Source organism: Hordeum vulgare, chromosome 3H, assembly GCF_904849725.1.
Source record: "Hordeum vulgare subsp. vulgare chromosome 3H, MorexV3_pseudomolecules_assembly, whole genome shotgun sequence".
Lineage (NCBI taxonomy): Eukaryota > Viridiplantae > Streptophyta > Magnoliopsida > Poales > Poaceae > Hordeum > Hordeum vulgare.
The window spans coordinates 93,134,617-93,206,705 of NC_058520.1; positions in this window are offsets into that span (position 1 = coordinate 93,134,617).

A 72,089-nucleotide genomic window follows, 5' to 3' on the forward strand; every position below is an offset into this window, starting at 1 on the left:
CAAATATGGTTCTCTCACAACAAAGCTAAATCTGGGTTGACAAGCTAGTCATATTTACAAAAACAAAATAGATAGAGTTCATACCAGCTTTTCTGTCTCAGTCACTTCATCATATATCATCATTGTTGCCTTTCATTTGCACGATCGAACGATGAAAACGATAATAAGCGCATTGGACTAAGCTGAATCTGCACGCAAATACAAAGGAGAAGACAAAATAATATGGCTCTTTGAAAGCTAAACAGGTAAGCATGTAAGAACCACTAAGCATTGTAACCAATATCTACCTTGACACAAAGAAAAAGAAAACTATTTACACGGGAAAGCTCCCAACAAGCAAAAGAAGAAAGAAAAATCTTTTTGGGTTTTCTCAAAAGGACACAAAACAAGAAAACAAGAAAACGAAAATAAACTAGCATGGACAATAAAGTGGCAAAGTGTAAACACCGGCTAACAAAATGAAAGCATAAGCATGCATGTAAAGTCGGTGAGAACACGTACTCCCCCAAGCTTAGGCTTTTGGCCTAGCTTGGTCTACTCCCAAGGTGGGAAATAACTAGCTCCAGGATACTCCGGAGCAGACTGTGGATGCCACTGCTGTGTGAGCTCCTCTGGCTCCCACTGATAAACTGGCGTCTGGTACTCGACTGGCGGCTCGGGCACGGGCGCCTGTGGTTGGGCCAAGCCCCAATATGCGTAGATGTCCGCGGGCATAATAGTGTACCTACCTGCATGAAGATCAAACAAAGAAGGAGCAGGCAAAGTAATAGTCTCTCGAGTACCCTGACTAAATACCAGGTTATAAATCATCCGTCTACTAGCATCTCTATCGAGAAAATCATGGCGAACCATGCTGTCATAATCCAGATATCTCTCAGGGAGAAGCATCTCTCCTTCCTCTCCCAGTCTAATGGGTATCTCAATGTGTCTGGCAAGACGGGTAGCGTATATACCTCCATAGATAATACCTTTAGAACGGTTCAGGTTCAACCGTTGAGCTACTATAGCGTCCAAGCTATAAGTCTTATCGTTATAAAGGCCTTCGCACAAAACCGCAAGGTCGGGAGAACTAAGTGATCCAGCCTCCCCACGGCCAATCAAACATTTTCCCACAAATAGTGAGAAGTACCCAAGCACAGGAAAATGTATGCTAGCAATTCTAGAGCGAGACACTCCTCTCTCCTCTCCAACAGCAATAGAACCAATGAAATCCTCCAAGTCCCGTGGACGAGGGTCACGGATATCCCCAACATATGGTAATTTGCATACATTGCAAAAATCCTGCATCGTCATGCAGTGGGGGACATCGTATATCATGAACTCAACCGTGGGAGGATTCTTCTTCGGATAAAAGTTGAAGCTTTGAAAGAAAATATTGGTGAGGAGGAGATATTGTGGGCACTTATGTTCAATGAACGCAGTAAGACCTGCGTTCTCCACCAAATAATAAAAGTCTTCATAAAGTCCGGTGGCGCGCAAAAATTCATCACTTGGCCACTCGCACGCTCGAACTTCTGTGACTCGAGGGACTACGTACTTGGGGTGGTTCTTCTCATCCTCCTTGGGGTTACGGCTTGAAGAGCCTCTCAAGAACCTCCTCATCTCTTCCTTTTTCTAGCTCTAAAAAATTCTGAAATTTTTAGAGACTTCGAAAGAAAAGTGAATAAGGATTAACCCAACTTGTAGCAACTACTCCTACTAGTGCCTAGAGACCGTATCACGCACTAAAACTACTTGGGACCAGCTAAAATCAACTTTTATAGCTCAAGAACAGGGTCACCAAGGTAGCAAGAATACGTGAAGGATAAATCACTAGAGCAAAAACTAATTGGACCAATGGAGGAGTCACTTAGCAAGGAGTAATTTCCCCAAAACAGTTCGGAGAATGGTGCTTTGAGCAAGGAGATCGAAAATTACAGCCAAATGAGCAAGAAAACGGGTTTGAGCCACGAAACAATTTTTTCTGGAGGTGGAAGAAGAGGCTGAGGGCTGGAATGAGTGGAGGGGTGCCTGTGGGCCCCACAAGCTTGCACCCCGCCACCAGGGGGGTAGGTGGCGGTGGGGGGGCTTGTGGCCTACTGGTTAGGCACCCTGACCAGCTCTCAGGCTCAGAAATTTTCAAAAATTCCAGAAAAAATCATACTAAATTTTCAGGACCATCGGAGAACTTTTATTTTCGAGGTATTTTTCTCCGGGACGCTAAAACAGAGAACAGGAAAAGCTAAACTAATTCCATCATTTTTCTTCTAAGCAACAGAAAATGAAGACTCAAAACAGAGGTATGTGACTCTCTGATTCATCTGTTTCATGGTCATCGAAAGAAATCCGTCAATGGGGTTGATCAAGTCCTTATGACAAAACTTTCTCGAATCGCAAGAGAGAACGAAGAATTTTCGAATAGCCACTAAGTCACCTCAATGGGGATATGTATCTCCCCAACAAGAAAATCATACTTCATCTTGACACGAGGAATAGGGCATTCAAAGCTCCCAATAAGAATCGATGAAGTCTTTTCGATAGCATTGATGCAATGTGCTGGATATCGTTTCTTCAGAAAGTGCACTGTGTGCTCATTACCGTTGACATGGAAAGTGACATTGCCTTTGTTGCAATCTATAACGGCCGCTACAGTGTTTAAAAAGGGTCTTCCGAGGATGATAGCCATGGCATCGTCCTCGGGAATATCCAAGATAACAAAGTCTGTTAAGATAGTGGTATTAGCAACCACAACAGGCACATCCTCGCAAACGCCGATAGGGAAAGCAGTTGATTTGTCGGCCATTTGCAGAGAAATTTCAGTGGGTGTCAACTTATCCAACTCAAGTCTATGATAAAGAGAGAGCGGCATAACACTAACACCGGCTCCAAGGTCACATAAGGCAGTTCTTACGTAGTTTCCTTTAATGGAGCAAGGTATAGTGGGCACTCCGGGATCACCAAGTTTCTTAGGAGTTCCACCTTTGAAAGTGTAATTGGCAAGCATGGTGGAGATCTCAAGATCTGGTATCTTCCATTTATTAGTCACGATATCTTTCATGTACTTGGCATACGGAGACATCTTGAGTATATAAGTTAACCGCATCTGCAGAAAGACGGGTCTTATCATCTCAACGAAGTGCTCAAAATCCTCATCATCCTTTTTCTTGGATGGCTTAGGAGGAAATGGCATAGGTCTCTGAACCCATGGTTCTCTTTCTTTACCATGCTTCCTAGCAGTGAAGTCATTCTTGTCGTATCTCTTAGGTTGTGGGTTATCAGGATTAACCGTAGGTTCAATCTCCACATCCTCATCATGGCTAGGTTGAGCATTATTATGAACATCACTGTCCACATTGTCACCAGGTTCATGTTCATCACCTGATTGTGTTTCTGCATCAGACGCAGAAATATCATTAGGTTCTTCAGGTGTGATAGTATTTGGTGAACTGGCGTGCAGGTTTCTATCATCCTTCTTATTCTCCTTAGGATGACTAGGTGTATCAGCATTGATTCCTTGAGAATCTTGATCAATTCTCTTAGGATGACCTTCAGGATACAAAGATTCCTGAGTCGGTTTGCCTCCTCTAGTAATGACACTGACAGAGTTGTCATTTAATTCATTGAGCAGGTCATTCTGAGCTTTAAGTACTTGTTCTACCTGAGTAGTAATCATAGAGGCATGTTTACTCAGAAGCTTCAGAGCATTGACATCTCTGTCTACACAAGCACTTAAATGGCTAAGCATAGGAGCACTTTGTTCCAAATGTCCGCTACATAATCATTGAAACTTTGTTGTTTGGCAACAAAGTTGTCAAATTCATCAAAGCGTAGGCTAGCAGGTTTATCAAAAGGAATATCACTCTCATCAAACCTATGCAGAGAATTCACTTCTACTACCTATATCGGGTTGTCGAGATCATGGATCTCTTCGATAGGTGGTAGATTTTTGACATCTTCAGCTCTAATGCCTTTCTCTTGCATAGATTTCTTGGCTTCTTGCATGTCTTCGGGACTGAGGAATAGAATACCTCTTTTATTAGGAGTTGGCTTAGGAGGTGGTTCGGGAATAGTCCAAGCATTATCATTGATCAAGAGGTTATTCAGTAGGGTCTCAGCTTGTTCTACAATTCGTTCCCTAAAAACACAACTGGCACAACTATCTAGGTGGTCTCTAGAGGCATCGGTAAGTCCGTTATAGAGGATATCAAGTATCTCGTTCTTCTTGAGAGGGTGATCAGGCAAAGCATTCTGTAGCTGGACGAGCCTCCCCCAAGCTTGTGGAAGACTCTCTTCTTGGAGTTGGGCAAAGTTGTATATTTCTTGCAAGGCAGCTTGCTTCTTATGGGCAGGGAAATATTTCTCACAGCAGTAACAGACCATCTCCTGGGGACTACGCACACATCCAGGAGCAAGAGAGGTGAACCAGGCTTTAGCATCATCCTTTAGAGAGAAAGGAAACAACTTAAGGATATAGTAGTGGCGGATCTTCTCCTCATTAGTGAAAAGGTTGGCTATTTCGGATAGTTTGGCAAGATGGGCTATGCCCGTCTGAGACTCATAACCGTGAAAAGGATCAGATTCGACTAGAGAGATTATCTCAGGGTCGACAGAGAATTCATAATCCTTATCAGTGACAAAGATAGGCGAAGTGGCAAACTTCGGATCATTTTTCATAACATAACTAGCATCAAGGAACACTCCTAGTGGAACAGGCAAAGGAGCATCTCTAGCAGTATCAAGCATAGCATCATCAGGCATAGTAGCGTCTCTAGCATCATCAGGCAAAGCAGTATCAAGCATAGCATCTCTAGCAGTATCAAGCATAGCATCTCTAGTAGTATCAAGCATAGTATCAGGCATAGCATCATCAGGCATAGTATCAAGCATAGTATCATCAGGCATAGTATCAAGCATAGCATCTCTAGCAGTAGTATCACAAGCATCATCAAGCACAGGCGACATATCAAGATTTCTAGCAGGAGGTGATGTCGCAAACTTACTCATAACTGAAGGTGAATCAAGTGCAGAGCTAGATGGCAATTCCATACCTCCCCTCGTAGTTGAGGGCAAGACTTTGGTCTTCAGATCCTTCAGATTCTTCATAATGATCAGCAGATATAAATCCCAAGTAACTCAGAGAATATAGCAATACCTCCCCGGCAACGGCGCCAGAAAAATGCTGACGTCAGCTGTGCTTCTCTAGCAAGGGCTCCAGAAAAGTGTTGATCCTGCAATCTCTAGTGTTAGCTAGACGAATGCTTATAACAACTAACCTTCTCCTGCAACGGCACCAGAAGAATGCTGATAGCACTCCCCGGCAATTAAACTGGAAGAATGTTGTTGATGGCCCACCAGCGCGTGGGTTCGCAGTAGTTTTCGAGGGTAGAGTATTCGACCCAATTTATAAGTACGCCAGTCAGGAGGTGAGAGTATACTCTCAAGTATTAGCAGCTGAATTTGTCAGATTCAACCACACCTGAAAGATTAGTATCTGCAAGCACAATAGTAACATCGAAGTAGCGGGTATGGGCAGTGTAACGAGCAATAGTAGTGGCAAGGAACAGCAGTAGTGACAGCAGTAGCAAGTAGCAACGGTAGCAAGCGACAGTAGTACCAACAGTAGCAGCAGAGCAAAGCAAGTAACAACAGTAACAATAGTAGTAGTAGCAGCAGAGCAAGACAAGTAACAGCAGTAGCAACAGTAGTAGCAGCAGAGCAAGAAAAGTAACGGCAGTAGCAACAGTAGTAGCAGCAGAGCAAGACAAGTAACGGCAGTAGCAACAGTAGGACAAACTCGTAGGCATTGGGTCGGTGATTTGTTTGGATGATATTCATCATGCAATAGCTATAACATGGAGAGATATGTGGCTAGCTCCCGTTCGTCAATGTGATGTAGGCATGCATTCCGTGTGTCGTCATACGTGCTTAGGGAAAAGAACTTGCATGACATCTATTGTCCATCCCTCCCGTGGCAGCGGGGTCCAAAATGAAACTAAGGGATATTAAGGTTCTCCTTTTAATAAAGAACCGGACCAACGCATTAGCACTTGGTGAACACATGAACTCCTCAAACTATGGTCATCACCGGGAGTGGTTCCGGTTATTGTCACTCCGGGGTTGCCGGATCATAAAACATAGTAGGTAACTACAACTTGCAAGATCGGATCTAAAACACACATATATTGGTGACAACATAACAATTTCAGATCTGAAATCATGGAACTCGGGCCCTAGTGACAAGCATTAAGCATGGCAAAGTAGTAGCAACATCAAATCTCAGAACATAGTGGATACTAGGGATCAATCCCCATCAAAACTAACTCGATTACATGATAGATCTCATCCTACTCATCACCGTCCAGCGAGCCTACGAATAGATTACCCACGAACGACGAAGAGCTTCATGGAATTGGAGAGGGAAGAAGGTTGATGATGAACGACGAACAACGATTTCCTCTCTCCGGAACCCAAGACGGACTCCAGATCTGCCCTCCAGATGAAGAACAGGTGGTGGCGGCGCCTCCGTATCGAAAACGCGACGAAAACTTCTCTTTTTATTTTTTCTGGGACGAAAGACAACTTATAGAGCTGGAATTGGGGGTGGCAGGTGCCTGTGGGCCCCACAAGCCTGCCCACCGCGACTAGGGGGGTGGTGGCGGAGCAGGGGCTTGTGGCCCACTGGCCCAGCCCCTCAGGTGGATCCTGGCGCAGGTATTTTTGATATTTTCCAAAACTTCTCCCCGTAAATTTTCAGGAAGTTTGCAGAACTATGATTTCTGCACAAAAATAACACCAAGGCAATTCTGCTGAAAACAGCGTCGGTCCAGGTTAGTTCCATTCAAATCATGCAAATTATAGTCCAAAACAAGGGCAAAAGAGTTTGGAAAAGTAGATACGTTGGAGACGTATCATTCACCATCCTCATCGGTGCTCCTTCGATGATGCGTGAGTAGTTCATATCAGACCTACGGGTCCATCGGTAGTAGCTAGATGGCTTTCTCTATCATTTTGTTTCTCAACACAATGGTCTCTTGGAGATACATATGATGTAACTCTTTCTTTTGCGGTGTGTTTGTTGGGATCCGATGAATTGTGAGTTTATGATCAGATCTATGAAAATATATTCATGCTTGATTGTTATAGCCTCGTATTTCTTCTTTGATATATGGTTTTTGTCTGGCCAACTTGATCGTTTATCTTGAAATTGGAAGAGGTGCTTTGTGATGGGTTCGATCTTGCGGTGCTCAATCTCAGTGACAGAAAGAGACATGGGATGCATGTACCGTTGCTATCAAGGATAAAACGATGGGGTCTATTCCTACCTGAATAGATCTTGTCTACATCATGTAATCATTCTTAAGGCATTACTCCGTTTTTCCATGAACTTAATACACTAGATGCATGATGGATAGTGGTTAATGTGTGGAGTAATAGAAGTAGAAGCACGCATCAGTCGGTCTACTTATCCTGGACGTGATGCCTATATACATGATCATTGTCTTGAATATCGCCATAATTATTTGCTCTTCTGTCTACTACCCAACACTAACTCGTCTACCCACCATTTTCTATTTCTCAAGAGAAGCCACTAGTGAAACCTACAGCCCCCGGGTCTACTTCACATCATCTATTTGCAATCTCTATATTGCTATTTGTGTTTCTACTTTATTTGCTCTTTTGTTTTCAGATCTATATTATCAAAAAACCAAATACCTTGATGCATTCTATTTGCTATCATTCTTATTTGAATCTATCAATCTATCCTTACTTTACCCACGAGGGATTGTGTAGCGACACGACCTGAAACGGCCAAGTCTTTGGAGTTTCCGTACCATCCCAAGATCATGTTGGTACACACTCAGTACATCAATGTATATATCAAGAGTTCAATCACACAGCTTTATTAATCGAAATCTCATATCGAGTACTTTATTATAATAATGAATTACAATAAAGTGGCTGAAGGCCATCTCATGAGATATCTAACGAAGACTAGCGGAAGCATCAGGTAGACGAGTCCATCCGACTCCAGGGCATGTCGCCGAGCGTAGATCGTAGCCTCACTCCTGGTCGAAAAAGTACTCTGCAACATGATACGTTGCAGCCATGTAGGTCAGCATATGGAATATGCCGGCAAGTCATCAAAGAGAGGGGTGAAATATAATCCAACTATTTCTACATGCATATATGGCAGGTGGGGCTATAAGTTTTAGCATAAAGAAAATTTTCTCCTACAACAAGAGAGGGCTGAAAGCAAAATATTACTACATTGTTTGTTGTTAACGGGATGGTTCCGCCAACCAATTATCGTACCCGAGTTGTCGATAATTCCCACATCATTATTAAACTGTGTTGAGAGTTAAGGGAAATTTCAATGCCTTTGGCTCAAGTTGTCCATGACCGTGGACACGGCTAATCGATTAGGTTTGGGCACTCTGCAGAGTTTTGCACACGTTCCCCACAAGATTTGATCGCCTCCGGGTATGTCCTCGCACTTCAGGGTGTTTGAAGACCGGATGATCAAAACATGGTCTTTCAACGGGTCCCTCTGATCCCCTGTCGGTGCCCATCCAATCCTACCGTTCTTCTACATCTGCTAGCACCGCGTGTCGAGAGTCGCCGCGTTGTCCAACCAAGCCAGAGCCCATAATGACTTGTGGCTGTGCAGGTAAGCCTTGGGTCTTGAAGCCTCCGTCCGTCTCTTCGAGCCTGGGTGAAGCTTTCCGCAAGATGTCATGGCACGTCTCCAAGCATCCCGGGGTCGTCCACTGGTTTCTCCAGGGAGCCCGTCAAAACCGTCCTTCACCCAGAGTTGCATTGCTTCACGAGGTCTTGAAAATCTTGACTTAACCGGTCTTGGTTATTTAATTATCCTCGCATCACTCATGTTATGCACTCAACCAGAATCCCGTCTACTCAAGCATAGCAATATGAAATTTGTCGTCCCAGGCCAAGTATCGGGGTTGTTGTGTGCCTACCACATGATACTGCAACCTATAACTATAATTTCCAAGTACCTACTCAGCATGCTATTGGGCAAAGAAGGGTGAAACTACCATGCATAGAAAACATAGGCGATAGTATGATCAAAATGACTTGCCTTGCTGATAGTTGTCTTGATCGAGCGCTTCTAAGTAGCAAGCTTCGCACTCTGGGTGATCTACCGATACAAACAAATACACATCATAAGCACTACAATCATCAACAAGTAAAATAACATCACAAGCATAAAGTAGCTATGGCATAAAGTGAAGGAATTCACTTCACCTAACTAAGGCAGAAATTGTTTCTTTTAAAATCCCAAGTAAAAAAAAATTTGTAATTTTTTGAAACTTATACTACAAAAAGATATAATCACTAGGAAGCAGTAGCAAAAAGAATCAAATAAAAATCTATTTGTAAACTCCTGGAATAAGCAAAACAAGGTTTAAACTAAATCTGATCTAATTCAAATTTGAAAAATTCAAACATAGACAAATTATATGTTTTTGAAAACTACAGAAACATTGTGATCTACTGGAACAAGTTTCAACTCCATTGGCATTCTGGATCAAAAGTTATGATCAAAACAAGATTGAAGCTTTCTCTGTTTTGGAATTAAAACAGAAAACTAAAATCTGAATTCTATCGGATAGGGGTACATGTGGCAGTCTCTGGTTGGTTGCGGGGGTGTTTGCTGCGAGAGTTACTAGCACACGGCCGAGTTCTAATAAAAACTATCTGGCTAATAGTAAGTGGGGTAAAAACCGGCTCGGTCTTTTAACTAAAACCGAAGGGTTACGGGGTTCTAATCTGCACCGTAGATTAAAGATCTAATGGCTAGAGGGGAGATGGGGGGTGCTCACCGTGGGGAGTTGCTGGTGCTCCTTCTCCGACGAGGCATAGAAGGTGGCGGTCGATGGGGAGGGTCCTCCGGCGGTCTCCGGCGGCGGCTGAGGGGTCGGGGGCGTTGCGGGGAAACTCCTCCGTCGATTGGTGGCGGCGGAGGGGCAGTTCGGTGATGCGGCATGGTGGCGGGGGTGGCTCCAGGAGCTTTGGCCGGCTCCAACTCCGGCAAGGTGGCGAGGGGTGGTGAGGAGGCGGCGAGGGCTCGGGCTAGGGGTAAAATTGGGTTGCGGGGGCAGTGGGGGGATCTCGTGGCGGCGGCAGTTGGGGCGGGGAGGCGAGCGGTGGCGCGGGGTGGCCGGGGCGTTGTTTCTCTGGAGCCCATCTCCTGCGAGACAGCAGGGCAGGGGCGAGGTGGTGATGCGGCGTGGGGAGGAGGGGCCGAGGGGGGCGGCGGCTTAAATAAGGGGGGAGGGGCTCGAGAGAAGGAAAGGGGGGAGGGAGATCGGGTGGATCCCAGCGATGTAGGGGGGGCTCGGTCATGGAAGGGCTCGTCGCTGGGAAGGAAGGAGCTCGCGGGGAAGAATGGAAAGGAGGAAGAAGAAGAAAACAATAGAAGGGGAGTGCTGCGGTGGGGAATCCCGGGCTCGCGGGGTTGGGCCGATTTGGCTATAAAGCGCCAGCGGCGCTTTCCTTTTAAAAAAAAGTTTCCCAATTTTGTAAAAAAATTTAAAACAGCAAGAGACTAGAATAAAAGGAAACAAAATAAAATATTTAATATAGGGTATTATATACCAAAATGATCAGAAAAATATTCTCTACTCGATTAACATTTTTCCAAGGCAAAAATAAAAACTAAAAAAATGTTTTGTCAGAAAAACCCCTAAAAGCTTTATTTTGTTTTTCAAATTATTTTCTCCATAAATCTCTGGTTTTTCTTGGCTCAATTATTTTCAAAAGTGCCTCACATTTTGGAGGGTCATTTTCCTCCGCTCTTTCTTTCGCACAAGAATTTTGTCGGGCATTTCTCGTGGGAAGAAAATAGAAAAGCAAAAGCAAATATTTGAAAGATTTCGAATGCAAAACTTTATTGCAAACAAAATGCATAGATGCTTAGCTACATTTGTAGAACATTCCCAATTAGGAAAATTGGGATGTTACAAACCTACCCACCTTAAGATGAATCTCGCCCTCGAGATTCGGGTTGGCTAGAAAATAGGTGCGGGTGGTCTCGTCGAAGATCCTCTTCTCGTTCCCAGGTGGCTTCTTCCTCGGTGTGGTGGCTCCACAACACCTTGCAGAACTTGATGATCTTGCTGCGGGTAACTCTGTTGGCGGTCTCGAGAATCCTGACGGGTTTCTCCTCATACGTCAGATCACTGTCAAGCTGTATGGCCTCTAGGGGCACTGTATCTCTCAACGGAACATCAGCCATCTCAGCGTGGCATTTCTTCAACTGGGAAACATGGAAGACATCATGAACTCCGGACAATCCATCCGGCAATTCCGGTTTATATGCAACTTCGCCTCTATGTTCAAGAATTTTGTAGGGGCCAATGAATCGGGGTGCTAACTTTCCTTTCACACCAAATCTCTTGATTCCTCGAAGTGGAGACACCCGAAGATATGCTCGGTCTCCCACTTCGTATGTTACTTCCTTGCGTTTGCTGTCAGCATAACTTTTCTGCCTGGACTGAGCTATCTTGAGTCGGTCACGAATCAGCTTGACCTTCTCATCAGAATCTCGGATAAGGTCGGGACCAAAAAGTTGTCGGTCTCCAACTCCATCCCACATCAACGGTGTTCTGCACCTCCTTCCGTATAGAGCTTCGAAAGGGGCCATCTTCAGACTAGTCTGATAGCTGTTGTTGTATGAGAACTCAGCATAAGGCAAATTGTCATCCCAGCTAGACCCAAGTCTAGTGCGCAAGCTCTCAACATGTCCTCCAGAATCTGATTGACTCTCTCGGTCTGTCCGTCGGTCTGAGGGTGAAAAGTTGTACTGAACTCCAATCTTGTTCCCAAGGTTTCGTGTAGTTGGTGCCAGAATTTTGACATGAATTGAGTCCCTCTATCTGACACAATACTCTTCGGCACTCCATGCAGACATACAATCCTGGTCATATATATCTTGGCCAGCTTGGCACTCGTGTAAGTAGTCTTCACGGGAATGAAGTGAGCTACCTTGGTCAAACGATCGACCACAACCCAAATAGAATCATAACCAGAACGGGTCCTGGGTAATCCTATGATGAAGTCCATACCAAGCTTTTCCCATTTCCACTCGGGTATCGACAGAGGTTGAAGCAAACCTGCTGGCTTCTGATGCTCGGCTTTTACTCGCTGACAAACATCGCATATTGCTACAAACTCGGCAATGTCTTTCTTCATTCCTGTCCACCAGAAACTTCCTTTCAGATCCAGATACATCTTGGTGTTGCCTGGGTGTATCGAGTACGGGGAATCATGGGCCTCCTGAAGTATCAACTTCCTGAGTTCGGGATCATTGGGCACATAGATGCGATCCTCAAACCATAAAGTTCCGTGTTCATCCTCACGGAAACCTTTAGCCTTCCCGTCTTTCATTTTCTGCTTAATCTCAGCTATCTCCGTGTCTGTCTTCTGTGCTTCGTGGATCTTTTCTGTCAAAGTGGACTGAATTTCCAGTGTGGCTACAAATCCTCTTGGAACTATTTCCAATTTGAGCTCTCGGAGATCATCGGCTAACTCCTGGGGTAATCCTCCCACTATGAGTGTGTTCACATAACTCTTACGGCTCAACGCATCGGCTACAACATTTGCCTTCCCGGAGTGATAATGCAATCTCATGTCATAGTCCTTGATCAATTCTAGCCATCGCCTCTGTCTGAGGTTCAACTCCTTCTGCGTGAAGATATATTTTAGGCTCTTGTGATCAGTGTAAACATCACAACTATTTTCGATCAGGAAATGCCTCCAGGTCTTGAGAGTGTGCACTACGGCTGCTAGCTCCAAGTCATGCGTGGCATAATTCAACTCATGGGGTCTGAGCTGTCTGGATGCATAGGCTACAACTTTACCTTCTTGCATGAGCACCCCTCCGAGTCCTTGACGAGAAGCGTCACAGTAAACCTGGAAATCCTTCTGAATGTTCGGCAATATCAGCACTGGGGCTATAACCATACGTTTCTTCAACTCTTGAAAACTGGCTTCACATTCCTCAGTCCAAACATACTTGGACTCCTTCAACAACTCTGTCATGGGCTTGGCGATCTTTGAGAAATTCTCAATGAACCTCCGGTAATATCCGGCAAGTCCGAGGAAACTGCGGATCTCCTTAACTAAAGTGGGTGCTACCCATTCGGTGACTGCTGCGACCTTGGCAGGGTCCACTGCTATTCCTTCTCCTGAAATGACGTGTCCGAGAAATCCGACTTCCTTCAACCAAAATTCACATTTGCTGAACTTCGCATACAGCTGATGCTCTCGAAGTTTCTCCAGAACTAGACGCAGATGTTCCTTGTGTTCTTCCTCATTCTTGGAGAATATCAATATGTCATCGATGAACACCACGACAAACTTGTCCAAGTATTCCATAAATACCTTGTTCATCAGATTCATAAAATATGCCGGAGCATTAGTCAGTCCAAATGACATGACCGTGTACTCATACAAGCCGTACCGAGTGGTGAAGGCTGTCTTGGGTATATCCTATTCATGAATCTTCAGCTGATGATACCCGGATCGAAGATCGATCTTGGAGAATACTCTGGCTCCAACTAACTGGTCAAACAGATCATTGATCATCGGCAAGGGATACTTGTTCTTGAGGGTCGCCTCGTTCAATGCACGATAATCGACAACCATTCTCAAGGACTTATCCTTCTTTTCAACCAAGAGCACTGGGGCTCCCCAAGGTGAAGAACTTGGGCGAATATACCCTTTGTCCAACAAATCCTTAATTTGCTTCTTGATTTCTACCAAGTCATTTGCGGGCATCCGATAGGGTCTCTTGGATATCGGGGTTGTTCCGGGTAATAGCTCAATCAGGAACTCAATCCCTCTATCAGGTGGCATGCCCGGCAATTCCTCCGGAAATACATCTGGGTATTCTTGGACAATCGGTACTTCCTCCTGAACTACTCCCGTGAGAGAGTTTACTCGTTTACTCCGTGTCAGGCGCTGAGACACGTACTTAATCCGCTTTTTCTCGGGGGTGGTGAGCAGAATAGACTTAAGGGCACAATCAATATTCCCTTCGTACTTGGCCAACCAATCCATGCCTAGGATTACATCCAATCCCTGAGACTCTAATATGATGAGGTCGGTGGGAAACTTATGGTTCCTGATGTTGAGACTCAAAGCATGGCATCCTATCCCGGCTGTCATCATGCCTCCTGGGGAACTGACCTTAATAGGCTGGCTGAGGGTTCTAGTTGGCAAACTATACTTTTCCACAACTACCCTTGATATGAATGAATGTGTTGCACCAGAATCAAAAAGTACCAATATTGGACGTGAATTTAGCAAAAACTACCAACCACAGTATCGGGGTGATCATAGACCTCTTCAACATCAATGTGATTCACCTGAGCTCAAGGAAAAGGATTGGGCTTCTTTGCTGCTGAGTTGTCGTTGCCGTTTCCATTTCCCTGCTTATTCTGAGGACATTCAGTGGCATAGTGTCCCGTCTTCTGACACTTGAAGTAGGTGATATGAGTCAGGTCCTTCTGAGCTGGAGCGGAATGATGCTGAGTGCCGGTACCGCCATTCTTGAAGTTGCTGTTGTTGCGGTGGTTCCCATTTCCTCCATGGTTGTGGCCTCCATGGTTGTGCACTGGGTGGTTATGTTGGACGTGTCCTCCAAACTTACCGGATCCAGTCCCGGCATTCCCTGAATAGGGGGTGTAGCGAGGCTTCTGCTGAGTGCCAGAGTTGAACTTCCCATTGCCATACTTCCGCTTGCGGTTCTCCATCTGCTGATGTTTCCCCTCTAAGATGAGGGCCTTATCTACCATCTCCTGGTAGTTGTTGAAGTTGGCTATAGTCAGCTGAATGCTCAGCTCATCATTGAGTCCCTCCAAGAACTTTTCATGCTTGGCCGCATCATCGGCCACATCTCCAGGTGCATAACGGGCGAGCATACTGAATTCATCAAATACTGAGCAACGGAGCGATTTCCCTGGCGTAAGTTGCGAAACTCACGCTTCTTCAGACTCATGGCCCTAGCTGAGACATGAGCGGTGCGGAAGGCTTGCTTGAACTGCTCCCAAGTGACTCCAGCAATGGGGTATGTGGTGGTGTAGTTCTCCCACCATGCAGCTGCAGGGCCTTCAAGTTGATGCGCGGCAAAGCGCACCTTCTCAGCTTCAGTACATCCAGCACTAATTAGTTCCCGCTCCATCTTGCGGAGCCAATCATCTGCCACAATGGGCTCAATGCTGCTGGAGAAAGTCGGAGGGTTCAACCTCAGGAAACGGGTGAGATTGTCGGCCTGGGGTGGATGATGGTTGTTGTTATTGTTCTAGTTCTGGATGATCATCTGCATCAGGGCATTCTGTTGCTGAATCAACTGAGTGAGTTCTGGCGGAAAGTTGGAAGCAGGGTCACGTATCGGAGGCATCTGGTGTTTGTAGAGGGGTGATATTAGCATAGAACAATGGTCTAAAGAGTAATTACACTACCCATATGAAATGCAACAAAGAAGTATCACACCACACATTTTATTCAATACCATCACAAAAGGTTCACACACGGGGATACAAATTTTGATAACCTAAACATCAGCCTAAGCGTTTAACGATAAGATAAATTTGGTTGACTAGTCTAAGTGTCCTCCTCAGAAAAGCATGGTGGTGGGTCCTTCGGTGGAGCTTTATTCATAGTCCTCCTCATTGCTAATCAAGGGGGCTACGTATCCTTCGGGATGAAGGTTCTCGCCCATGTCCAGTTCTTCCTCCAGGTACGTGACATGAGTCTTTAGCTTCTCGATCCTCTCCAGGAAGTCCTTCACCTCCAATTCGTGCTCATAGTGGGCTTCCCGGGCTGCTTCTTCGAGTTCGAGTTCGCGAAGCGACAGTTGCTTGATCTTCCTGGCATCCTTGATCACACGATGCTCCAGAGTCCCGCTGTGCTTCTCCAAGGTCTGGGCATAGGACAGGAGAGCGTCCTTGGTCTTGCTTGAGATGATTTCTCCATCTTCTCCTCTCCGGGATACCGTGAATAGGTTCGGTGAAATAGGGCAGCCTTTGTACACTTACTTGATACGTCTGAGTGAACAATGGATCGCCATGTCCCTTCCGAGAATCCAGTTGGGTGCGATGAACTTGAAGTCCACAGGCTCAGTGCGCGGCTCGAATGTCCTTCCGGGAACGTGCACCTCAATCCTGTAGCGTGAATCCTCCGAGTAAGACGAAGTAGGCTTCCCTGTGATAGTCGACAGAGCAATCCTCAAGTCCTTGGTGATCTGTATCAGCTCCTTTCCGAAAGGCATAGTGGCGTCGGGCTGGCAAAACTCCGTGAACTTACCGGGGATGAAGGTCGACATCTAAAACATTGGAAAATCGGAGAGAAGTCAGAAATGATCAGAAGAGGAAATAGAAGATTTATAGACATGAGAAAATAGTTTTCTTCCTAAGGCTTTTCCATTCCTAGAGGTTACGTCCTACGGTCAGCGTGTGCTGTGAATACCATTTCTGTAGCGACCCGACCTGAAACGGCCAAGTCTCTGGTGTTTCCGTACCATCCCAAGATCATGCTGGTACACACTCAGTACATCAATTTATATATCAAGAGTTCAATCACACAACTTTATTAATCGAAATCTCATATCGAGTACTTTATTACAATAATGAATTACAATAAAGTGGCTAAAGGCCATCTCATGAGATATCTAACGAAGACTAGCGGAAGCATCAGGTAGACGAGTCCATCCGACTCCAGGGCATGTCGCTGAGCGTAGATCGTAGCCTCACTCCTGGTCGGAAAAGTACTCTCCAACATGATACGTTGCAACCATGTAGGTCAGCATATGGAATATGCTGGCAAGTCATCAAAGAGAGGGGTGAACTAAAATCCAACTATTTCTACATGCATATATGGCAGGTGGGGCTATAAGTTTTAGCATAAAGCAAATTTTCTCCTACAACAAGAGAGGGCTGAAAGCAAAATATTACTACATTGTTTGTTGTTAACGAGATGGTTCCGCCAACCAATTCTCGTACCCGAGTTGTCGATAATTCCCACATCATTATTAAATTGTGTTGAGAGTTCAAGGAAATTTCAATGCCTTTGGCTCAAGTTGTCCATGACCGTGGACACGGCTAATCGATTAGGTTTGGGCACTCTACAGAGTTTGGCACACGTTCCCCACAGGATTTGATCGCCTCCGGGTATGTCCTCGCACTTCAGGGTGTTTGAAGACCGGATGATCAAAACATGGTCTTTCAACGGGTCCCTCTGATCCCCTGTCGGTGCCCATCCAATCCTACCGTTCTTCTACATCTGCTAGCACCGCCTGTCTAGAGTCGCCGCGTTGTCCAACCAAGCCAGAGCCCATAATGACTTGTGGCTGTGCAGGTAAGCCTTGGGTCTTGAAGCCTCCGTCCATCTCTTCGAGCCTGGGTGAAGCTTTCCGCAAGATGTCATGGCACGTCTCCAAGCATCCCGGGGTCGTCCACTAGTTTCTCCAGGGAGCCCGTCAAAACCGTCCTTCACCCAGAGTTGCATTGCTTCATGAGGTCTTGAAAATCTTGACTTAACCGGTCTTGGTTATTTAATTATCCTCGCATCACTCGTGTTATGCACTCAACCAGAATCCCGTCTACTCAAGCATAGCAATATGAAATTTGTCGTCCCGGGCCAAGTATCGGGGCTGTTGTGTGCCTACCACATGATACTGCAACCTATAACTCTAATTTCCAAGTACCTACTCAGCATGCAATTGGGCAAAGAAGCGTGAAACTACCATGCATAGAAAACATAGGCGATAGTATGATCAAAATGACTTGCCTTGCTGATAGTTGTCTTGATCGAGCGCTTCTAAGAAGCAAGCTTCGCACTCCGGGTGATCTACCGATACAAACAAATACACATCATAAGCACTACAATCATCAACAAGTAAAATAACATCACAAGCACAAAGTAGCTATGGCATAAAGTGAAGGAATTCACTTCACCTAACTAAGGCAGAAATTGTTTCTGTTAAAACCCCAAGTAAAAAAAAATTGAATTTTTTTGAAACTTATACTACAAAAAGATATAATCACTAGGAAGCAGTAGCAAAAAGAATCAAATAAAAATCTTAAGTTGGTAATGTTTATGTGGTAATTACTACTTGGTATAGATTTGTTCTTGATACTATCACTGGGGGAAATTTCTTAAGTTGTCCACCCTCCTATGCTCAATATGCCATGGGAAGTCTATTGGGGTCTCCACCTATCATTATAAATGAAACATTTTTAATGCTTGATCATGTTATGCAAAGGATAGATTCTATTGAAAAGAAAATTCTTACCAAAGAACACGTTCAAAATTTGGATTAAAAGGTACAAGATCTTGTTAATCGTATTTGTTCAAGGATGGGATACGCTATTAAAATGCTAAAAGAGAAACAACCCATGACTAATGAAAGGGTAGTAGAGAATCCTACTCGTATGGATAAATTGGAAGAAATTTTCAGTAACTTGAGCACAACTTTTTCTTCCATTGAAAATACTGAAAAAAACTCGTCTTGGCAAGAAAACTACCCAAACTCCCAAGAACAAGTGTGTCTCTTCTAGCAACAACGTAGATCTTAAGATGATTAGGGCTCACTTCAACTTGAGTGAATCTCCTCATATGAATGAATTATTTAATTTTATCCCTAGGAGTGTATGCATGCCAAATCTCTAACAAATCAGGGATGTGTGATTGAGGAATTGGAAACTAAAGATGATAATACTTAAAATCTATGTTATATGCCTAGCTAGGGGCGTAAAACGATAGCGCTTGTTGGGAGGCAACCCAATGAATAAAAATTATTTTTATTTTTGTTTTCTATTCTTGAGTGTTTGCACAATTATGCTACTGTTATAATTGTGTTTTTTGTGTTTTCTTTAGTGTTTGTATCAAGCAAAGCCTTTGGGATCACGTGGGGTGTTGGTTTCTTTAATCCTGTTGAAAAATAGAAACTTTTGTGTCGAGTAGAAAAATTCCTAAAAATCACATAAACGTCAAAAGTATCTGAATCTTTTACACAAGATATATTCGTTGTAGAGTTATTTTCATATTTAAAAATGATTTATCAAATTAATTAGAGATAAAAATTGAGGCCATGTGTAGCTACCACCATGGGTAGAAAATTATTCCTCATACAAATTGAGAGGCAATTTCTTATGCATGGTGGTAGCTACACACCCTTTGGTATACATCCCTTTTTTGATATACGAGGTGTCGGGTTTCAATGACATTGGCACAAGTGCATTTTTATTGTATATGAATGACCTTTTCTTACCTTTATTTGTCTTTTTTGTCACCTTTTTCACACAAGTATCTTTTCGTTGTGTAGAAAGGGCGATTTCTCACTTCTGTTGGTCTTTTTTCCTTGCCTTTTTGGCATAATTGCATGTTTGCTTGCCTGGCTGGTCCAAAACCATGATATATTCATTGTAGAGTTATTTTTAATATTTAAAAATAATTTATCAAATTAATTAGAGATAAAAATTAAGTCCATGTGTAGCTACCACCATGGGTAGCAAATTATTCCTCATACAAACAGAGAGGTGATTTCCTATGCATGGTGGTAGCTACACACCCTTTGGTATACGCGCCTTTTTTATATACGAGGTGTCGGGTTTCAATGACATTGGCGCAAGTGCTATTTTTTGTATATGAATGACCTTTTCTCACTTTTATTTGTCTTTTTTGTCACCTTTTTGACACAAGTATCTTTTCATTGTGTAGAAAGGGCGTTTTTCACTTCTCTCGGTCTTTTTCCCTTGCCTTTCTGGCATAATTGCATGTTTGCTTGCCAGGCTGGTCCAAAAATAATTTATCTAATTAATTAGAGATAAAAATTGAGGCCATGTGTAGCCACCATCATGGGTAGCAAATTATTCCTCATACAAATTGAGTCCCTATGTTGTCCTAATTTTTCAGAATTTTTGGAGTTACAGAAGTATAAGTAAATTTCAAATCTTTACACACTATTTGTTTTAAATAGATTCTATTTTCTTTGCGTTATGTTCTTATTTTAATGATTCTATGGTTTATATCGGGGGGCATAAGCCATGGTAAAGTTAGAATACAGTAGGTATAATGCAAAACCAAAATTGGAATAGGTTTTCAACAGTACTTATAGTAAAGTTTGGTTTCTTATACTAACGGATCTCACGAGAATTTTATTGAATTTTGTGTGATTGAAGTTTTCAAGTTTTGAGTGCTATCACGATGGATGAAGGAGTAAGGAGTGATAAAATCCTAAGCTTGGGGATGCCCCATGCCACCCCAAGGAAATATCAAAGGAGTACCAAGCATCTAAGCTTGGGGATCCCCGGAAGGCATCCCCTCTTTCTTCTAATAAACATCGGTAATTTTACTTGGAGCTATATTTTTATTCCTCACATATCATGAGTTTTGGTTGGAGCAATTTGTATCATTTGTGTCTTTGCTTTATTTGATGGTTAGTTTGTCATAATAAACCTTATTGGACACACCCATTTGAGAGAGCCAAATTATGCTAATATTTGTTAAACCGCTCTTTATGCTTCACTTAAATTTTTTGGCCGATGGAATTGCTCAAGTGCTTCACCTATATCTTGAGCACGGTGGTGTTGTTATTTTTAAGAATTTTTCTCTCATCCTTCACTTAGATTATTTTGAGAGTTGCTGGAATTTTGAAGAAATCCTCTCTTGCTTCACTTATATAACTTTGAGAGTTGGAAATTTTAAAGAAGCTTGTTCTCTCTTGCTTCACTTATATTTGTTTGAGAGCTTGTTATTTGCATTAGCAATTTGCTTTAAATGAAAATTAGTCCCAAAATGATGAATGCCTTGGAAAGATGTAATAAAAACTTTCGTGAAGATCATTAGATATTACGCTTGATTCTTTGCAATGGTTTTGTGATATGAAGATAGTAATATGTGAGTTATGTTGATGAGTAATTATGCTCAAGTAAGAATATTGGTGTTAAGGTTTGTGATTCCCTATGCATGAACACGAAGTCAATAATTATGCTATGAAATTACATCCTACTTGTGTTGCATTATTCGCTGTTAGTTATGTTTAATGTTCACTGATGATGATTTTTGTTCCTTGGTTGGGCGCTTCTCAATCTATTTGCTAGCCTTCACTTGTACTAAGGAGGAATACTTCTTCCAATTCCTAAACCCAAAGTTGTGCCAAATGAGTCCACCATACATATCTATATGCGGTATTTCAACGTCGTTCCAAGTAAATTTGCAAGTGCCAACTCTAATGTTCAAAATAAATTTATGTTTTGTGTGCCCGTACCGCTCATGAAGTGGCAAGGGGTGGATGGTATCTTCCATATTAAATAGGTTATTCTCAAGATGAGTGTCTATTCACTTATCATTGCACGAGAGTATGGCGGTAATAGGGATGCCCAGTCCCAAAAACAAAAAAATAGTTTATGTTGTCAAACAAGAAATTCCTTGGGAAGTGTTCGTATGTACGGTACACGTGGATACGACTAGCTGTGGATGTGAAAGAATGGTGAAAAAAGGAATAAACTTTCTTTTCAGTTTGGGAACTGCCTAGAATTTGTTTAGCATGGAGTATATTGGAAACTCTTAGTCGTTCTCGTTGACAGGAAAAGCATGCCACCTTAACAAAATATCTCTAAGTTTTTCACTTTGAGTTATGCACCTCTACAAATCCCTACTTCCCTCTGTGAAGGGCCTATCTATTTACTTTATGCAATTTTCATTTTGAATTTTAGTCTCCATATTCTCTTATAAATCACCAACTAAGGAACACCATTATCATACTTGAGAATTGGATGTAGCTAATATTTGGGTGTGTTGCATGAATGGATCAGTGATAGAGCATGATGGGCTAGGGATAACGTTCTTTAGCGTTGATATTTTGAAAGACTTGGTTGCTTGTTGATATGCTTGAGTGTTGAGATTTTCATGTCAAATTATAGACTATTGATTTGCATCATCTATAAGTCCACATGTCCATGCTGAAAGAAAAAAGAATATGATGAACATGTGAGGCAGCATTCTACATCAGAAATTCTGTTTTTATCAATTGCCTACTCAAGGACGAGCAGGACTTAAGCTTGGGGATGCTGACACGTCTCCAATTCATCTATAAATTTTAATTGTTCCTTGTTGTTATATTATCATTCTTGGATGTTTTGTGATCATTTTATAGAAAGTTTATATCATTTTTGGGACTAACCTATTGACATAGTGCCTAGTGCCAGTTGATGTCTTTTGTTGTTTTTTAATTCATAGAAAATCCATATCAGATGAGGTCCAATTGCCAATTTTTTGGACTATAAGGAAACTTGGGAACCAAGAATGAGCAGGAGACGAGGCCCAAGGGGGCACTAGGCATCAGGGCACGCTAGAGGCCCTAGTGCGGCCTGGTGTCTAGTGGGGCCCTCGGGCACCGCCTCTGAGCTCTATAAATACCCCAATATTCAGAAAACCATAGAGGAATTGACGAAAAATCGTTCCAGCCGCCGCAAGTTCCAGAGCCACGAAATCCAATCTAGAGCCTGTTCCAGAGAGGAACACGATCACGGAGGGGTTCACCATCCTCACTGCTGCTCCTCCAATGATGCGTGAGTAGTTCATATCAGGCCTATGGGTCTGTAGGCAGTAGCTAGATGGCTTTCTCTCTTGTTTTGTTTCTCAATACAATGGTCTCTTGGAGATCCATGTGATGTAACTCTTTCTTTTGCGGTGTGCTTGTTGGGATCCGATGAACTGTGAGTTTATGATCAGATCTATGAAAACATTTTCATGCTTGATTATTATAGCATCGTAATTCTTCTTCGATATTTGGTTTTTGTCTGGCCAACTTGTTCTTCTATCTTGCAATGGGAACAACTTCTTTGTGATGGGTTCGATCTTGCGGTGCTCAATCTTAGTGGTAGAAAAAGACATGACACGCATGTATTGTTGCTATCAAGGGTAAAAACGATGGGCTCTATTCCTACATGAATATATATTTTCTACATCATGTCATCATTCTTAAGGCATTACTTCGTTTCTCCATGAACTCAATACACTAGATGCATGATGGATAGCGATCGATGTATGGAGTAATAGAAGTAGATACAGACAGTAGTCGGTCTACTTATCTTGGACGTGATGCCTATATACATGATCATTGTCTTGAATATCGTAATAATTATTTGCTCTTCTATCAATTTCCCAACAGTAATTTGTTTTCCCACCATTTGCTATTTCTCGAGAGAAGTCACTAGTGAAACCTACGGCCCCCGGATCTACTTCACATCATCTATTTGCAATCTCTACTTTGCTATTTGTGTTTCTACATTATTTTCTCTTTTGTTTTCAGATCTATATTATCAAAAAAATAGAAATACCTTGTTGCATTCTATTTTCTATAATTATTGTTTGCATCTACCAATCTATCCTTACTTTACCCCCGAGGGATTGACAACCCCTCCATGCGTTGGGTTGCAAGGATTTTTTATTTGTGTGCAGGTGCTACTTACATAGTCTTGTGGATCTTCCTACTGGATTGATACCTTGGTTTCTTAACTGAGGGAAATACTTGTCGTCGCTGTGCTACATCACCCTTTAAGCTTGGAGGGAAACCAACACATCTGCAAGAGGAAGCAGTCACCCTTATTGCTGACTGTCCGAGGATACCTCCTTCAATGAACAAGGAGAAAAAGAAGAAAGGGCCTTCACGAAAAGGTCATTCGGCTGTCCCAACGGCCTCTCCTATTACAACGGGTCGTCGCACCATGCGCCGAACACCTATTATTATAGGGTCTGTTGATTCTATGTTGAATACTAGTCGGCCTCCAAACGCGACGCTTCTACAGGAACTACTCCCATTGCTCCCTCCTCCGAGAGGTATCACTTTTAGAATAAGAAATGTTTTTTTCCAATAAACGACACGTATTTACACCTGTCGCTGTATTCGATATGACCCGAACACAGCCACCCCCTTCGGCGATGGTGGACAATGTGGAAATCCTTCCTATAGGCCAGGCCAAGCCACCGAGGAGTATGACGATGTTTCAGTTACCAACTCTAAAGTGGAGAGTGTAATGAACCATCACCGGCAAAAAGAATCCATGTGCCATCCTCATTTTACTGAACAAGAGTTTAATGCCTTGGGTTTGGTTGATGCGCACCTCGGGGTTGCACGAGCAGGACTCGAAGGAGTAGCCAACTGTATGTGAACAAGCCTTAAGGTATGTATTCGGATTTTTGCTATTTTTGCGTATAAATTCCCAGCTATTAGCCCCCGATCCTCGATTGGTCAGCATGGATGATCCGAGGGTCCAACCCTAAATGTCGACATGCTTTGTAGGCTACGAGGGATACAAATAATGAATTGTCCCACGAGATTGGGACTTACCGAACACAACTCGAAGATACTAAAGCTGAGTTAGAACAAGTGAAAAGTTTCACCAGACAAGCAGATGGTAAGAGTTTTTGTTTTGACCTCATATGCATAGTTGTCCTATTGTCCCCCTTTTTAAAAGGAACATTTACATATTTCCCCCTAATTTCATCCCGACCTCATCTTTACCCCTAAATAAAAATAGTGCTCAACTATACCCCTCTTCCGTTAAGTGCGTTTATAGAAATACCCTTCCGTACATTTTCCATCCAGTCAAAGGCCTTTGACCGTTAAGTGCGCGTATAGAAAAATGTAATGGTCAAAGGCCTTTGACTAGACGGAAAATATATGGAAGGGAATTTCTATAAGTGCACTTAACGGTAGAGGGGCAAAGTTGAGCACTGTTTTCATTTAGGGGTAAAGATGAGGTCGGGCCAAAATTAGGGGGAAAATGGAATTGGCCCTTTTTTAAATGAAAGCATATTTTGTAGCAGCTGAAACTATAGGCCAATTGCGGAAAGATCTGGAACATGCCAAAGAATTGCAAAGATATACCGAGTCTCAAAACGAGGCCAACTGCAAGTCCTTATTCCAAAGTGTAGATGAGAATAAGAAGCTAGAGGCAGAAAAGCAAGAATATATAAACCAGACTAAGAGTTTAAAGACTCTATTGGGACAAGCCACCAACGAAAACAAAAGCCTAAAAGGTGGAATGTTCGATAAGTATCATGCCAAACTGTGGAGTATATTGAAATCACTTCTGAAATCTGATCAATGATTCCATTCCTTTGGTACAAATCTCTTGAACGGACATCGTGAGGAAGAAGCCGGTTCGTTTAGTGGTAGTCTTTTAAAATATTTGTCCCTAATTTATGAGTGTGGCCACAAAGTGATGAGAAGCATGGTGAAGGCCTTATGGCTGGTCGAGAAGCCCCCGAAAAGGATGTCGGAATTGGCTGAGCACTTTAAAGGGGCTCGGAGCCGATTTGAGCTATGGAAGATGTCGGCCTACCAAGAAGGTGCTCGGGAGGTGTGGGCGATGGTAAGGACAAGGTTTATGAAGCTCAATCCCGAAGAACTGGCACGAGTTGGGCCGACTAGGCCCGATGGCCAAGAGGTGTCGGTTCACCTGGTTTATGATCAAGTAATGAATGCCGCATGTTTGTCGTAGCAAGAATGCCGCCCTGATGCAATAATAGATAACATAGATCAGCAGCCTAACACATGATTTTATGCAACTAAGTATTTGTAACTCTTCGTATGATGTGTTAATGCTATCTTAACCGACCATCTCCTTATACCTTCCTAGATAACCATCAGGAAGTGTTACGTACTATGTAACCTGTGAAATTGGTAAACAGTTTGGGGAACCAAGCAATCCGGCCAATTCATGCTACGAGATAGATAATTATCATGATGTTATATTACTTTTTTACTTAGCAATAAACATCTTCGCGAGGAAATAGTTCCTTTATAGGTTCCTTTCTCGGGGTTTTGTGAGCATCCATTTTGCAAGGAGCTTATGTATGTTTGGGGATTTTAACCCTTGGTGTTAGCCACCGAATTATTGTTATTACCTTCCTTTTCCACACCAATTTGTCACTAAGAACCCTATGTTTCGGCTTCACCCATCTGAGGCACGTATCCAGCTTACCCGATCATAACAATCGCCAGGGCCGGGCCGGTAAAATACATGGCCCTGTGCGACAATAAAAAATAAAGCCCTATATCATTCAAAAAAATGAAATAACGAAAAATTATAATGTATATGATATAATGTCTCACTAAATAAATAAAATAATAAGAAATTATAATGTTTGACAATTAGACGAACCGTTTAAATCACCTATTCTCATGTCCTCTCTGGTTGAACAATTATACTATGATCTATAATCGAGGAGGGAAGAACTGATCTCTAATGATTTCCGTCAAAATTTAATTAATCACTTGGGAACAATTTTGCTAATAGTTTTGCTAAAGCACATTTAGATGTGTGATAAGTATTGCACGTCGAAGTCATATACCATTAATCTTAAGCGAAGATTCGTGTGGATGTTTTTTTTATTTTTATATGCTCGATTGAATCATTGAGATGTGTAATATCTATTAAGAGTAGTACTAGTAACCCAAGTTAATCAGAAAGGCTGAAAAGAGGACCTGTTGATTTTGTCTGAAAACCTGCATGCACGATATCAATCAAGCGTCGGTCTCTCTAGCTAGCTTCCTTTTTTCCTGCCCCCTCAAATAACTTCCTTTTTGCTTTTCTTGAGGAAACTCTAGCTAGCTTCATGTAGGCTGTAGCGACATGTAGGCTGCAGCGACGCGAGTTGCGGATTGATTTTGTGATCGATTCACTGGGTCCCGTCTCGATGGAGCAACCGTCGCTCGACGCCCCGACTCACGTGATCGGCCCAGCGCCCAGGGGCTATAGGACTATATAGAAATTTGGGCCCCCCAAAGTTACGGGCCCTGTGCGGCCTGCACATTGTGCACACCTATGGGCCCGGCCCTGACAATCGCAAAGGTGCTTCCTTTATCCTCTAGACGAACAATCGGGAACGTAGAGGATAAACACAAGAGCCACGCAACCCATCTTGGCAAAACCTTAAGTCAAATTTAGTGCATATTGACGCTTTAATTATAGGAAGAGAAGAGGCATTATATAAAAATAATGCCCAAATGTACTATTATCGGCTTTACAAAGACCACACGTGTCTATAGAAATTACATATTTCACACACACAATTCGGTTAATCCGAACATGAACTTGGATACGCTAGTCCCCTTTGACAGAGGAAAAAAGGATACAAAAATTTGAAAAAATATATAATGAGGAAACTAGTAAGTGTAACTGCGTCATCTTAGCTATAGAAACGCCAAAGACGAGTTGCATTCTAGGGATTTGGTTCAAGACGATTGTCCGACGCGTTGCGGAGATGATATCCCCTCAGGTAAGTACATCGTCGATGATGAAGGGGCCCTCTGATGACGAGTTGATGGATATACTTCTCGCCCCTCCTTGGTTACCCCAAGTGGAAGGTGGAGATGTACTCACCAGCAAATTTCCCTCACACGGAGACTGTAAGGTTTATCGAACCAGAAGGACTCCTAGGATCAACAAGTAGGTGTCTTCCACCCTGGCGCTAGCAGAAGACGTGGACCTACACACACAACAAATAACTTTGCTCCCAACGAGTATAGAGAGGTTGTCAATCTCTCCGGCATTGTAGTTTGCAAAGTATAAAAACACAAGCAGAAGGTATTAGTGATTACAACAGAAAAGTAAATGAAAGCGGTAAATGATGGAGTTGTAAACAATGATGGTGATATAGACCGGAGTCACATGATGTTCACTAGTTATGTCTCTCTCCCAAAAGACGATAAACAACTATGCTAGGGTAAACAAATCACAGTTGGGCAATTGACAGAATTATGATCGCACCGCAATGCTAAGTATGCTCCTTGATAGTTAGAGGTTCAATAGTAATGGGCAGTACGCCAAGACAAGTAGACCGTTTATTCATCAACATATACTTACTAAACATCCACCTTGAAATATCTATCCAGAACATCTCTCCGATATTAAGTTGCGAGCCCCACCCAATGTGTAAACTCAAAGCAACAGACAACTGCACTAACGAACTATGCGTAAGGTAAATAATCCTTGCAACCGTGGTCACAAGCACCGTTGTTTTCTCCCTGGTGGCAACAAGCACAACCCCTAGTATCATGTTTCTGTCAGTCAAGCTAGACATCAAGGGGCCCGAACCCACAATCATGCATAACGCTCCCTCTTGGAGTTACAATCTACTACTTGGCCAAAGCAATAAAAAGCAACGGAGAACATGCATGAATCAGTAAGGAACATAATATAAAAGGATAATCAAATATATAACTCATAACAATTTGAACATAATCTCATAATCCATCGGATCCCAACAAACCGAGCATAGCAAAAGTAAGGGGATTACATAGATGCCTTGATCATGTAGGGCAGCTCACAAGGACTAACCATTGAAGCACAAGATTGGAGAGAAGATATCACATAGCTACAAGGAGGACTACTCAAGGCACGTCCCGGAAGCGTCCATGGCGGTGCAGAAGCTCCCGGAGGTCAATCCTCCCTCCGGCAAAGTGTCGGGAAGAGGTCTCGTGACGCTCCTGATCTTGGAAGCGCTGCGGCGGCGGAACGATGGAGAAATTCGCGATTCCTGAAAATCTGCGAGGGTTTCCTCATGGAACGCTAAATATAGGCCAAACGAGGGCATCGGAGGAGGTGGGACCCATCGAGGTGACCTCCTGGCACGGCCTAGGGCCTGGCCGCGCCAGCGGGCCGCCTGGGAGGCCCCTGGCCCTCCTTCGGTGATCCCGAACTTCTGTTTCGTTGATTTTTTATATATATTTTCTGGATTTTTTTCGGGCTTCGAAAAATTGGGTAAAAGCCCCTGCAAAATAGACATCAGCAGACAGAAATTGGCACTGGGTGCACTGAGTTAGTAGGTTAGTCCAAATATGTGTAAAATGATATAAAAGTGTAGCAAAACATATAACAATGTCACCCAAAAGATCATGGAACAAGCAGAAATTATAGATACGTTTGGGACGTATCAACATCCCCAAGCTTAATTTTTGCTCGTCCTCGAGTAGATAAATGATAACACAATAATTTCTGTGGTGACATGCTAACACACATATAAGAACTTCAAAGTAAAGCAAGTGAGATATGCAATTCAAGTCAAGACAATAACAAGCAAGAGTCTATATCTAGTATTGAATTTAGCAAAGTAAGAACATAAAGGTGCAAGATCTCTCACTACGTAACTCGAATGTCTCCAAATTGTGTTTGCGTGCAAGAAGTGGGAGATGGATTCAGAAATAAAAAAATTGAGAACTCAATCTACTAAACCTCACACTTAGTCTCCTTCGGAATCTTATTTTGACTCATCCCTAGACCACTTGTCAGGCACAAGTCAAAATGATCCTCTCCCTTTCGATTTTGAGCACTCATGCAATGGATGAGCGTAAGCAAGATATGTTGGCACTTAGGATGTCAAATAGAATAATAATGGGGAAGGAAGACAAAAAGGGTGAGAAAGGCTCACATCAATGAGGAGAACCATAGGCGAGAGAAAGCCAAATGATAGATATGATGCGAGGAGTAGGGATTGCCATGTAACGGATGCACATATGAGCTAAGGTAAGCTCTCCAATGGAACTAGTGGGGGTGCATCCAACTTGTTTGCTCACGAAGACCTAGAGCTCATTTGAGGAGGCTCATCATTGGAATATGCAAACCAAGTTCTATAGTGTAAGAGTCCCCACATAGTTATGCATGAATGATAATCTCTATGTAGTACCAATATAGTAATGGAGTACGAGTGTGGATCTTTCAAAAGGAATAGTAGTGTTGCCCCTTTCTCTCTTTTTATTTCCCATTTTTTCTCTTTTTTTGTGGCCTCTTTGGCTCTTTCTTTTTATCTCTCATTTGTCCTCTTTGGGATCTTTTGTTTTGTCCACTTTGGAATCTTTTCCTCACTTAAGGGCAACACTCTATGTTTTACATGAATAGAAAGAGAAATCATCACACTTTATAAGAAGTACTTAACATAAAGACAAGTGAAAAACTATCATGATGTATGCAAATGTATGCCTCTGCCAGTGTAACAAGATATGCAATGATACTAGCGCGTCATGCAGCAGTAATGAGGGCAAGGCCCAACTAGCATGCGGCTCTACAATCAAGCAAAAGCATGTATTACATAAATATCAAGTCATGAGATGGTGGATGTTGCATGGCAATGTATCTTGGAAAGGCTATGGAAATGCCTTAGTAGGTAGGTATGGTGGCTGTTTTGAGGAAAGACATAATGAGGCTTATGTATGACAGAGCGTATCATGTCATGGGTTTGGATGCACCGGTGGAGTTTGCACCAACTCTCAATGTGATAAAGGGCAATGCACGGTACCGAAGAGGCTAGCAAAATATGGATGGTGGAAGTGCCAACAATCGAATACTCACATTAGTCCGAAGAACTCATACACTTATTATCGGTAACTCTCTATCTAGTTAGGAAATTCACAAAGATACAAGTACCCTAAGGAGGAGTGTTTGGGGGTTTGGTTATCCTTGTGAATCCTCGACTCATGGAAACGTGAGGGTACTCTATATATTGCAACCCCTCCAGACATTAGCGATCAATTTAGTAGCTAGAGTTCTCAACTAATTTTTAGTTTTTGAAAAACACACAAATTTCCCAAAATACGACACCTATCACTAATAGGCTCAAGATCTTGGCGCCAATAGTCCATACATTACTCAAATTAATACCTCAGAACTATTGCAGGTACTACTATACTTAAATAGCAACCTCATTTACCTACTCATGCAAGACACACAACTCAGTGCAACAAGCCAACTCTCTAAACAAGATAAGCATGATAACTCAAGAGAGTTACAAAATCAACCTAAATAATAGCTCTTCAAAAGATAAGCATGAAAACTAAGACCTAAGCATGACAGTAGCTACGAAAAGATGAAGAACACACGAAAAAATAAGCATAAAAACTATGTTGTGTTCTAGAGTGGAATGGAGCGTGTGTCTCTCCCAAACAAGGTAGGATATGTTCCGAATTGTTATGACCAGCAAGCAAAACTAAAACAAACTAAAAAGCAAATAGCGGGACGCTCCAAGCATAGCACATATCTAATGAAGTGATAAAAATATAGCATGGAGATGGACGAACTGATGATTGTTGATAGAGAAGGGGATGTACGGGGGCATCCCCAAGCTTATACGCTTGAGTCTCCTTGAATATTTCTTGAGGTTCATGGGGGCATCCCCAATCTTGAGCGCTTGACACTCATGTATCTTCTTTCATCATCTCTCCCATCGCATACTTGAAAACTCCCTTCATACGAAACTCATCATAAGCTGATTAGAGTGGTTAGTTCCCTTAATAAAATAATGCATTACCTGCTAGAAATATATATTTTCATGAAAATATACTTCTTCTTATTAATGCCAAAAGGTTTTTCCAAATAAAAAGCAAGCTTAGGATTTGCAAAACAATGAAAATGCAAAACATGGCAGAATCTGTGAAAAACAGAACAGCAGGTAGTAAATAATTTATTCAGGGCACTTCTGCAACTCAAATCAACAAACTCATAACAGATGCCAGAAATAAAATTATATAGAGCATGCTGTCAAAAAACTTCAGCTCAAAAAGATGATCTGGTGATTTTTGGTGAATTATTTCGTGAGGCAGACAGACTCTGTTTCTGGACAGCATGTCACAATTTTTGAACTTTCTTGTAATCGGAGGCTATAACTTGGCACAAAACTTAAAAATAAAGATACAACGATGTTGCTACAGTAGTAACACACATAAAGATCACTAAAAACTTAAAGTGAAAACTCAAAGTAAAGATAACAACGATTGTCTCCCTAGAGCTGTTTCTTTATAGCCATAGAGATAGGCTTAAGATTTTAATGATGCTCTTATAGGAATAAGAGTTGTAGAATAAAAGAGAGCATCAAGAAGCAAATACCAAATACATTTAAGTCTAACATGCTTCCTATGCATAGGAATATTGCAATAGGATAATTCATTGAAGCTCAAAGCAATAAGCATAGGAAGGCAAAACAAGTGCAGCTTCAAAACCTTCAACATAAAGAGAGGGAACTTGATATTATTGAAATATCTATAAGCATATGTTCCCTTATCATAATAATTTCCAGTGGGATCATGAATAAACTCAAAAATATAAGTATCACATCAAGCTTTGTTACCATGATCCTCATGCAAAAAGGTACTCTTACTCTCCACATAAGAATAATCTTTGGGGAGCCCATGGTTATGACATTTTAGCATTAAAGTTTTCAGTCTCCCCCAAGCTTGAGCTATGCTCTCTCCATCATGAGGATATAAATTATAAACATAATTCCTATTCTCATGGACTTCATGAAGAGGATAAAACTTGGAGTAAAAGAGAGACTGAATCCCTTCCCAATCCCGTAGGTGAGAATCATCTAGTAGCCTATACCATTCCAATGCTTTTCCTTTCAGTGACAAGGCAAATAATTTCCTCATGACTCCATATCTTGTCAAACCTGAAATCTTAAACAACTCACAAAGTTCTGTAAGTTTCAACAAATGAATACTAGGATTGACCGTTCCATCTCCTGCATAACAATCATTCCTAATTATTTCAATTATCCCAAGTGGTATTTTGAATAGGATACATTCAGTAGGTGGAGGAGGCTTCTCTACCACGGGTGTGGTAAAGCGGCCTTCCCCAAGCAGCGAACTAAGAGTGCAGTTTTCCATAAGCCTAAGTAGTCATCCCAATCATGAAAAGCAAACTAACAAGACTAAAAAGAAAAGGTAAAAGATAGCGTGCAACTCCGCTATCTTGAAGACTGGACTCCCCGGCAACGGTGTCGGAAATTCGCTTGATGACGAGTTGATGGATATACTTCTCGCCCCTCGTTGGTTGCCCCAAGTGGAAGGTGGAGATGTAGTCAGCAACAAATTTCCCTCACACGAAGACTCTAAGGTTTATCGAACTAGAAGGACTCCTAGGCTCAACAAGTAGGTGTCTTCCACCCTGGCGCTAGCAGAAGACGTGGACATGCACACACAACAATTAACTTTGCTCCCAACGAGTACAGAGAGGTTGTCAATCTCTCCGGCCTTGTAGTTTGCAAAGGATAAAAACACAAGTGGGAAGGTAATAGTGATTGCAACGGAAAAGTAAATGAAAGCGGTAAATGATGGAGGTGTAAACAATGATGGTGATACGGACCGGAGTCACATGATGTTCACTAGTGATGTCTCTCTCCCAAAAGACGATAAAAAACTATGCTAGGGGTAAACAAATCACAGTTGGGCAATTGACAGAATTATGATTGCACCCCAATGCTAATTATGCTCCTTGATAGTTAGAGGTTCAATAGTAATGGGCAGTACGCCATGACAAGTAGACAGTTTATTCATCAGCATCTACTTACTAATCATCCACCTTGAGATATCTATCCAGAACATCTCTCCGGTATTAAGTTACGAGCCCCAGCCAAAGTGTAAACTCAAAGCAACGGACAACTGCATTAACGAACTATGTGTAAGGTAAACAATCCTTGCAATGTGGTCACAAGCACCATTGTTTTCTCCCTCGTGGCAACAAGCCCATCCCCTAGTCTCATGTTTCTGTCACTCAAGCTAGACATCGAGGGGCCCGAACCCACAATCATGCATAACGCTCCCTCTTCGAGTTACGGTCTACTACTTGGCCAAAGCAATAAAAAGCAACGAAGAACATGCATGAATCACTAAGGAACATAATATAAAAGGATAATCAAATATATAACTCATAACAATCTGAACATAATCTCATAATCCATCAGATCCCAACAAACTGAGCATAGCAAAAGTAAGAGGATTACATAGATGCCTTGATCATGTAGGGCAGCTCACAAGGACTAACCATTGAAGCACAAGATTAAAGAGAAGACATCACATAGCTACTGTTCATGGACTCACGTTCCAAGGAGGACTACTCACGACACGTCCGGGTAGCATCCATGGCGGTGGAGAAGCTCCCGGAGGTCAATCCTCCCTCTAGGAGGGTGCCGGGAAGAGGTCTCCTGATGCCCCCAATCTTGGAAGCTGTGCGGCGGCGGAACGATGGAGAAATTCGCGTTTCCAGAAAGTCTGCGAGGGTTTCCTCAGGGAACACTAAATATAGGCCAAAGGAGGGCACCGGAGGAGGTGGGACCCACCTAGGCGACCTCCTGGCGTGGCCTAGGGCCTGGCCGCGCCAATAGGCCGCCTGGGAGCCCCCTGGCCCCCCTCTGGCCCTCCTTCTATGATCCCGAAGCTTCTGTTGCGCTGATTTATATATATATATTCTGGATTTTTCGGGTTTCGAAAAATTGGGTAAAATCCCCTGAAAAATAGACATCAGCAGACAGAAACTGGCACTGGGTGCACTGAGTTAGTAGGTTAGTCAAAATATGTGTAAAATGATATAAAAGTGTAGCAAAATATATAACAATGTCAACCAAAAGATCATGGAACAAGCATAAATTTTAGATACGTTTGGGACGTATCACCCTCCCATTTGAGTGCAAGTTTGTTCTTCTTCTTCTCAGGGAGGCGTAGCACAAGCTCGCCCATGTTGTAAGTATTTGCCCAAACTTCCCTGCTCTAAAAGCGCCGAGCCTGTTGTTGATAAAAGGTGGACCATGCCAGGCTATGTCGCGCTCCTCTTCTAATGCATCCAAGTCATCCTGCCGATCTAACTCGGCTTCTTTTTCCTCGCACATGTGCACTCTCGGTGCATCGTGGATAATGTCACACGGGAGGACTTCCTCCGTCTCGTACACCATGAAAAATGGTGTGTAACCCGTGGACCTGTTCAGAGTTGTTTGCAGGCCCCACAATACGGAGTCCGGCTCCTCTACCCAATGGCAATCAAATTCTTTAAGAGACCAAACTAGACGAGGCTTAATTCCGCTCATAATGAGACCATTAGCCCGTTCGCCCTGTCCATTTCTTTGTGCATGGTAGACGAAGGCATAGTCGAGCTTGATGACCAAATTCACGCGCGAGTCCTTAACCTCATGGGCTCTAAAATTGGACCCATTATCTGTGATTATACTATGCAGAATGCCATAACGGTAAACCACATCGAATATAAATGCGATGACCAACCTGAATTTGCCAGAAGTTACTGGTTTGGCTTCGATCCACTTTGTGAATTTGTCAACCATAACTAGTAAGTACTTCTTTTTCTTGGATCCTCCTTTGAGAGGCCCAACCATATCCAGACCCAGACCACAAACGGCCAAGTGATTGGTATCGTCCAAAGAGATGTTGCGGGCATGTGGCTCTATTTTGCGAAGAGTTGACATTCAACACAATGCTGGATGAGCGAATGAGCGTCCGCTCGAGTTGTTGGTCAAAAGAAACCGTCTGGGAATGCCTTGCCTACCAGAGTTCTAGCCGCCGCATGATGGCCACACATACCTACATGTATTTCAGCCAAGAGTTGTTTACCTCTTCCTAGGATATGCATCGCTGGAGGACACCGGTAGTTCTTTTTCTATAAAGTTCCCCTTCATGAACGTTCCCCAACATCACATCGTCCCTATCAACCACTGATCTTAGTTCGGTGAGTTCTTCGGCCTTAAGGGCTGCTGAGAGTGCCTCGAGGGCGAGCACTGCAGTTTTATTTTTAGCCAGTAGGGCTCTATTCGGATCACTTGTCAGGGTAAGGACACCGTTGGGTCCGGGCATTTTGAGGGTTAGGCCACAGCCGCCGTCCATTAGCACCTTAGATAATTTAAAACCATCTGAATGGGATTGAGGACTAATGCGGCTGGTGTTTGGTTGGACCGTATTCCAGGCTGGTCTTCCTCCATAAACGTGATGGGTATGTTTGCCCATGGGCGTGCTGCTGCCACCATAAATACTTGGTCAGCTTCTTGGAGAACTCTTTTCCTTTGATTATTTGAGGAGAAGGTCTCATAAATCGTGAGCACATCGACAATGTTATGGGGGCTTGGAGTGAACGCCCTTGCTGTGGTTCGGCCACGAGAATAGCTTCTTCGCTTTTAGCCACATGTCTGACGACCCAATAGGCTCGAAGCATGTCGGTTGAGATGGTGTGAGGTAATGCGGAGTAAATGTGGCAAGGGCTATCCAATAGCCTATCCAGTGCGGTTTGAGATCCGTTAATGGGCTTGTTCTTTTTTGATGGCCTATGTTTACTTAGTTGTTGCCAAAGTATGCGCTTTTTCTGAACTTCTATGGGTTGCTCGGTGCGGGTTGATTTCGCCTACAGCTGCGGAGACTTCCAGGTACTTTCCATGGTGCAGTATTTAGGTACCAAAGCCGAAAGCTCAGTGAGGCTTTGGATGCGGCAACGGGGAAGGGCATTCAAGATTCCCTCTCCATGGCAGTTATATTGAAATATGTTTATAATGTCCTCGCGTTTGTAATCCTATGTACGGTTTATGTTTAACAGGAATCTAGCCTAGAAGTGTTGGAATAACTCTCTTAGCGCATGCCTCGCATGATGGAGGTATCGCATGATAGGTCCTTCTGCGATGTTCAAATGATTCCTAGACTGGGAGGTGTGTGGGAAAAAATTTGGTGTTTTGACAACACGCGTTCCTCAAGTATTACTGATCGTATGAGAAACCATTGTAGAGTTTGGAGTGCTAGGTCTCGGGACCATATGGCTGACCAGACATGACAACCCACAGTCTTAATTGAGTTCGGGGCACAACTTGTCCTGAGTTCTGGTGGTCGGGAGGGGGAAACCCCCCGTCAGTTCCTCAATAGTAGCGATCAGGTGAGTAATGGGTGGGACATAAATTTCCCTGTCATCGGGTTTGATCCCGATCTGGTCGTAGACCGATGGTTGGTCATGGGATACTCCCATGGCATGTATTCGTCCAAGCAGCTCGTCTAATTTCTCAATATCCACGGCGCCCGTGAGTCCAGAGCCTACGGGACCAACCGGGGGCATTGCCACCTTCGGAGTATTCGGAGCTGGGCCTAGGATGCGGCCACATGCTCGTGAGTCACGTTGCGCATCTGGTTTGGGATCCGAGACAGGAGTTTCAGCATGAGTTGTTTGAAGGATGAAACCCACCTCATCTAATGTTAAAGCATCTTTATGGAGGGAAGTTGTCAAAATATGGTCTCCCCGGGGATCGGCGACGAACTCCAAGTTCCCGAACTGAATCTCATGGTTGGCGGCGAAACTTCCGACCTCGTCCAAGTGACCGATGGGATCAGCATGCAGCACAACGCTGCCCAACGCAAAGATCTGTCCACAGAAAAAGATATCCTCGGTGCGGATTTCGTTGTCGATGATGACGCAAGCCATCGATCCTTCTTGTGATCCTGCACCGGAGCTCTCAATGAAAACACCAATGTCGATGTCGAAACCGGCTGATCTCGAGTAGAGGGTCCGAATTGTGGATCTAGGGGTGATGGGTAACAAGATACAATGGGGAAGGTGTTTTACCTATATTCAGGCCCTCTTGATGGAGGTAAAACCCTACATCATGCTCTTGTTATTATTGATGAGGTAGTACAGAGTATAGAGTTGATCTAGTGCAAGATCGATGTTGTTGTCTAAACCCTAACCGTAATGAGCTTGACGTATCCTACGAGTTACGACCTCCTTTCTTATATAGATGATAGGGGTGCCAGGCTTTACACAAGGTCGGTTACAACAGAGAAGGAATATGTCGATTACTACATCTCCTTGGGTTACATGCCAAGTCTTCGGAAGAGTCCATCTCGAATCTAACACTTCTACCAACAGTCGAACGGCCCACAGAGTCTGGCCCATAAGAACAAGTAGGCGGTCCAAGGACCCCCTAATCCCGGATTCCCTCACCAGTGCCTAGTGCGAGTTGTTGTTTTCTGCGTTTTTTTGGTTTTTCAGATTTTCAATGCCAAACAAAGTCCAATTCCCACAAAACTTTTTTATGGTTTTTTCTGGACCAAAAGAAGACCTCGAAGCTTCGGGAGAAGACCTGAAGCAACACGAGGATCCCATAAGGCAACATAGCACGGCCAGGGGGTGGTCGTGCCTTGATGCCTTGTCGCCTCCGTGTGGCCCCTCTTGCCTCGTTCTCTAGCCTATAAATTCCCAAATATTCCAGAAACCCTAAATATATCCACGAAACACTTTTTACGCCGCCGCAAGTCTCTCTTCCACGACGACCCCATTTGGAGCTCCGTTCTGGCACTCTGCTAGGGGGTGGGGTCAATCACGGAGGGCCTCTTCGTTAACCTTGGTGACCACTTGATGTGTTGTGAGTAGTTCACTACAAACCTGTGGGTCCGTAGTTAGTACTAGATGGCTATCTCTCTCTCTCTTGATCTTCAATACAATGATCATCGCATCTTTGCTTTGATCTATCCAATGTAATTCTTTTGTATGGTGCGTTTGTTGGGATCCGATGAATTGTGGGTTTATGTTCATATTGGTTGAGTTTACTTTGTCTACATCATGTCATTGTTCCCCAAGCATTACTCTGTTTTACTTAATACACTATATGAATGATGATTGCGGTCAATGGGTGGAGTAATAGTAGTAGGTGAAGGCAGGATTCGGTCTATTTTCTTATGGATGTGATGCATATATACACATGATTATCGCCATGAAAATCGCATAACTAATCGTTGTTCTATCAATTGTCCAATAGTAATTTGTTTACCCACCGTATGTTGCTTTCATGAGAGATGCCACTAGATAACACTATGCCCCCCGGATCTATTCACTTATATATTCAGAAAACTTAAAATTTCCTCATTGTTATTATTTGTCTTTTATTTTACTTTCCATGTCACAACTATCTAAAATAATCTACACACCTCATTCGCTTGCAAATAATGAGATCAAGGGGATTGACAACCCTCTTGCCCACGTTGGGTGCCAGTTGTTTGCTCTTTTGTGTGCAGTCGTTCAAGACGGTTGAGGATTTAGATTCCTATTGGTTCGATAAACCTTGGTTTCTTAATCAAAGGAAATACTTACCCGCATTGTGCCGCGATAACTCATTCCTCTTCATGAAAAACCCAACGCAGATCACAAGCATCGAGAAGGATTTAGAATACCATCACCAACTATCAAGTAACTTCACACAAATTATCATTCACTTGTTCTTATTTCTATTTCCTGTTATATCCTGCTTGCTTCAAAAAAATAAAAAATACAAAAATATTTATCTTTGCTTGCTACTATGGATAGTTCCTCCTCTCTCTTGCTCACTTCGGAAAATGAGGTTTTCAATTTCAAACAAAGGGGATGAGAAAATTTTAAATATGCTTGGTATACGATTTGCAATACTCAAAACAGATCAATTCATAAGCAATCCACTACTACCTTACTTCGTAATTTTACGTCGGTGTGACAACTTGGTATAGGTTTGTCCTTAACACCATCACCGGTGGTAATTTCATAATGTGTCACACTTTGGATGCCTATATTGCTATTCAAAATCTGATGGGATCACCTCCCACCATTGTTAATGGAACTATTTTGACCTTGGAAGATGTAATGCATAGGCTTGACGCTATTGAAAAGAAAATCTCTACTAATGAACAAATTGAGGAGTTAGACAAAAGCTTCATAATCATATTACTCAATTTGGTTCCCCGGTAGGAATGACTTTGAAAACTTTAAAGGAGAAAGATACTATTATTAATGAGAGAGTAGAACAAAGTATGAATAGGTTTGATAAAATGGAGGTTATTGATAAAGTAGATGCCGCTTTCACACCTTTAGTCAAATTCTGTTTTTGCTTGCATATTTTGCTTGTTTTGATGATGCTATGGTTTGTATCGGGGGTATAAGTCATGGATGCTTCCATATATGCTTGGCGGTGCTAGAGAGCACCACATGTCACGCTCGAAGCACTTCGAACTAGAACGTGCCCGCTGGCAGAGGGCACCTGCTGGTTAGTGAGTCCCCCTCACGTCGCTAGGTAGAGAGCAATGGCATACCCATTGTGGTAGCTACACTTGATATTGAGCCAGCCCAAGTTTTCATGTCGGCATACTTCATGTTCCGGTTTTGGGAACATTTTAGAGATTTCTGAAGGTGCGGTTTTATATTTCTTTATTTATTGTTTCAGATTTTTATTTTTATTTTTTTCCTTTTCTTTCTTTCCTTTCTTTTTCATTTGGTGAATATCTTTCGAATTGGACAAAATATATGTATATCATGAAATATTTAAATATTATGAACATTTTCCAATTTATGAACATTTATAAAATTGTGAGAATTTTATGAAATCACAAACAAATTTTGAATTCATGTAACTTTTTACAAATTGATGGACCTTTTTTGCATCCCTACACATTTTTCACAATTTTTTAACATTTTCTAAATAATAAAATATCCAAATTTGTTAATATTTTTAAAATCGTGAATGCCTTTTTCTAATTAAAAACATGCACAAATGGTTTGGGAGATCGTGAACATTTTGTTTGATATAATGGAGAAATTTAAAATTCGTGATTTGTTTCCCAAACATTGTTAAAAATGTCAGATCAATTTTATGTTCCCAATATTTCCCAAATTCAGTTTTGTTAAAGTCTAGAAATTTGCTAATAAGTCATATTTTAATAAATGTATTTAGAATTTATAAACATCCTCTTTTATAATGTTATTCTTTTAATATTATTTATAATTCTAAATATTCTAAATAAATATATATAACAAAAATACTTTTAGTAAAATATTAGAAACAAATTGTTAACCAAGCCTTTGACAGATGTTAAATGGGTATAGAGAAAATGTTTCTCATGTATACAAGAAAATACAATTGTTAAGAAAACATTATCCATGTATTTTAAAAATCTTCAAATTTTATTTGAAAAAATGGTAATTTAGTATTTGATAAAATTTAATTAGGCATTTGACAAACGGTAAATGTGTATAGAAAATTATTGGCAGTATCTTCAAAAAATACCAATCTTACATTTTAAAAATGTTATGAAGCATTTGAAATTTGGAAATGTTTGTAAAAATGTGGACTATATATTTATAGATATTAAACTTGTATTTGACGAATGTTAGTAAAACATTTCAAAATGCGTTTAGAAAAATGTTGACCGTGTTATATGAAAATATTAATCTTGTAATTAAAATGTGTATGAAAACAGTAAACATAAAACAATACGAGTCCTCAAAACATTTTAATATCTTTTGAACAAAAAATAAAACCAATGTAAATCAATAAAAAGATGAAGAAATAAAAAAGGCAAAGAAAACAAAATATAAAAGATGAAAGAAATAAAAAGCAGCGGACCAACGAACATGAAAAAGAAAACCAAGTTTATAACAAAGTAAAAAACAAAAACATTGATAAAAATAAAGGGGAATCAAAGGAAAAAAAAAGTAGAAGAAGAAAGAAAACCATAAAAACGTGTAGGAATGCACGAAAATCCAAGTGCAAACAGAAAAACCAAGTGAAGCACCAAACGGAAAAACGCATCAATGGGCCAAACCATACCTGCGGACTGTTCTGACGCGAAACGGTATTGGGGCTTCGCACAGAATACCCAGCCATAATTCGGGACTGGGCCAGTCCGTTTAACGTACCAACGCAATTGGTTTTGAAACCTTCAATGTTTCCATTTGGTTTTCTTTAGATTTCAGAGACTTCTAGAAGGTTTCCTGAATTGTTTTTTTTTCGTTTTCTTTTTCCCTTATTATTTTCCTCTATCTTTTTTCCAAAATGTTCTGAATTTCTAGAAAACGTTCTGGAATATCAAAAAACGTTCGGGATTTTCAAAAACTGTTCTTCATTTCAAAAAATGTTTTCTCTTTTAGCAAATGGTTCTAGATTTTCATAAAATATTCTGCATTGTCCAAATTTATTCTTTAAATTCCATTATTTTCTTTGTTTAAAATGTTCTTGATTTTTAAAAAATGCATGTGATTTTCGAGAAATGTTTGGGATTTCAAATGAAATATTTAAATCCGAAAAATGTTTTTGCATTTTAAGAAACTGTTCTAAATTTCAAATAGTTGCCATTTTACAAAAACATTCATAAATTAAAAAATGTTGGGGATTTTACTAAACTGTTTGGTATTTTGAAAAATGTTCGCTATTTTCACAAAATGATGATTAATTTCAAAAAATGTTCTGTATTTTTAAAAACGTACGAAATGTGAAAACTGTATTCAATTTCTTAACTAAGTTTGGGTTTGAAAATTGTTTGTAAATTTCTAAAAATGTTCTTAAATTTCGGAAAATCCTCTTGCTTTTCAAAAATGTTCCAAATTTCAAAAAAAATGTTTGTCAAACTTTGTTCACAACATTTTTAAACAAAATCAGAATTTTGAAAAATATTTCTTTAAATTTGAAAAAAAAATTGTTTCAAAAGAAAAGGAGAAATGTAGAAAGGAAAAAAAATAACCAAAAAAGAGAAAAAAAGGAACGAAACAGAAAAAAATAAACGGAAACAATAATACGCAGGGCTGGCCTAGTTTGGACGCGCCCAAGCACCATGGTTTTTGAAAACTTTTAGAAGTTTCCCTGAACCGGTTTCTTTATTTTTATTTTGTTTTCTTTTTCTGTTTTATTAAATATTCTAGAATTTAAAAAATGTTTTTCCATTTTTAGAAAATATTCTGCAATTTTCAAAATAAGTCTTGGTTTCAGTAAAAATTCTCAAGATTCAAAAAATGTGTGTGCCTTAAAAAATTGTTCGCACTTCAAAATTGTTGAGGGTTTTTCAAACTTTTTGACATTTTTAAAATTTTGTTCTCAAGCAAAAAATATTTGCGCTTTAAAAAATAGTCCACGCTTCCAAATTTGTTGAGGTTTTTCAAACTTTTTGACAGTTTTAAAATTTTGATCTCAAGCAAAAAATATTTGCGCTTTAAAAAGTAGTTCGCACTTCGAAATTTATTCAAGATTTTTCAAAACTATTCTCGGTTTCAAAATTTGTTCTCAAGATTCAAAAAATGCTCGTCCATTCAAATTTGTTCGGGGTTTTTCAAAATTTTGTTGTCAAGATTCAAAAAATCTTTCTTCTTTAAAAAATTGTTCGTGCTTCCAAATTTGTTTAGAATTTTTCAAAATAGTTCTCGTTTTCAAAATTTGTTCTCAGCATTCAAAAAATGCCCATGCTTTAGAAATTTATTCGTGCTCTGAAATTGTTTTGGGGGTTTCAAAATTGTTCTAATTTTCAAAATTTTGTTCTCAAGATTTAAAGAAGTTGTTCGCGCTTCCAAATTTGTTCATGATTGTTCAAAATTATTCTCGGTTTCAAAATTTGTTCTCAAGATTCAAGAAATGTTCTTGATTTAAAATATTCTTAAATTTTAAATGTTCTCTCTTTTTAAAAATTTCCAAATTTAAGAAATTTAGCATTTTCAAAACTTCATTCATAAACTTATAAAGGTTCTTGATTGTCAAAAAATGTTGTTCAATTTTCAAAAATGTTTTTTGAATCAGATATCTGTACTAATAAAAGCACGAGAGGGCAGATTCAAATCATAATCTCAGTCGTCTAATCACTTAATTAAGGGTTTAAATACGTCGTTAACGAAAGTAGGCAGTTTTCGTTAACGCTAAACAATCCCTCGCTCGCACGCTCCACGTCGAATCAATCCTGGCGGTTTCAAAAAAAGGAATCAATCCTGGCTCGCACGCTCGACCGCCTCCTCTCCCGCTCGCCGCGCCTCCTCCCCCGCTCGCCGCGCCGCGCCTCCTCTCGCCACCGCGCCTCCTCCCGCCGCTCACCACGACCCCTCCCGCCGCTCGCCACGACCCCTCCCCCCGCCACCGCGCCTCCTCCCGTCACCGCGCCTCCTCCCGCCGCTCGCCGCGACCCCTCCCCCGGCTCGTCGCGACTCCTCCCGCTGCTCGCACACCTCTGCTTCGACCATCCGGCCACCACCACCCAACCCGCGTGTTGGAAATATGCCCTAGAGGCAATAATAAAATGGTTATTATCATATTTCCTTGTTCATGATAATCGTCTATTGTTCATGCTATAATTGTATTAACAAGAAACAGTAATACATGTGTGAATAAATAGATCACAATGTGTCCCTAGCAAGCCTCTAGTTGGCTAGCTCGTTGATCAATAGATGATCATGGTTTCCTGATCATGGGCATTAGATGTCATTGATAACGGGATCACATCATTGGGAGAATGATGTGATGGACAAGACCCAATCCTAAGCATAGCACTAGATCGTATTGTTCCTATGCTAAAGCTTTTCTAATGTCAAGTGTCTTTTTCTTCGACCGTGAGATTGTGCAACTCTCGGATACCGTAGGAGTGCTTTGGGTGTATCAAACATCACAACATAACTGGGTGACTATAAAGGTGCACTACAGGTACCTCTGAAAGTGTCTGTTGGGTTGGTACGAATCGAGATCGGGATTTGTCACTCCGCGTGACAGAGAGGTATCTCTGGGCCCACTCGGTAGAACATCATCATGAGCTCAATGTGACTAAGGAGTTAGTCACACGATGACGTGCTACGAAACGAGTAAAGAGACTTACCGGTAACGAGATTGAACAAGGTATAGGTATACCGATGATCGAATCTCGGGCAAGTTCTATACCGACAAACAAATGGAATTGTATACGGGATTGATTGAATCCTTGACATCGTGGTTCATCTGATGAGATCATCATGGAGCAAGTGGGAGCCACCATGGGTATCCCGACCCCGCTGATGGTTATTGGCCGGAGAGGTGTCTCGGTCATGTGTGCGTGTCTCCCGAACCCGTAGGGTCTACACACTTACGGTTCGATGATGCTATGGTTATAGGGAATTGTTATACGAGGTTACCGAAAGTTGTTCGGAGTCCCGGATGAGATCCCGGACGTCACGAGGAGCTCCAGAATGGTCTGGAGGTAAATATTGATATATAGGATGGATGGTTTTGGACACTGGAAATGTTTTGGGCGTCACCGGTAGTGTACCGGGACCACCGGGACCACCGGAAATGGTCCCGGGGGTCCACCGGGAGGGGCCACCAGCCCCAAGAGGTAGCATGGGCCAAAAGAGGGAGGGCAACCAGCCCAAAGTGGGCTGGTGCGCCTCCCACAAAGAGGCCCAAGGCGCAGGAGGTGGAGAGGAGGGGAAACCCTAGGCGCTGGTGGGCCTAAGGCCCACCTAGGGGTGCGCCACCCCCTCCCCCTGCCCTGGCCGCCGCACCTCCCATCTGGGGGGCTACCGCACCACCTAGGGTGGGAACCCTAGGGGTGGCACCCCCCCTCCCCTCCTCCTATATATAGTGGGGTTTTTGGGGCTATTTTGCACACAGTTTTCCCTCTCCCTCGGTGCAGCCCTGCCCCCCTTCTTCCTCCTCTCCCACGGTGCTTGGCGAAGCCCTACCGGGAGACCTCGTCTCTCCATCAACACCACGCCGTCGTGCTGCCGGAGATCTTCCCCAACCTCTCCCTCCTCCTTGTTGGATCAAGGTGCGGGAGACGTCACCGGGCTGCACGTGTGTTGAACGCGGAGGTGCCGTGGTTCGGCACTAGATCGGAATCACACCGCGATTTGAATCGCCGCGAGTACGACTCCATCAACCGCGTTCTAGCAACGCTTCCGCTTAGCGATCTTCAAAGGTATGAAGATGCACTCACCCCTCTCTCGTTGCTGGTCTCTCCATAGGAAGATCTAAATATGGCGTAGGAAAATTTTGAATTTATGCCACGTTACCCAACAGTGGCATCCGAGCCAGGTTTTCTATGCGTAGATTCTATGCACGAGTAGAACACAAAAGGTTGTGGGCGATGATTTTTCAATTACTTGCCGCTACTAGTCTTATTCTTTTCCGACGGTATTGTGGGATGAAGCGGCCCAGACCGACCTTACACGTACGCTTACGTGAGACTGGTTCCACCGACAGACATGCACACCGTGCATAAAGGTTGCTAGCGGGTGTCTGTCTCTCCTACTCTAGTCGGATTGGATTTGATGAAAAGGGTCCTTATGAAGGGTAAATAGCTTTGGCATATCATCGTTGTGGCTGTCACATAGGTAAGAAAGCATTCTTGCTAGAAACCCAAATCAGCCACGTAAAACATGCAACAACAATTAGAGGACGTCTAACTTGTTTTTGCAGGGTTTGACATGCGATGTGATATGGCCAAAGTTGTGATGTTGCATGTATGATGTATGAGATGATCATGCTATTGTAATAGGTTTCACGACTTGCATGTCGATGAGTATGACAACCGGCAGGAGCCATAGGAGTTGTCTTAATTTATTGTATGAGATGCAACGCCATGTGCTTACTACTTTTACTAATGGTTAGCTATAGTAGTAGTGATAGTAGTAGTTGGCGTGACGACTTCACGGAGACACGATGATGGAGATCATGGTGTCATGCCAGTGACAATGATGATCATAGGATGCCTGAAGATGGAGATCAAAAGAGCAAAGATGATAATGGCCATACCATGTCACTATATGATTGCATTGTGATGTTTATCATGTTTTTTTTATCTTATTGCTTAGAACGACGGTAGCATAATAAGATGATCCCTCTTAAAATTTCGAGAACGTATTCCCCTAAGTGTTCACCGTTGCGAAGGATCGTTGTCTCGAAGCACCACGTGATGATCGGTGTGATAGATTCTAACGTTCGCATACAACGGGTGTAAGCCAGATTTACACACGCGAAACACCTAGGTTGACTCGACGAGCTTAGCATGTACAGACATGACCTCGAATACAAGATACCGAAAGGTCGAACATGAGTCGTATGGTTGAATACGATCAGCATGAAGTTGCTCACCATGATGACTAGTCTGTATCACGTGATGATCGGACACGGGTTAGTCAACATGGATCATGTATCATCTAGATGCCTGGAGGGATGTCGATTTAAGTGGGAGTTCATACTTAATTTGATTAAATGAACTTAATTGTTATGAACTTAGTCTAAAATTTGTCTTTATAAATATTGTAGATGGCCAACGTCAACCTCAACTTCAACGCATTCCTAGAGAAAAACAAGCTGAAAGATGATGGTAGCAACTATGTGGACTGGGTTCGCAACTTGAAGCTCATCCTTGAAGCAGCTAAAAAGGCTTATGTCCTTGATGCGCCACTAGGTGATCTCCGTCTCCCGCAGCAGCCCAGGACATTCTGAACGTCTCGCAAACACGAAGTGATGACTACTCTCTGGTTAGGTGTGGTATGTTATACAGTTTGGAAACGGGGCTCCAAAGGTGTTTTGAGCAACACGGTGCATATGAGATGTTCCAAGAACTGAAACTAGTTTTTCAAGCTCATGCCCGTGTCGAGAGATATGAAGTATCCAATAAGTTCTTTAGTTGTAAGATGGAGGAGAACAGTTCTGTCAGTGAGCACATACTCAAAATGTCTGGGTTACACGGTCGTCTGACTTCACTTGGAGTCGAACTTCCAGATGATGCTATAATTGACACAATCCTCCACTCTCTCCCACCAAGCTACAAAGGTTTTTTGCTGAACTACAACATGCAAGGGATGGAGAAGACCATTCCCGAGTTGTACTCGATGCTCAAGTCTGCAGAAGTAGAAATCAAGAAAGAGCATCAAGTGTTGATGGTCAACAAGACCACCAGTTTCAAGAAGGGCAAGGGTAAGAAGAACTTCAAGAAAGACGACAAAGCCGTTGCCACGCCCGGTAAGCCAGATGCCGGGAAGAAGAAAAAGAATGGACCCAAGCCTGAGACTGAGTGCTTCTATTGCAAGGGAAAAGGTCACTGGTAGCGGAACTGCCCCAAATACTTAGCGGACAAGAAGGCCGGCAACGTTAAAGGTATATGTGATATACATGTTATTGATGTGTACCTTACCAGCGCTCGTAGTAGCTCCTGGGTATTTGATATCGGTGTTGTTGCTCACATTTGCAACTCAAAGCAGGAATTGCGGAATAAGCGGAGACTGGCCAAGGACGAGGTGACGATGCGCGTCGGGAATGGCTCCAAGGTCGATGTGATCGCCGTCGGCATGCTACCTCTACATCTACCGTCGGGATTAGTTTTAAACCTTAATAATTGTTATTTAGTACCAACTTTGAGCATGAATATTGTATCAGGGTCTTGCTTAATGCGAGACGGCTACTCATTTAAGTCAGAGAATAATGGTTGTTCTATTTATATGAGTGATATGTTTTATGGTCATGCTCCGCTGGTGAATGGTTTATTCTTGATGAATCTCGATCGTGATGTTATACATATTCATAGTGAGAATACCAAAAGATGTAAAGTTGATAATGATAGTCCCACATACTTGTGGCACTGCCGCCTTGGTCATATCGGTGTTAAGCGCATGAAGAAGCTCCATACTGATGGACTATTAGAGTCTCTTGACTTTGAATCATTTGACACATGCGAACCATGCCTCATGGGCAAGATGACTAAGACTCCATTCTCAGGAATAATGGAGAGAGCGACCGACTTATTGAAAATAATACATACTGATGTGTGTGGTCCAATGAACGTTGAAGCTCGTGGTGGCTATCATTATGTTCTCACTCCCACCGATGATTTGAGTAGGTATGGGTATATCTACTTGATGAAGCACAAATATGAGACGTTTGAAAAGTTCAAGGAATTTCAGAGTGAGGTCGAGAATCAATGTGACAGGAAAATCAAGTGTCTACGATCTGATCGTGGAGGAGAATATTTGAGTCACGAGTTTGGCACACACCTAAGGAAGTGTGGAGTCGTTTCACAACTGACACCGCCTGGCACACCGCAACGCAACGGAGTGCCTGAACGTCGTAATCGCACTTTATTAGATATGGTACGATCTATGATGTCTCTTACCAACTTACCGCTATCATTTTGGGGATACGCATTAGAAACTGCAACATTCACTTTAAATAGGGCACCGTCTAAATCCGTTGAGACGACACCGTATGAACTATGGTTTGGCAAGAAACCTAAGTTGTCGTTTCTTAAACTTTGGGACTGCGATGCTTACGTGAAGAAACTTCAACCAGAAAAGCTCAAACCCAAAGCGGAGAAATGCGTATTCATAGGATACCCTAAGGAAACTATTGGGTATACCTTCTATCTTAGATCCGAAGGTAAAACCTTTGTTGCCAAGAACGGATCCTTTCTAGAGAAAGAGTTTCTCTCGAAAGAAGTAAGTGGGAGGAAAGTAGAACTTGATGAGGTAATTACACCCCCTCTCAAACAGGAAAGTAGCGCGGCGCGGGAAATTGTTCATGTGGCGCCTGCACCAACTGAAGAGGAAGTTAATGATAATGATCATGAAGCTTCGGATCAAGTTACTACTGAACCGCGAAGGTCCACAGGGGCATGCTCCGCACCAGTGTGGTACGGCAACCCTGTGATGGAAATCATGTTGTTAGACAATGGTGAACCTTCAAACTATGAAGAAGCAATGGCGGGCCCGGATTCCAACAAATGGCTTGAAGCTATGAAATCCGAGATAGGATCCATGTATGAGAACAAAGTATGGACTTTGGTAGACTTGCCCGAGGACCGGCGAGCCATAGAAAATAAATGGATCTTCAAGAAGAAGACTGATGCAAACGGTAATGTAACCGTTTATAAAGCTCGACTTGTCGCAAAGGGTTTTCGAAAAATTCAAGGAATTGACTATGAAGAGACTTTCTCTCCCGTAGCGAAGCTGAAATCAGTCTGAATCATGTTAGCAATTGCCGCCTTTTATGATTATGAAATTTGGCAAATGGACGTCAAAACAGCGTTCCTTAACGGGAACCTTAAGGAAGAGTTGTATATGATGCAACCAAAAGGTTTTGTCGACCCTAAGGGTGCTAACAAAGTGTGCAAGCTCCTGCGCTCCATCTATGGGCTGGTGCACGCATCTCAGAGTTGGAACATTCGCTTTAATGAGGTAATTAAAGCGTTTGGGTTCATACAGGTTTATGGAGAAGCCTGTCTGTACAAGAAAGTGAGTGGGAGCTCTGTAGCTTTCCTCATACTGTATGTGGATGACATATTATTGATGGGGAATAATATAGAGATGTTGGAGAGCATAAAGGCCTATTTGAACAAGAGTTTTTCAATGAAGGACCTTGGAGAAGCTGCATGCATATTAGGCATCAAGATCTATAGAGATAGATCGAGACGCCTCATAGGTATTTCGCAAAGTACATACCTTGACAAGATATTGAAGAAGTTCAATATGGAAAACTCAAAGAAAGGGTTCTTGCCAGTTTTGCAAGGTATGAGATTGAGTAAGACTCAGTCACCGACCACGGTAGCAGATAGAGAGAAGATGAGTACTGTCCCCTACGCTTCAGCCGTAGGCTCTCTAATGTATGCCATGCTGTGTACCAGACCTGATATGAACATTGCCATAAGTTTGGTAGGGAGGTACCAAAGTGATCCCGGTATGGAACACTGGACAACGGTCAAGAATATCCTTAAGTACCTGAAGAGGACTAAGGAGATGTTTCTCGTTTATGGAGGTGACGAAGAGCTCATCGTAAAGGGTTATGTCGACGCTAGCTTGGACACATATCCGGATGACTCTAAGTCACAGACCGGATACGTATATGTTTTGAATGGTGGGGCAGTGAGCTGGTGCAGCAGCAAGCAAGAAGTCGTGGCAGCGTCTACATGTGAAGCGGAGTACATAGCTGCTTCAGAAGAGGCTCATGAAGGAATTTGGATGAAGGAGCTCATCACCGACCTTGGAGTGGTTCCAAGCGCGTCGGGTCCAATGACACTCTTCTGTGATAACACTGGGGCCATTGTCATTGCCAAGGAGCCCAGGTTTCACCGGAAGACCAAGCACATCAAACGCCGCTACAACTCCATACAGGACTGTGACGCCCTCGGTTTAATCGTACGCTAATCATACACGCAAATGCGTATGATCAAACCCAAGGACTCACGGGAAGATATCACAACACAACTCTAGACACAAATAAAATAACATCAACTTCATATTACAAGCCACGGGCCTCGAGGGCTAGAATACGGAAGCTCGATAAGCACACGAGTCAGCGGAAGCAATAATATCTGAGTACAAACATAAAACATGGGGTGCCTTAGAGAAGGCTAGCACAAAAGATACAACGATCGAACGAGGCGAGGCCTCCTGCCTGGGAACATCCTAACTACTCCTGATCATCAGCGGCCTCCACGTAGAAGACACCATCGGGACGGCAGGCGTCGGCAGGAAACTCCACTCCTGGGCTCCATCATCTGGTCGCAGCAAACGGATCAAGGGGACAAGGGGGGAGCAAAGCAGCGGTGAGTACTCATCCAAAGTACTCGCAAGACTTACATCAGAACTATGCTAAATGCACCAGTATCAAAGAAGGGGTTTTATATGTGGACTGACTGCAGCAATGCGAGAATAGAGAGAGAAGGCCTAGTCCTATCGAAGGCTAGCATCTTCAGGGTCTTGCAGCAATAGACGAGAGTAGAACAGGGGTAAAACATTAATAGGCATATTGTTGCAGCAATAATAAAGTGAGGTCACGCCTAAAGATCCTCCCTCGACTCCCTGCGAGGAAGCAATCCCAAGGCAAACTAATGATCCAGTTAAGTAACAATTGTAGTTGTAAAAGATCGGGGCACAACTCCAAATCGTCCTGTAACCGTGGACACGACTATCCGAATAGTTAATTTTCATCCCTGCAGGGGTGCACCACATGTCCCGTCACGCTCGATAACACTCTGGCCGGACATACTTTTCTGGGTCCTGCCCGGCCTCGGGATATCAACACGTCGCAGCCCCACCTAAGACTAATCAGAGAGGTCAGCCCGCCGGTCTAAATCCTAAGCACAAAGGGTTCATGGGCCCAGTTCCCCTTCGCGCTCCTGCACGTGGCGTGGGCGGCCGACGTCAGTCCTAGCATCCCTTAATCACAAGAGCGATGCATCTCGGGACCACTCGGGCGCGTGCCGCTACATTTGCTGACATCTGAAAAGCTTCGGCTGATACCGCGACGCCGAGTACCCATAATTCTTCCCGCGTAGCCGGTTAGTGCGGAAAGGTCTCCGACCAACCCAGATCAAATACCCAAATCCATTAACATTTTAATTAGGCCATCAACACAGTCTCACGGGAATCCACCCGTCTTACAACTAATCACCAAAGACCCCAGTAACATGGTCGAGTAACTGTGTGGTAGTACCATCGGGGGGAATCCGAGGTATCACCCTCGTTGGATTCCGAACGATGTATCCGTCAAGGTGGGCTTAGAAGAATCACCCTCGGGGGTACCACACTTGAGGGGTTGCATGACAGAGGCGTCATCGGGAATGGTGAAAGAGGAATCACCCTCAATAACCACGACCGACTAGCTATACTACAGAGATATCATCAGGAGTACTTAGCGAGGTGTCACCCTCGGTACCCGATAGTATCTCTGTAGCTCGTACAACGAAGGGGGTGTATGTGCGGTGTCGGGTCTGGCTCGTCGATCAGAGATCGAGATTTGAAAACAAGCGGGGCAACTGGACTACGGGGTCAGAGGGGATGACTGCTCCACCTATACTAAGCAGAATTAAAGTATAGGACTGAAAGTAGCAGTTCATCAAAAATAGGCTATGCATCAGATATAGGAGCTAACTACAACAGTAGCAAAATACTAATGCAAGCAGTAGGAAGAAAGCATAGGCGATATAGGAATGATCAAGGGGGGGGGGTTTGCTTGCCTTGCTGCTCTGCGGCAAAGGACTGATCGGCAGGGCCGTAGATGTACCCGGCAGCAGCGTCAGTCTCGGGGTCTACCGGTAAGAAGAGGGGGAAGAAACAATAAATAATAACAACGGTGCAACACAAAGCATGACATGGCAAGATGCAGGCTAGACATGAGCTAACGCAGCAACATCCGTCATAGACGGGTCAGAAGAATAGCTGACGATATTTTCCGGGTCTCGGGCTACTACCGGTCATACTCGAAACAATGAAAAAGTTCCATGTTTGCTATGCTAGGGACGCATGACAGACGAATGGGCCGTGTATCCGGGTTCGTCTCGTTCTGATAATCAACTTTCATGTTGAAAATATTTGAATCTGACTTATGGATTTTTTAATATTGATTTTTAAAGTTTTACTCAATATTTAGGAATTAAAAACAGATTTAAATAATTTAATAAAAAGTTATTATGACATCAGCATGATGTCATGCTGACATCAACAGTTGACTGGTCAACTGACCAGCGGGTCCCGAACGTCATAGGCTCAAGTTTTAATTAAGATTAAATATCAATTAATCAGATTAATTTAGTGGGGGACCCACGTGTCATACTCTAATTATTCTAATTATCCAATTAATTAATTTAACTAATATATCTATTTATTTATTTAATAAAAACATTAAGATTATCTTTATTTTTATTTTTTTTAATTATCGCGTGGGGCCTCCCTGTCATAGACAGTGGGTGCGTTGGCCCCACCGGTAAGTGGCTTTAGGCCAAATACTCGGTTTTATTCACAGATACATAATCATGCAAATATCGTATTCCTTCAAATACCTATATACGCAAATACATACATCGCATCTCATACATACATTCATACATACGCAACTAATACACCTTTTATTTTATTTTATTTTCTAACTCTCATCTCTCACAACTCTCTGTGTTAACAGACAACACAGAGTCTCAACTTTGTGAACATAGAAGAGAGCCAACTTCATCTCCTCCTACCGGAGTCAAACGTCGACTGATCGGAGCCCCGTTTGCCAGAACGGAACCGGGACGGCGAGGAGAACAAGATGGTGGGAGAAGCCCGAGGAGGGGCTCCCCGACGTTGACGGGAGGGCCCGGTGAAGCCGGAGTTCGCGGGAAGGGGCGGAGGAGACGGCGTGGAGGCGTTCCCGGAGGCGGTGATGACGGATCCGGCGAGGTGGGTCGCCGGAGAAAACCTCCCGGAGATCGGGGCCGGCCGGATGGCCGACGTGGTGAGGAGAAGGGGGGGGTCTCCCTGCCCGGTCCCTCCTGGACCGAGTGGGAGGAAAGGGGCCGGTGTGACGGGGTGACCAGGAGGGGCCTCGGCCGGCGGTGGGGGAGAGGAGAGGGAGGCCGGTGGGGGAGGTGGATCTGAGGGGAGGGAGCCCGGTCGTGGGTGCTCCTGAGATCGACCGGCGGGAGGATCAGGGAGGCTCGGGGCGAGGCGGTGGCTGCCGGCGGGAGGGAGGCCGACGGGAGGATCCTCGGTTGGGAGGGGGTTCTGGTGCGGGGGGGCTCGAGAGGGAGCCCAGCGAGGGGGAGATCTGGGAAGAGAGAGAGTACCGAGAGAGGGGGCAGTTGTCGTGGGAAAGAGGGGTCTCGCGGTGGGGGTTAGTGGGGGCTCTCGGTAGAGACCGAGAGAGGAGGGAGCCGCGAGGGGGGGTAGGTTCTCGGGGGTGGGTGGTTGCGCTCGAGGGGAGGATTGGTAGGTGGGACGAGCGGGGAATATCTGTTGGTGGGAGGCTGGGTGGCGGCGGTGGCCAGGGGATGTGGAGTGTGCTGGGAGGGGAGGTTAGGTGGCGAGGTGGGCACTAGGGTTGCCCCGGTTGGGCCGGTGGGTGGAGGCCAACTTGGCCACCACGCCAAGTTGGGCCGGGGAGGTTTGGTCTTCTTTTCTTTCTTTTTTCCTTTGTTGTTTCTTTTTCTTTATTTGTATTTCATTTTCAGTTTTATTTTTCCCTTTTTGTTATTTCTTTATATACATATTTTTTCTGCATTCTAGTTTAGAAAATATATTAACCATTATTATCTGCTACAACTCAAACATTTTTTTATTTCTTTACATTTGAAAATTTAATTCGTTTGTCTTTAAATTAGATACGATAACTGCTTTGATTTTTATTAAGTGACAACCTAGCTTAGTTAAATATGACGACCTAGCATCATTAGGGTGCGGTTACTGTAGCTTAACTACCGGGGTGTCACAACTCTCCCCTACTAACAAGAATTCTCGTCCCGAGAATTAGGAGGTAGAAGGAAAGAGCTCGGGGTATTCATCACGAAGATGATCCTCGCGTTCCCAAGTGGCATCATCTTCAGAATGATTTGACCACAACACGTTAAGGAACTTGGTGACTTTACGACGAATCTTACGTTCAGTTTGGTCGAGGATACGGGACCGGATGCTCTTTATAAGAGAGATCTTATTGCAGCTCAAGAATATCATGATCCACTGCTCGAATAGGATCCTTGAAACTACGGTGGAGCTGAGACACATGGAAGACATCGTGAACCTGAGAAAGGTTCGCCCGCAATTCCAATTGATAAGCCACTTTTCCACGCCTTTCAAGAATAGTGAAAGGACCAATATAGCGAGGAGCTAACTTGCCCTTGTTCCCAAAACGATGTGCACCTCTCATTGGTGTGACACGAAGATAAGCCTTTTCGCCAGGTTGATAGACCATATCTTGATGATGACGGTCATACTGACTCTTCTGACGAGACTAAGCAGACTTCAGATTATCAGGAATAATGTGGACTTGATCTTCGGCATGTTGAATAATATCCGGACCGAAGAGTGATCGGTCCATTGAACGGTGGCTCAAGAATTTCATACGAAGCCAAGTGTAAGGGATACCTTGGAGTCAAAGATGTATAGGAGAGTCAGGTTTCAATCCTGTGGAACTTTGGGTTATGGGTCCACCATGTGGGCCAAGAATAGGCAGAGGGGTGGCATATTATACTGTCTTGGTAGCAGGACAAGTCAGGGAATAACCTGTCAGTTATGTTGGCAACAACGTCGGTACCAAGGGCGGGGGACGAATAGAACCATTTTCCTGCTCGTTGAAACGAGGCGGACCAATAGGCAAGGCTCTCGTCCACCGACGGTTACCGGAATGTTATCCACAATAGTAACAGGGTCTTACTGACAGAGTCGTATACCGAGAATTTTACCTAAGCAGGGAATTAACACTGCTTAGATAAGTAATGCCACAAGAAAGGTCAACCAGACCAATAGGAAGGAAAAGATGTTCACACATACACAAAGAACCTAAAGTATACCATTCCCGAGGCAAAAGATAGGGTACGGTATACAAGATAGGTCATCAAGTACATAACCATTTAGACAAAGAGGCAAGAAGGATCATGATGATTACCCATACCACAAGGTCTGGATATTTGATCAGAAACAATTTAGCATTGCGCTTCCAATGTTCCTGTTGAAATTTGAAGTGCCACATCCGTGCTTCGGGGTAGTATCGACATGGTCATCAGATAAAGGTTGTACTTATGGGTATTCAAAGAGGAACCATGAGTTCGATTTAATACATATGAACACAATGTCAAGACATTCGGGCCCACATGAAATTCTTACGACGAAAAGCAAGTGAGTTGTGATTTGAGAACCATCATCGAGGATATCAAGGCCCTTGCGTAAGCCTCGATTAGCTCTTATGAAGAAACCTCTTTTCCTTGATCAAATCAGTCAGTGGCTTGGCGTGCTAAGAGAAATGATATGAAGTGAAGATAGCAAATCTTCAAGACATATAACACTTCGCACATGCGTGAATGATTTGGGACGATCCTAGAGGAAGCAAAACAAAACTTTCATATATTCACAGCGACAGGATTGCACGTGAACCTTGGGAAAACACTTCTTATATCAAACATATCCTCCATGAGCTAGGCACAAAGATAGTGCTTTCAAAAGCTTCATCACGAACCATGTAGAACTTAAGGGTGTGACCGATGGGCTCGGCAACAATCCCTCAAGATTTTGACAGGGACGAATTTCCAAAATTATAATATCAAGGAGTTAGCATTTGTCAAATCAAATGGTATAATGTCGTATGCTCGAGGGAACAACAACAATTAAACATTGGTAAAAGGGTGCACTCGGAAATACAGATAGAGTAGTACAACCAATGTCAAAAATGATGAGTCATCACTCAACACACTAAAATTGAAATAATCAGATGTTAACCTCAAGGCAATAGGGTTGCCAGAAGTATTGGAATCACACATCAGAGTTCACTTGTCGGTATACCGGTTAGAAACAACACGGGACCAAGAAATGAATGGTGATGGCGAGAAGTATTACTATGTCAAGGATTCTTAAGAGGTGCAATGATGATCACAACATTCTTGACAGAAAAGATAGTAATACTCCAAGGTAGAAGGTGACATAAGCTGAATTAGCAAGGAACTCGAAGGACAACACAAAACATGAACACATTTGTGTAGGAGGGAAGGCAAGAAGGTTGTCGACGATAACACATATCATCGAGGGGCAAGGATGGTATTTCTCATCAGGCATTCGGTCGATACCCTGCAAGAGCTTGGGATGCTGATGATGATCACGACACCTTTGTCGAGAAGCTTCACGAAGATGTAATCGATCGGCGACGACATCAAGCAAGGGAACGATGAAGCAAGAGGTTGTCGGAATCACAGATAAGGCTGCTAGCTTAGAATTGAGATTGCCTTTCAGGACAACCAACATGCTGTGGAAAGCTCGATGCAAGCTAAACACATAGTTGGAATTGTGTTCCAGGGCTGAACGGTAGAGGTAGCATGGTCGAGCTCCAACATGACGATGATGATGTAGCTTGTCAGCTTGGATTATTATGATCGAGTACAAACTCGTAAGCAAGGAAGATTACTAAGAGTTGTTGAATGGCAATGTGTACTCGATTCAGTTATCGATGTATTTGCGTGTCCAACAACTCAAACACGAGGAAACTGGAATTAATGAAAATTATCATAGTTGATGAGGAGCTCACAAGAAGTTATATAGCTCGGTGATATCGTCGAGCTACAAGGAATAATATTCGGAGGTAGATCAACATTAAAGCTTGGACCGATGTATTGATCTAAAGAAGACAAGTATGTTAACTCATCTAAGAATGAAATCAAGGTAGGACAACATGGTCGGAAGCACGATTGTAAAGCACAAGATCACAGATACCAGATCAAATCATATAATGAATGATTATTGATACGAGAAGTTTCTATGGTAGGATCAACGTCGTTTCCATGGGCATGAACACAGAGTTCAAGGTCGACTCCCACTTCATCAATGCATCACCTGCCACTTATTCCTCGCCTTTGATTGGTTGTAGCTTTGAAAGAATAACCGGCATAACACCAGAAGAGTAAGACTCGAGAAAATCTTCGGGTCATATTGATTTAGGAAGGCATAGGTTCAACCCATCGGGGCATCTTAGGAACATATACCACAAACTCCAAGAGTAATTAACACATGCTTGAAGGGCATGGCTGACAAAAGCGTAGGGTACAACTCATCAGAGGGAGAAGACACAATTTACCAATGACATTATGTGTCAGTGGAACACTATCACAAGAATTTCTGAATGCAAAGGGATGTCGTCGCTTAGTAACCCAGCAATGGTCCTGGCAATCCACAAAGGACCTGATGTGAGTATCGGTACTCAATCAGAGGGGGTAAAACGCAAGGCATCGGATTATAGAACATCTGAAAAAGTCTGATATTTAATTACCAAAGGAATTAGGATTTCCAGGTTGGTGTATCATAATCAGATACTCCGATCAACCACAAGTAAGTTGAAGGGACTTAGATGGACAATCAATCAAAGTTGATGTGTCGCGAACCAGTTCTATCTGGAAGGACGTCTAAGATGGAAGATAATTCGTAAGTATCAACAAATGATTGTGCGTATTCACACAAAAGTAGAATCGATAAGATCAGAGGAAATTCACAAAGGAATTTAATGAGTGTGGCTAGACATATGGATTTAACCCTAACACAAGCAGGTGAAAAAGGTCAAAAGCAATAGGCTACAGGGGATTCCGAAAGATCAATTAGTAATTCGAAGAACTCTCGAAACCCAAGACAACTAATGATGGACGAATCCCCGATAAGAAAATTCATTGCCTCTCGTAAAGTAAGAGCAATTGGAGAAGAAGGTATGAACGACATTTGTATGTAGTGATCCATAGTGGTTGACGGAGGAAGGGAAATCGCAAGAGCGATGGGCACAAGTTCTCGAGATAACATCAGGGAGTAACTTCGGAGTCTCCTAACGAATCGAGTCATTATCAGGAATGAGGGACTCTTCGGAAGAAAGTATATACGAGAACCGAATGTTAGAGTTAGTAAAATCTTTAACCCGAAAGAGAAGAGAGAGTAGAGCCCAGAGTATAGGAAAGGAGTAAAAGATACTAATACCACCCAATTGAGATGTGGGCCCGTAAGCCACAACATCAGTGTTAGTAAAGTTTTTCAAACACTAGACTCAACTTCGGCCAAGGAGTTGGAAAGGGGGCTACCTACAGGCAGTCGGCTATGATACCAACTTGTGACACCCTTGGTTTAATCGTACGCTAATCATACACGCAAATGCGTACGATCAAACCCAAGGACTCACGGGAAGATATCACAACACAACTCTAGACACAAATAAAATAACATCAACTTCATATTACAAGCCAGGGGCCTCGAGGGCTAGAATACGGAAGCTCGATAAGCACACGAGTCAGCAGAAGCAACAATATCTAGTACAGACATAAAACATGGGGTGCCTTAGAGAAGGCTAGCACAAAAGAAACAACGGTCGAACGAGGCGAGGCCTCCTGCCTGGGAACCTCCTAACTACTCCTGATCATCAGCGGCCTCCACGTAGAAGACACCATCGGGACGGCAGGCGTCGGCAGGAAACTCCACTCCTGGGCTCCATCATCTGGTCGCAGCAAACGGATCAAGGGGACAAGGGGGGAGCAAAGCAGCGGTGAGTACTCATCCAAAGTACTCGCAAGACTTACATCAGAACTATGCTAAATGCACCAGTATCAAAGAAGGGTTTTATATGTGGACTGACTGCAGCAATGCGAGAATAGAGAGAGAAGGCCTAGTCCTATCGAAGGCTAGCATCTTTAGGGTCTTGCAGCAATAGACGAGAGTAGAACAGGGATAAAACATTAATAGGCATATTGTTGCAGCAATAATAAAGTGAGGTCACGCCTAAAGATCCTCCCTCGACTCCCTGCGAGGAAGCAATCCCGAGGCAAACTAATGATCCAGTTAAGTAACAATTGTAGTTGTAAAAGATCGGGGCACAACTCCAAGTCGTCCTGTAACCGTGGACACGGCTATCCGAATACTTAATTTTCATCCCTGCAGGGGTGCACCACATGTCCTATCACGCTCGATAACACTCTGGCCGGACATACTTTTCTGGGTCCTGTCCGGCCTCGGAATATCGACACGTCGCAGCCCCACCTAAGACTAATCAGAGAGGTCAGCCCGCCGGTCTAAATCCTAAGCACAAAGGGTTCGTGGGCCCAGTTCCCCTTCGCGCTCCTGCACGTGGCGTGGGCGGCCGATGTCAGTCCTAGCATCCCTTAATCACAAGAGCGATGCATCTTGGGACCACTCGGGCGCGCGCCACTACATTTGCTGACATCTGAAAAGCTTCGGCTGATACCGCGACGCCGAGTACCCATAATTCTTCCCGCGTAGCCGGTTAGTGTGAAAAGGTCTCCAACCAACCCAGATCAAATACCGAAATCCATTAACATTTTAATTAGGCCATCAACACAGTCTCACGGGAATCCACCCGTCTTACAACTAATCACCAAAGATCCCAGTAACATGGTCGAGTAACTGTGTGGTAGTAGCATCGGGGGGAATCCGAGGTATCACCCTCGTTGGATTCCGAACGATGTATCCGTCAAGGTGGGCTTAGAGGAATCACACTCGGGGGTCCCACACTTGAGGGGTTGCACGACAGAGGCGTCATCGGGAATTGTGAAAGAGGAATCACCCTCGATAACCATGACCGACTAGCTATACTACAGAGATATCATCAGGAGTACTTAGCGAGGTGTCACCCTCGGTACCCGATAGTATCTCTGTAGCGTCGTACAACGAAGGGGGTGTATGTGCGGTGTCGGGTCTGGCTCGTCGATCAGAGATCGTGATTTGGAAACAAGCGGGGCAACTTGACTACGGGGTCAGAGGGGATGACTGCTCCACCTATACTAAGAAGATTTAAAGTACAGGACTGAAAGTAGCAGTTCATCAAAAATAGGCTATGCATCAGATATAGGAGGTAACTACAACAGTAGCAAAATACTGATGCAAGCAGTAGGAAGAAAGACATAGGCGATATAGGAATGATCAAGGGGGGGTTTGCTTGCCTTGCTGCTCTGCGGCAAAGGACTGATCGGCAGGGTCGTAGATGTACCCGGCAGCAGCGTCAGTCTCGGGGTCTACCGGTAAGAAGAGGGGGAAGAAACAATAAATAATAGCAACGGTGCAACACAAAGCATGACATGGCAAGATGCAGGCTAGACATGAGCTAACGCAGCAACATCCGTCATAGACGGGTCGGAAGAATATCTGACGATATTTTCCGGGTCTCGGGCTACTACCGGTCATAGTGGAAACGATGGAAAAGTTCCATGTTTGCTATGCTAGGGACGCGTGACAGACGAATGGACCGTGTATCCGGGTTCGTCTCGTTCAGATAATCAACTTTCATGTTGAAAATATTTGGATCTGACTTACGGATTATTTAATATTAATTTTTAAAGTTTTATTCAATAATTAGGAATTGAAAACATATTTAAATAATTTAATAAAAAGCTATTTTGACATCAGCATGATGTCATGCTGACATCAACAGTTGATTGGTCAACTGACCAGCGGGTCCCGAACGTCATAGGCACAAGTTTTAATTAAGATTAAATATCAATTAATCAGATTAATTTAGTGAGGGACCCACGTGTCATACTCTAATTATTCTAATTATCCAATTAATTAATTTAACTAATATATCTATTTATTTATTTAATAAAAACATTAACATTATCTTTTTTTTTATTTTTTTTATTATCGCGTGGGGCCTCCCTGTCATAGACAGTGGATGCGTTGGCCCCACCGGTAAGTGGCTTTAGGCCAAATACTCGGTTTTATTCACAGATACATAATCATGCAAATATTGTAGTCCTTCAAATACCTGTATACGCAAATACATACATCGCATCTCATACATACATTCATACATACGCAACTAATACACCTTTTATTTTATTTTATTTTATTTTCTAACTCTCATGTCTCACAACTCTTTGTGTTAACACACAACACAGAGTCTCAACTTTCTGAACATAGAAGGGAGCCAACTTCATCTCCTCCTACCGGAGTCAAACGTCGACGGATCGGAGCCCCGTTTGCCGGAACGGAACCGGGATGGCGAGGAGAACAAGATGGTGGGAGGAGCCCGAGGAGGGGCTCACCGACGTTGACGGGAGGGCCCGGTGAAGCCGGAGTTCGCAGGAAGGGGCGGAGGAGACGACGTGGAGGCGTTCCCGGAGGCGGTGATGACGGATCCGGCGAGGTGGGTCGCCGGGGAAAACCTCCCGGAGGTCGGGGCCGACCGGATGGCCGACGTGGTGAGGAGAAGGGGGGGTCTCCCTGCCCTGTCCCTCCTGGACCGAGCGGGAGGAAAGGGGCCGGCGCGACGGGGTGACCAGGAGGGGCCTCGGCCGACGTTGAGGGAGAGGAGAGGGAGGCCGGTGGGGGAGGTGGATCTGAGGGGAGGGAGCCCAGTCGTGGGTGCTCCTGAGATCGACCGGCGGGAGGATTAGGGAGGCTCGGGGCGAGGCGGTGGCTTCCGGCGGGAGGGAGGCCGACGGGAGGATCCTCGGTTGGGAGGGGGTTCTAGTGCGGGGGGCCTCGAGAGGGAGCCCAGCGAGGGGGAGATCTGGGAAGAGAGAGAGAGTACCGAGAGAGGGGGCAGTTGTCGTGGGAAAGAGGGGTCTCGCGGTGGGGGTTAGTGGCGGCTCTCGGTAGAGACCGAGAGAGGAGGGAGCCGCGAGGGGGGGGGGGGTAGGCTCTCGGGGGTGGGTGGTTGCGCTCGAGGGGGGGATTGGTAGGTGGGACGAGCGGGGAAGGTCTGTCGGTGGGAGGCTGGGTGGCGGCGGCGGCCAGGGGATGTGGAGTGCGCTGGGAGGGGAGGTTAGGTGGCGAGGTGGGCACTAGGGTTGCCCCAGTTGGGCCGGTGGGTGGAGGCCAACTTGGCCACCACGCCAAGTTGGGACGGGGGGGGGGGGGGTTGGTCTTCTTTTCTTTCTTTTTTCCTTTGTTGTTTCTTTTTCTTTATTTGTATTTCATTTTTAGTTTTATTTTACCCTTTTTCTTATTTCTTTATATACATATTTTTCTGCATTCTAGTTTAGAAAATATATTAACCATTATTATCTGCTACAACTCAAACATTTTTTATTTCTTTACATTTGAAAATTTAATTCGTTTGTCTTTAAATTAGATACGATAACTGCTTTGATTTTTATTTAGTGACAACCTAGCTTAGTTAAATATGACGACCTAGCATCATTAGGGTGCGGTTACTGTAGCTTAACTACCGAGGTGTCACAAGGACCATGTCCAGAGTGGAGTAATAGATATTTGTAAAGTACACACGGATCTGAATATTGCTGGCCCGTTGACTAAACCTCTTCCACGAGCAAAACATGATCAACACCATAATGCTATGGGTGTTTGATACATCACAATGTAACTAGATTATTGACTCTAGTGCAAGTGGGAGACTGTTGGAAATATGCCCTAGAGGCAATAATAAAATGGTTATTATCATATTTCCTTGTTCATGATAACGGTCTATTATTCATGCTATAATTGTATTAACAGGAAACATTAATATATGTGTGAATAAATAGATCACAATGTGTCCCTAGCAAGCCTCTAGTTGGCTAGCTCGTTGATCAATAGATGATCATGGTTTCTTGATCATGGACATTAGATGTCATTGATAACGGGATCACGTCATTGGGAGAATGATGTGATGGACAAGACCCAATCCTAAGCATAGCACTAGATCGTATTGTTCGTATGCTAAAGCTTTTCTAATGTCAACTGTCTTTTCCTTCGACCGTGAGATTGTGCAACTCCCGGATATCGTAGGAGTGCATTGGGTGTATCAAACGTCACAACGTAACTGGGTGACTATAAAGATGCACTACGGGTACCTATGAAAGTGTCTGTTGGGTTGGTACAAATCAAGACCGGGATTTGTCGCTTCGCGTGACGGAGAGGTATCTCTGGGCCCACTCGGTAGAACATCATCATGAGCTCAGTTTGACTAAGGAGTTAGTCACACGGTGACGTGCTACGGAACGAGTAAAGAGACTTACCGGTAACGAGATTGAACAAGGTATAGGTATACCGACGATCGAATCTCGGGCAAGTTCTATACCGACAGACAAAGGGAATTGCATACAGGATTGATTGAATCCTTGACATCGTGGTTCATCCGATGAGATCATCGTGGAGAAAGTGGGAGCCACCATGGGTATCCAGATCCCGCTGATGGTTATTGGCCGAAGAGGTGTCTCGGTCATGTGTGCGTGCCTCCCGAACCCGTAGGGTCTACACACTTAAGGTTCGATGACACTAGGGTTATAGGGAATTGTTATACGAGGTTACTGAAAGTTGTTCGGAGTCCCGGATGAGATCCCAGACGTCACGAGGAGCTCCGAAATGGTCTGAAGGTAAAGATTGATATATATGATGGATGGTTTTGGACACCAGAAATGTTTCGGGCGTCACCGGTAGTGTACCGGGACCACTGGAAATGGTTTCGGGGGTCCACCGGGAAGGGTCACCAGCCCCAAGAGGTAGAATGGGCCAAAAGAGGGAGGGCAACCAGCCCAAAGTGGGCTGGTGCGCCTCCCACAAAGAGGCCCAAGGCGCAGGAGGTGGAGAGGGGGGGAAACCCTAGGCGCTGGTGGGCCTAAGGCCCACCTAGGGGTGCGCCACCCCCTCCCCCTGCCCTGGCCGCCGCACCTCCCATCTGGGGGGGCTGCCGCACCATCTAGGGTGGGAACCCTAGGGTGGCACGCCCCTCCCCTCCTCCTATATATAGTGGGGGTTTTGGGGCTGTTTTGCACACGGTTTTCCCTCTCCCTCGGCGCAGCCCTACCCCCCTTCTTCCTCCTCTCCCACGGTGCTTGGCGAAGCCCTGTCGGGAGACATCGTCTCTCCATCAATAACACGCCGTCGTGCTGCCGGAGATCTTCCCCAACCTCCCCCTCCTCCTTGCTGGATTAAGGTGCGGGAGACGTCACCGGGCTGCACGTGTGTTGAACGCGGAGGTGCCGTGGTTCGGCACTAGATTGGAATCACACAGCGATCTGAATCGCCGCGAGTACGACTCCATCAACCACGTTCTAGCAACGCTTCCGCTTAGCGATCTTCAAATGTATGAAGATGCACTCACCTCTCTCTCCATAGGAAGATCTCAATATGGCACCGCGGCCCCAAATCTTTCCCCGCTTTCCCGGAGACAGATCCAGCCATGGGCGCCGCAACGAGGAGGGCGCCCGAGCATGAGCAAAGCTGCAAGGCCACCGAGGACTTCGACGCCGCCAAGCCACCGCCGTTCCGCATCGGCGACGTGCGCGCCGCCGTGCCCGCCCACTGCTGGCGCAAGAGCCCACTCCGGTCCCTCTCCTACGTCGCCCGCGACGTCCCCATTGTGGCCGCGCTGGCCGTGGTCGCATGGTGGCTCAACAGCTGGGCCGTGTGGCCGCTCTACTCGGCAGCGCAGGGCACCATGTTCTGGGCGCTCTTCGTCCTCCGCCACGACTGGTACGCGCTTCTTCCTTCGTCCGGCCGCCGCAATCGATCGATCAATTAACCACATCGTCTCCGTCCGAGGCAATGCTGCATCTGTGTTCGATGCACACGTAGTATATATTATTACTACTGTCTACTGGGATGCAATAATAATTATTCCTCTTGTGATGCAGTGGTCACGGGAGCTTCTCGGACAGCTTGACACTCAACAGCGTTGTCGGCCACCTGATGCACACCTTCATCCTTGTCCCATACAACGGATGGTTAGCATCTTTCGATTTTTCTCCGCTTAACATAAATACAGACACTTTAGCATGTGCACCCAAACGCTGAACCGGCACAGATTGGGAGCATAAACGCTGCAAATTTGGAACAGAAGTGATGCAGTTTGATACACATTCTGAAACTCTACGAAATGGGCTGCAATTTTCTATCATGGGTTTATTTAGGAAACAAAGAAATAATCATGAAAAGGAGCTAAAATTCGGAGCAAACCGATGCAATCAAGAAGCGAAACAGAGCTTCTCCCCTATTATTATACTCCCTCCGTCCCAAAATTCTTGTCTTAGCTTTGTCTAGAAATGAATGTATCTAAATACTAAAACTTGACTAGATACATTCACATCTAAACAAATCTAGGACAAGAATTTTAGAACGGAGGTAGTATATTATTATTAAAGAAAAGAAAAGGCTCAGAGAAATATCTCTCGACAACGGTTTGAGTTGTTTAACACTACAAACACATGCAGCAATGCTTGCAATTCCCTCAGCCCCTCTTAGCTCCATGCATATGTAAGTACCGCCCATTTCTTTCTCAGAAGCTGATTGATATGTTGCTTTCACCTACATCATCGTTGCATTATTTTTTCTATATGCATTGATTTAACCAAAGGAGTTTTGTGTTATCTTCTGATACACTTATTCATTAATGAGATTTAAAAGGACCCTGGTCTTCCACGTCGTTGTTCCCCATTGCATCTATCGTCGACATATGTGGTACCCCATTGTTGGCATTCATGTTTTTGGTGTCATGAGTGACATTCTACTTAAGTTTGCATGCACCGTAACTGCCACTGGATCGAAGCAGTCGGTCATAAATCATCGGTGAAGGTAACAAATCAATTTCTCTCCCCAAATTCATTCTTCTGTATATGTTCTTGCTCCGGAGATTGACGTTGGATATCCTTCTGCCATTAATTTCAATATGTTTGCTCTTTCTGGCCCTAATGATGGATATAAGCGGCTCAAAATATGTTTTAGGAAATGCCTTCAAAATTTTAGAAGTTAGTATATATGTAGTTCTTTACTACTAGATTTGTGGTCAGTATTTTCTATGAAAAACTTTTGCGGTTCCTCTGAGTGTTAGTTTAATCCGTCTCATTAGAAAAGATGGCTAGAAGATTTATTTTTGCTACTGGCTTTTAACTTTTTTTTTTCTGAATGTGCAGGTTAGTAGATCATCTTCACGCAATGCTCAACGGGATAATGTGGCAAATTAAAGGAAAATAATGTGGGATGACAGTTCACCACTACATATATTATGTGGTAAAAGTTAAAATTTCACAGTAGATATTACTCATAGATTGCAATTTTCATCTACTAACCTCCCTGTTTGTCAGCGATAAACTAAGCTCTCCATATTTGTACAAGCCATTCTCAATAGATATTACTCATAGATTGCAATTTTCATATACTAACCTCTCTGACATGGATATGGCATTAACTTCACTTATTCATGTCTCCTGTTTGGTAATATACTACTATTTTTGTGTCTACCATTGCACAAGGGATTCATATCAATTGTATTTGACCTTACTATTAAAATGTTGGTGTTGTAGTGACTCAGGATGTGATGCAAGAAGAGTCAGCTGAATGGCTAATACATGCTTTTAAAACACCTTTTATCCCAGCCTATTGGTAATTCCATACTTGAGTCCTTAAACTACCCCCATACCTTAATCTTATTTATGCTTTTCTCAAGATTTCAAGTCAACAGATTAATGATAATATATTATGAAAGATTCAGATGCATACTTAGTGATGAGAGAATTAATCACTGGCATAGCCATGTTTCTATACTGAGTAGTTTCTACTTGTCTCTTCAATGTGAGAATACCAGACCGAAATTTGGAAACTGGTAGTGAAAAACAACTAAAAGCAAAGGACCGATACCAATTTTATACTTGCTGGCAGCATAACAACAGCAGTACTCATCCGGCGTGGCCGAGCCCGACACGGTGTGTGTGCGGCTCTACCTCGGTTTCGCTACCCTCCATTCTATAAAATTTTGTGATGTTAATACATACTTGCTGATTACCTCGACCAAGGATGCTACATCCTTTACATCATATTTTGAGTACATGTGTTGCTCATGATTTTGAACTAACGAAGCTCTTGCTATTTCTCTATAATATGCTGCTTGAAATCCAATAGAATGTATACTAATGTAAATACTCTTCAGTTTAATGTTTCACTAACATTTTTTTTATGCTTTGCGGTTTATGCTGATGGAAGCATATGCTTTAGATATCCTATAGAATCGGTGTACTCCAACTTATGATGTAGCTACTATCGTTACATCCATCCAGGTATAAGAAGAAAGCAACTCAAATTATTTACACATCCATATTTTGCTTGTTACGTAATTACGAGATCATAAAACTTAAAATCCAAGACGTGCTTTCAAATTTGGAGTCTCTGAAAATGTTTTAACATGGAACATATTTGGATAGCCCTTTAGCGCATATCATTATTAAAGTCTTGACTTAGGAAAATTTGTTGTTTTTTATACTGATGTGACCCTGTTGCCCCCTTCATTATGTTGAATTGCAACACTATTTCTACTTCTCGGTCTAATATCTTGTAAATTAACCTCACACATGCACGTTTAAGATGTTCCTTGTACCTTATGTCCTATTTGAAGGTGATATAGAGCATTTTCACGAAGAAATTCTTACTACTCGAACTATTGCTTTGCACGATGCAGAGAGAGTATTAAATCAAGCTCTACACCATCCAACAAGATGCGAAGAGAGTATTAAATCTACCTCTACATCATCCAGCAATTTGTCTTCATGCTCCTCTTCTACCATGACTGATTCATCTTTACTTTTCTATTCTCGGACCCTACCACGGGTTTCATGTTTTTCATTTTTCTCAATCTCATTTCTAGCTAGGCTTAGCATATTCTTTGGTGTGGGCATACTATGATGGGTAGTTCATGAGGTTTCATATATACATGTTGCTGACAGTGTAGATGTAGTTGTGTAATGTCAATAATGTACAGGTATCAATGTGTTATGTGTTGGAATATTACTTGTGTACTTGCTCAAAGTAAGATATCCATTGTTTTCATCCAATATTAACTGGTTGGCAACCTGATGAATAAGGAAATTCATTCGGTTACACGTGTGTTGCACGTGCACTGTTACTAGTGAAAAGAAAAGGCAAAAACAACTAGAAAACTAACCAAATAATAATAAAAATAAGCACAAAAAGAAAAAATAGAAAAAATGTTTGTGGAATACCATTGTTTCGTGATAAAATGTTCAAAAATCTTTGTGAAAAAATAGAAGTAATGTTCGTGAAAAAGAAAAAAATGTTCGTTGTTTCGTGTTCAAATTTTGAAAAACATTCAGGATAAAAAATGTATGGAATACCAGAATTCATTGTTATTTTTGAAAATATTCGGCTTTTGGTTTTTTTCCAAAATTTTCAGAAAAATTCAAAATTTTGTAAAGATTCTATTAAACGCGTCGATTAAGTGCTATCTCAAAGAAATGTGGTTTTATGACATGTACTCCGTAGAACCGTGCAAAGTGCTATCTCAAAGAAATGTGGTTTTATGACATGTACTCCGTAGAACCGTGCAAGTCCACTGGCTAGAGCGAGTTGTTCAGGACTCCAAAGTAGGGACGTGACTCCGAATCCTGGCAGCGCCTCGTGCGTTTCAGTGATTTTTTAAGTCGTGAAAGTGTTAATGGTCCGGCCTAGGTCGCGGCACCTCTGTGCGTCTGCGGATTGTTGGACGCACAGAGCGGAAAATGCTATTTAACGCATTCTGCGGCAAAGTGTTGGGTATCGCACAAGCGTTCGAAGGGACGGGCCAGCCCATAAGGTTCTACTGATTGCGGTTTTGGGAACCTGCTGGAAGGTTCCAGGCGGTTTTTCCCGATTTTCTAAACCTTCCAAAAGGTTCCTGAACCGTTTTTTTTGTTTATGTTTGTTTTTGTTTTTCTTTTTTTTTTCAGTTTTTTTTCTCCTGTTTTGTACTGTATTCTTTTTTTCTTTCTATTTCCTTTTTCTTTTTAATACTTTTATTTTCCCAAGTTTATTTTTAACAAATATTCGCAGTTCCAAAACTTGTATAGATTTCAACTTTGTTCAAAATTCGAAAATGTTCATGGTTTCAAAATTTGTTCATAATTTGAAAAAATGTTTTCGATTACAACATTTCTTTCGGAATTTGGAAAATGTTCTGGAGATTGAAAAAATGTTTGGAATTTGAAAAATGTTCCGGACTTTGGAAAATGTTCGGAATTTGAACAAATGTTCTAGAATGTAAAAGAAATGTTTCAGAATTTGCAAAAATGTATTGGACTTTGCAAAAATGTTTCGGACTTTGAAACAATGTTTTGGAATTTCAAAAAATGCTTCGAACTTTGAAAAATGTTCTGCTATTTGAAAAAATGTTCCGGAATTTGAAATAATGTTCCGAAATTTGAAAAAATGTTCCAGTATTTCTAAAAATATTCTGGAATTTGCAAAAATGTTGCGAAATTTGAAAAGCAATCCTTGAATCTGTAAAAATATTCTGTAATTTCAAAAAAAAATCTGGAATTTGAGAGATATTCCGGAATTTTTAAAAATGTTCCGCAATTTGAAAAGAATTTGAATAATGTGTCGGAATTTAAAAACTATTCCCGAATTTGAAAAATGTTCCTAAATTTTAAAAAATGCATCGTATTTGAAAAAATGTTCTGGAATTTGAAAAATATCTGGAATTTTAAAAAATGTACCGGAATACGATTTTTTTTCCAAAATTTGAATTTATTTTCGGAATTTTAAAAAATGATCCAGAATTTGAAAAAAGATTCCGGAATTTTAAGACGATTTTGTACATATTTTATTAAAATATTCCTGTTTTTAAATTTTGTTCTCATAATTCAAAAAATGTTCGTGCTTGAAAAATGTGTTCCCGCTTTCAAATTTTATTTGGTATTTTTAAAAATTGTTCTGCTTGTCAAAATTTGTTCTCAAGATTCAAAAAATATTCACACTTCCAAATTTATTCACATTTTTGGAAAATTGTCCTTTAAATTCGAAAAATGTTTTTGCTTTAAATAAAAATTGGTCGCGTTTTTCAAATTTGTTCGCGTTTTTTCAAAACAAACACCTTTTCAAAATTTCCGTACTTTAAAATAATTAGAGCTTTCAAATTTGTTCGTACTTTAAAAAATTATTAGAGCTTTTTCAAAATTGTTCTCGGTTTCAAAACATGTTCTCAAGATTCAAATTATTATTTTTGCTTTAAAAATTTGTTCTTAGTTTGAAAACAATGTTCATGTTTTAAAATTTTTTATGGTTTCATAATTTGTTCACAATTTGAAATATTTTCATAATTTTAGTTTTTGTTCACGAATTTAAAATGTATTCATATTTCAAATTTGTTCACAATTCAAGAAATGTTGCAGTTTCAATATTTATTCACAATTCAAAAAATGTTCACTGTTTCATAAATTTGTTCACAATTCGATTTTTTTCCAACAAACAGTGAAACTCCTAATAACACTTTTCTATGAAACAGTGAAATACTTGATAGTATTTTTGAAGAGGCGAACTAGCAGAAAACAACAAAACAATACTTGGGAACAAGTGAACCAGCGTCAAGCGGCCCAGAAAGCCCGCCAGTATGCTTCCCGAGTGCGAAGCCACACCTATTGGACGCAAAATGCGTCCAATAGGACCTCCCGCACAAAGCGGTCAATAGCAGTTCCCAGTTAGGAGCTCCGGAAATACTAGGCTGCACTATGTATCGCTTTAAGCGAGCAAAGGGTAAAACCCAGCGTGAGGGAGAATCCAGATGGGCTTCTATGGGAGGTCGCGACCTTTTTATCTTTTTGTTATTTTTGCTTGATTTTTTACTTTTCTTTATATTTTACAATATTTCATATATATATATATTAAAAAAGAACTCTTCAAAAACATATTTGAAAAGTGCTAAAAAATATTTGATCGACATGCCTCTAGTCATCCAAGTGATACATGATAGACGTCAACTAGCCCGTGTCTGATCATCACGTGAGACGGACTACTCATCAATGGTGAGCATCTCCATGCTGATCGTATCAACCATATGACTCATGTTCGACCTTTCGGTCTCCGTATTCGAGGCCATGTCTGTACATGCTAGGCTCGTCGAGTCAACCTAAGTGTTTTGCGTGTGTAAAGTGGCTTACACCCGTTGTATGCGAACATTAGAATCTATCACACGCGATCATCACATGGTGCTTCGAGACAACGATCGTTCACAACGGTGCACACTTAGGGGAATACATATCTCGAAATTTTAATGAGGGATCATCTTATCTTTACTACCGTCGTTCTAAGCAATACGATGAAAAACATGATAAACATCACATGCAATCATATAGTGACATGATATGGTCAATATCTTCTTGCTCCTTTGAT